The following is a 57,741-nucleotide window of genomic DNA, read 5'->3' on the forward strand; positions in this document are numbered from 1 at the left end:
GTCTCCACAAATCGAATGCACAACTTCAAAGATCAAAAAGGTCTTTATTCAAGGTTATAATGGGGCCAAGGGTTAAGGTTAAACGAAAGAAAGGATAGGAAATTCAAAGATCCTAAAGAACCTAGTGGAGCACTAGAAGAACATAAGAGATAAAAGAATCTTGAAACTCTTCAAGGTAATCAATTTTCGAACACATGAAGCACGCAATTTTTTTTTCCAAGGCCAGATGTCATCTTTTTGGGCCTTTGCTTCATTATAACCTCAACAGCTACAACATGAATGTATCAAATCCAAGGAAATATTTTGCTTTTCGATTCTTTTGATTTTTCTTTTCAAGCATTCTTTCTCTTTCTTTTTCTTTTTCGGCTATCACATATTTTTTTCTCTGTTTTTTTTTTTTTTTTTTTTTCGACAGCGATAAACACGTACTCTTTTTTTTTTTTTTCTTCCTTGGATCGATGTACAATGAACTCCCCCACACTTGCTTACAAAAGTACCTTGAACATACATGTATCTCTAAAAATATTTGCTCCACTAATTCCTTAGAATAGGGTAAGGATAAATCTATACTAAGCTTAGGGTTAAGGAATTTGTGGGTGATGAAACAAAAAGGCTTAATGTAGGCTCAACGGGGTTAACTAGGGGATTGCACATCTTGTGTGCATAAAAGGGACACAGGTTAATTTGGCTATGGTGGTGATCCTAGTGCCTTTATCCCTTCCCATCCATCATGCAATTCAACCATACGCTTCAAGAGGCTTTGGGGCAAGTTCTAGCATTTGTCCTTATAAAATATGCAAGTCGAATCCGAGTCTCAACCAAGATGAATAAAAGATGAGATCATGCAAAATCCTCGTCAAGAAAATAAGATGATTCTATACTAAGCACTCAGAAAAGAAATAGCACATATACAGGCTCAAAAGCTCACAAGGGTTTAAATCAAGTTTAACCTGTCATAGCATGCATCCATCACTTCTCAAATATCACATTCATCCAACCATCAATGTATATAAATCAGGCACAATAATCATCAAAATCTATTAACAATTATTTGAAATCAAGAATCCAACACGTGCCTGCAATCCTTTTGTGACCAACATATCAATCCGAAAGTTCATGCTCATCATAGAGTTGGAAGACTCCTAAGACTCAAAGAAAAATAAAACCTAAAACTAGACTCTCTTTTTTTATTATTATTATTATTTTTTTTTTTAAACAATGAATGACTCAAAAACAAATTGACAAATTTGTATTTCCCTCCCCCACACTTAAACTAGACATTGTCCTCAATGTATGGCAATATAACGCACAATGCACAAGGAAAGCATAGAGAAAGAAAATACAGAAGAGGGCAAGTAGGAAGATAAGAAAGGTTATAGAAAAGCTCCCCCTTGTAGACCTCCAGTTGTTCACGACCTTTGGAGAGGACTGAAATTAGACACCATCTGCAAGGCACAAGACCTTGACTTCCACAATGGAAGCTCCGTGCTATATGGACTCCAAAAGGTCGCAAATTTGCGCAGGTTCCTGTTTTGCTGGACTGACCTTTCTGTATTCAAATTGGAACTGGGAACGCAACAGAACTCCGAATCCAGTTCTGTAAAATCGTACAGAAACTAGACTCAGAGAGCTTTCTATGCATATATGGCACGTCTCCTGGTTCCATCGGAGCTAAAAACGGCAGCCAACCAAAGTTGACTGACTGCGCAGCCAGCACTCTGTTTTCGAGCAGGAAAGGGAAATTTCCTAGCCTTTCTTAATGGATACACCTGCACACGCACAAAACACATTAAAACGAACTAACAAGAATCAAATTAAAAACGAAAAAGTTTGGGTTGCCTCCCAACAAGCGCTTGTTTTAACGTCCTTCCAGCCTGACGTGTACCAAGAGATTTACTCAAGGGGAGGGGGTTCATGGAGGGGTACATCCTCCACTTCTTGCTCCACAAATGACTCATAGTAAGGTTTGAGTCGATGGCCATTGACCTTGAATTTCATTCCGGTCTTTTCACTTTGAATTTCTACTGCACCATGATGAAACACATTAGTAACAACGAATGGACCAATCCAACGTGAACGAAGCTTACCAGGGAATAATTTAAGGCGGGAATGGAAAAGAAGGACTTTTTGTCCAACAACAAAAGTCTTCCTCATTATCATCTTGTCATGAAATGCCTTAGTCTTTTCCTTGTATATCTTAGCACTCTCATAAGCTTCATTGCGGATTTCCTCAAGCTCATTCAACTGAAGTTTTCTATGCAAGCCCGCAACGTCCAAGTCCATGTTAAATTTCTTTACCGCCCACCATGCTCGATGTTCCAACTCCACGGGTAAGTGGCATGGCTTACCATAAACAATTCGGAAGGGTGACATGCCAATGGGCGTCTTGAAGGCAGTCCTATAAGCCCATAAAGCGTCATCTAATCTCAAGCTCCAATCCTTCCTATTGGGTGCCACGGTCTTCTCCAAGATTTGCTTGATTTCACGGTTGGACACTTCCGCTTGCCCACTTGTTTGGGGATGATATGGTGTAGACACTTTGTGGGTGATATTGTATTTCCGAAGGAGAGCTTCAAAGGTCCTATTGCAAAAATGCGATCCTCCATCACTGATTATGGCTCTTGGGGTCCCAAATCTAGAAAAGATGTGAGCTTTAAGGAATTCTGAAACCACTTTAGCATCGTTAGTCCGGGTGGCTTTTGCCTCCACCCATTTAGACACATAATCAACTGCAAGTAGAATGTAAAGAAAGCCATATGAAGAAGGGAATGGACCCATGAAATCAATGCCCCAAATATCGAATATTTCAACACTTATGATTGGAGTTTGAGGCATTTGATCCCTTGGACCCAAGTTACCTGTACGTTGACATCTATCACATGTCTTGCAAAAGAGATAAGCATCCTTGAATAATGTAGGCCAATAAAATCCACATTCAAGGACCTTCAAGGCAGTCCTTTTTGCTCCAAAGTGTCCTCCACAAGCATAAGTATGGCAAAAGGTTAGTATAGAATGAAATTCAGATTCATGGACACACCTTCGTACCAATTGATCTGCGCAAAACTTCCATAAGTATGGCTCATCCCAAACATATTGCCTTGAGGTTTTGATCAACTTATCCTTTTGAGCTCGAGTGAAATTGTTCGGAATTAGCTTGGTTGCCTTGTAATTGACGATGTCTGCGAACCATGGCTCAAAAGAAGAAGAAGAAAATTTCGGGTACCCTGCGAGATCGATCGTTTTGCTTTCTGAACCTGAAAACGATCGATCGTTGAAATGGGCGAGATCGATCGTTTTCTTTTCTGACCTCTCTGTCTGAGCCAACGATCGATCGCTAGAAAGGCTGAGATCGATCGTTTTTCCTTCTGATCCCAATTTTTGTATTTCAAATAATTGCTCGTCTGGGAAAGTTTCCTTCAATGGTAGTGCATCTTCTTCCTCCTTCGAACTATGCACCAACCTACTCAAATGATCAGCTACCACATTCTCACATCCTTTCTTGTCCTTGATCTCCAAATCGAATTCTTGAAGGAGGAGAATCCATCTAATTAACCGAGGCTTTGCTTCCTTCTTTGTAAGTAGGTACCTAAGAGCTGCATGATCAGAGAAAACAATAACTTTAGTACCCAAAAGATATGAACGAAACTTTTCCAAAGCAAAAACAACGGCCAATAATTCTTTTTCCGTGGTGGAATAATTGAGTTGAGCATCGTTGAGCGTCCTTGACGCATAGTAAATAACATGAGGGATCTTTTCAACTCGTTGGCCCAACACAGCTCCTATGGCATAATCAGATGCATCACACATAAGCTCAAAGGGAAGGCTCCAATCCGGTGGCATGATAACAGGGGCCTCAGTCAACATCTTCTTTAGCTTCTCAAACGCCTCCATGCACTCATTGTCGAAAACGAAAGGTACATCGTTTTGAAGTAGTCGACATAACGGTCTTGTGATCTTCGAGTGATCATTGATGAAGCGTCGATAGAAACCTGCATGACCAAGAAAAGAGCGCACCTCCTTCACGGATGTGGGAGGTGGTAAAGAGCGTACAAGATCTATCTTTGCTTTGTCTACTTCTATCCCTTTAGCAGATATAATATGACCCAAAACTATACCTTGTTGCACCATAAAATGACACTTTTCCCAGTTTAAAACAAGATTAGTTTCTTGACACCTCTTAAGAACTAAAGATAGATTAAATAGACAAGAATCAAAAGAGTCACCGTAGAGAGAAAAATCGTCCATGAAGACCTCGATGATCTTTTCAACCATATCAGAAAATATGCTCATCATGCACCTTTGGAATGTCGCAGGGGCGTTGCATAGACCAAAAGGCATCCTCCGGTATGCGAATGTCCCAAAAGGACATGTGAAAGTTGTCTTTTCTTGGTCCTCCGGGTGAATAGCAATTTGATTGTAACCGGAGTATCCGTCCAAGAAACAATAATATGCATGACCTGCAAGTCTTTCCAACATCTGATCAATAAAAGGCAAAGGAAAATGGTCCTTACGTGTAGTCGTGTTGAGTTTGCGGTAGTCAATGCAAACCCTCCAACCGGTTTGAACTCGGGTTGGAACCAATTCATTGTCTTCATTCTTCACAACTGTGATGCCAGAACGCTTAGGTACAACTTGGACCGGACTCACCCATTCGCTATCAGAGATGGGATAAATGATGCCCACATCAAGGAGTTTGAGAACCTCCTTCTTGACTACCTCCATCATAGGCGGATTGAGACGTCTTTGGGCCTCTCTTGATGGTTTGGTGCCTTCTTCTAAGAGAATTCGATGCATACACATGGAAGGGCTTATTCCCTTTATATCTGCTATGCTCCATGCAATTGCTGATTTGTGTTCCCTTAGAACTCTCACCAATTTCTCTTCCTCATTCATAGAAAGATTGGCTGCAATGATGACTGGTAATGTCTCATTCTCTCCCAAAAAGGCATACTTCAAGTGTTCGGGCAATGGTTTCAGTTCTAATTTGGGTGCCTGGATCACAGAAGGAGCAAGTTTTTCATCAGTTAATGGAAGAGGAATGAATTTAGAGTTAAACTTAGCTGGGATATAAGGTGGAGCATCAAGGGCAGCAGCTATTTCAAGCAATTCCTCATCAAAAACCATAGAAGAAGAAGCAGCGATTTTTATGGCAAACGACAAACGATCGATCGCTGCATTCCCTGCGATCGATCGTTTCTGGGAGCTTAAACCAAGTTCCAATGTTTTCTTGAGTGGGTCTTCCCCCACACTTGCTTCAAATGTGTCCTGCACTAAAAATTCAAGAGCATCGATAGAAAAACAGGAATGAATGTCACTAGGGTACCTCATAGCTTCAAAGATATTGAAGCTTATAACATCTCCATCGAATTCCATGGTCAAGGTTCCTTCGAAGACATCTATCTTTGTGCGAGCAGTCCTCAAGAATGGACGACCAAGAATGAGTGGTAAGTCATATGGCACAGGCTCGGGTTCCATGTCAAGCACAAAGAAATCCGCGGGGAATATCAAATGATTAACTTGAACCAAGACATCCTCTACAAGACCCTTAGGAAGAGCTATTGAGCGATCCGCTAATTGGATAGTTACCGGTGTTGGTTTGAGCTCACCTAGATTCAAAGACTCATAGACAGAGAAAGGCATTAGATTAATTGAAGCACCTAAGTCTAATAAAGCCTTACCGAACCTTTTATCCCCAATTGTGCAAGGGATTGTAAACCTTCCGGGATCCTTCAACTTAGGAGGTAGCTTTCTCAAGAGCACAGCGGATACTTCTTCACTTAGAGCAACGGTTTCCTTCTCCTTGTACTTCCGTTTGTTAATGCACAACTCCTTGAGAAATTTAGCATATCGCGGTATTTGCTTTATAGCATCTAAGAGAGGGATGTTAACTTGGACTTTACGGAAAGTTTCCAAGACATCCTTCTCTTCTTGCTCTTTCTTAGAGCTCATGAACCTGCGAGGAAAAGGAATACATGAAGTAACCAACTTAGGAGGATTAGGATCTTTTACCTTTGGAGGGGAAGAAACATGAACATTCTGATCAACCCCCATGAGATCGATCGTTGGGATTGGAGAGATCGATCGTTTGGCTTCTGAGGTCATAAACGATCGATCGTTTAGATGGCCGAGATCGATCGTTTTCTCACCAGGGACGATTCTCTCTTCCTCCTTTGAACTTCTCTGCGTCTCCTTCTCTTCTTGATCTTTCTTGGATGTTCTTTGGTGCCCAGAGATTTCTTCCAATTGTCTACCACTCCTTAGAGTGATTGCATTAAGCTCAGCCCGACGTCCATCCCTTGGATTTTGAACGGTTGTGCTAGGGAGGGTGCCAGGAAGTCTAGTTTGCATCTCTGTTGCAAGTTGCCCAACTTGCCTTTCCAAATTCTTGATGGATTGACCATGCTCTTTGAGTTGAGATCTTGACTCTTGTATGAAGGATGCAGTGTCCTTTTGGAATGATGCAGTGTTCAAAGCCATCTCCTTCACTAGTTCTTCCAAGGACTTGCTTGAGGATTGTTGAGGAGGATTTTGTTGATAGACTTGCTGCTTGGCCCCTTGTTGGAATCCAGGTGGTCCATTGTAGACGCCTTGAGTAGGTCGAACCACGTTGTCATTACCGCCCCAACGGAAGTTGGGGTGATCCTTCCATCCCGGATTGTACGTGTTCGAGTAAGGGTCATATCTGGGCCTTTGTTGCCCCATATAATTCACCTGTTCCTCTGACAAAGAAGACATAGGGCATCTATCAGTAGTATGATCAGAATAGGAACAAATAGAGCATACCTGAGGTGTTGCCTTAATGCCATTGCCTAAGGCATTCATTAACATGTCAAGCTTTCTTTCCACAGCCACCATTTGGTTCCTTGAATCAACTTCATACACTCCACGTCCTCTTGTACGTTTATCCCTTGTGTAGAATTGTCTATTGTTGTCGGCCAAATCATCGATCAGATTATATGCTTCTTGACCGGTTTTATTCATGAAAGTCCCTCCACACGCAGAATCAACGCTGCCCCTATTGGCTATGTCCAACCCATCATAGAAAAATTGGACAAGGTCATTCAGACTGAAGTTGTGATGGGGACACTTCCTCTGCAACTCCTGAAATTCCTCCCATGCCTCATATAGTGTATCTCCATCCTTTTGAGTGAAGTTTTGAATCTCCTTCCTTAGTCGTTTTGTCAATTGAGCAGGGAAATATTGTTTCAAAAACTTCTTAACCATTTCATCCCACGTTGTGATGATACCTGCAGGTAACGAGTACAACCAACGTTTTGCATCATCTTTTAAAGAAAAGGGAAATAGAAGTAACCTGAGTCCTTCTGGTTGGATGTTCTGAATGGTTTGCAGCTTGCAAATATCTAAGAATTCCCTAATGTGAACATTAGGATCCTCAGATGGTGTGCCAGAGTACTTAGGCAACGAGTTAAGGAGCTGCACAGGAATGGAGAAGGCTTGATTGCCCGGTGGTGTGTAAGCTATGCATGAGGGGGATTCCGAAGCTGTCGGAACAAAAGCATCCTTCAATGCCATGTCTAGTCTTGGGGGTTCCTCTTCGTCCACGTGAATTGAATGCGCAGGTGAGGTCGGTGGTGTGTTCTCCTCCTCCTCCCCTTGTGAGGAAGTAGAACCTGCCGTTGTGTCGTGAATTGGCAAACTAGTTCCCTTCGTTTGCTTCCTATTCGACTTGCAAGTGCGTTCTATCTCTGAATCCAAGGGGGTAAGATTTCCTTGAGCAGTTCTACGAGTAAGCATACACCTGAAAACACAAACAAAGAAACACTAAGTAAGAAACTAAAACAAAATTCAAATTAAACAAACTAGTAGAAGCAATTAGAATAAAAGTAATCCCCGGCGACACGGCGCCAAAAATTGATAGCTAAATTTATAAGCTATTGATTTTCCTTATTCTCCTGTAAATATGTCAATCGTAGTATAGAGAAATAAGGGTCTCCCGCAGAGGATTAAGTTCAACTAAGTGCTTCAACAAAAGTCACAAAAAAAATGACTGCAGCTCCTGCAGAACAGCAGTCGAAAAACAAACTAAAAACCTAACCAAAACAACCCAGAAAAATATGAAAATTTACAGAGACGTACTAGACACACAAGGCGTCCAGCACACAAAGTTTGGGAATTTTTGGATTTCGTTTACTTTGAAAGTAAAATACGTGAAAACAGAGGACAGAAGGAGAAACGAAACTGAGACAGATTTGAGATTGGTTGATATCAAGATGATGAAACTAGCTAGGAAGGAAGTATCCACCTCCAACAATCACACACAACACACTTTGTCCAATTTACTTCCAATTAACTTAGTTGAAGACGCTCAGATTGGCTCGGTACGCTTGAACACAACCTATTACCCTTTCTTACTTTGTACGCTAGGCAGGAAGTGCTCTACACCTAGACTATTCCCAAGCAGTGCAACCTAAAGGTACGTTTATTAGATTAAACATGCAGAGATCATTAAGTTTGAAAAGAGTTTGAGCAATCACTAGGCATCGCAAATAACTTAGAGCCTTGCTAAACCTAGGGTTTTGTCTACTTGATAGTGAAAACCACCAATTACTTCTCTAGACAATTTGAGGAATCCAACTATTGATCCAGGCATCAAATAATCAAAGTATTAGAACCCTAGCATGCATACTAAGTAGGCCTCCAAAGCATACAAACATAGAACTCATCAATGAGAAATCGGTAAACAAAACCTCAACTTTATTAATTGGAAAACAAATTGAATGTCAAAGCATGTTGTGGATCATGTCTAGGGGCTTCAACTGCCCCCTAGCTACTGGAAATTTAGTTACACATAATGGAAATCAAAAACACAGTTGAGTTCATGGAGAAAGAAGACAACAAAAACCAAGAAATAGGAAAAAGCTGATCGGCGATCGATCTCCGGCAGGCAGCGATCGATCGTTTTCGGTGATGGTTGCAATCCTTCTTCTTTTTCAGCTCTTGTGCGTCTCTCCTCTTCCGTATGTGTGATGGTCCGTTTCTTCCACGTCCAAGGAGAGATTTTATTCAGTTTGTAACTCTTTTCTTCTTTCCTTTTGGGACTCTAATTCCTTGGCTTCCACGGAAAGCTCCTTTATTAATGTTCTGATTGATTTTGGATTCATTGACATCCTTCTCTCCAATAAGAGCAGCCAAGAGAATTAATTGCTGAATATCTTTTTCTTCATGCTGCCGTATGCTTCCTTGATTCATCAAGATTCCACACTTCTCCATTATTTGCACATATCTCCTTCCTTTTGCTCGTATTTCTTTCCTTGCTTTGGAAAACCTAATAAACATAAAAACAACTAAATTAACCAGAAAATAAGATAAACTAACAAAGTAAATATGGGAATTACCAACATTATTATCGCATAATTATGCTCCTATCAAATACTCCCACACTTAGGCTTTGCTAGTCCCTAGCAAACAAAGAACTAACTAGAACAAAAGACACGGACCTAATGTCTTCCAAACATCTCAGAGAATTTATAATCCCACACGTATGGTCAACAAGATTCACACAACCACATGTCAGAATTCATAACCTCACTTAAAAGCTAATTTATTTTGATAACCATAGTGCTAAAGTTATAATACATGAACAATCAAACTAGTGCAACAAAGGAGAACCAACTTATTCATGTGTCAAACGAGCGTCAACTCAATTCCTCACAAAGATGCTCTCAATTTCTTTTCACTCATGATTTTCTGACTTGATGTATAAGCATATATTTCACTCAAGTTATATGTGAGAGGAATGATATAATAAGACAAACAAATAGCTCACATATGATAACAAGAAAGAAAGGCTTTTTCTGAATTTTTTTTTTTTTTTTTACATATGATCCCACGATTGGAATGCCAAAACTCGGACGAAAGGCCAGTGACACCATATGCTCACCCCTCCACACAAGTCTCCACAAATCGAATGCACAACTTCAAAGATCAAAAAGGTCTTTATTCAAGGTTATAATGGGGCCAAGGGTTAAGGTTAAACGAAAGAAAGGATAGGAAATTCAAAGATCCTAAAGAACCTAGTGGAGCACTAGAAGAACATAAGAGATAAAAGAATCTTGAAACTCTTCAAGGTAATCAATTTTCGAACACATGAAGCACGCAATTTTTTTTTCCAAGGCCAGATGTCATCTTTTTGGGCCTTTGCTTCATTATAACCTCAACAGCTACAACATGAATGTATCAAATCCAAGGAAGTATTTTGCTTTTCGATTCTTTTGATTTTTCTTTTCAAGCATTCTTTCTCTTTCTTTTTCTTTTTCGGCTATCACATATTTTTTTCTCTGTTTTTTTTTTTTTTTTTTTCGACAGCGATAAACACGTACTCTTTTTTTTTTTTTTCTTCCTTGGATCGATGTACAATGAACTCCCCCACACTTGCTTACAAAAGTACCTTGAACATACATGTATCTCTAAAAATATTTGCTCCACTAATTCCTTAGAATAGGGTAAGGATAAATCTATACTAAGCTTAGGGTTAAGGAATTTGTGGGTGATGAAACAAAAAGGCTTAATGTAGGCTCAACGGGGTTAACTAGGGGATTGCACATCTTGTGTGCATAAAAGGGACACAGGTTAATTTGGCTATGGTGGTGATCCTAGTGCCTTTATCCCTTCCCATCCATCATGCAATTCAACCATACGCTTCAAGAGGCTTTGGGGCAAGTTCTAGCATTTGTCCTTATAAAATATGCAAGTCGAATCCGAGTCTCAACCAAGATGAATAAAAGATGAGATCATGCAAAATCCTCGTCAAGAAAATAAGATGATTCTATACTAAGCACTCAGAAAAGAAATAGCACATATACAGGCTCAAAAGCTCACAAGGGTTTAAATCAAGTTTAACCTGTCATAGCATGCATCCATCACTTCTCAAATATCACATTCATCCAACCATCAATGTATATAAATCAGGCACAATAATCATCAAAATCTATTAACAATTATTTGAAATCAAGAATCCAACACGTGCCTGCAATCCTTTTGTGACCAACATATCAATCCGAAAGTTCATGCTCATCATAGAGTTGGAAGACTCCTAAGACTCAAAGAAAAATAAAACCTAAAACTAGACTCTCTTTTTTTATTATTATTATTATTTTTTTTTTTAAACAATGAATGACTCAAAAACAAATTGACAAATTTGTATTTCCCTCCCCCACACTTAAACTAGACATTGTCCTCAATGTATGGCAATATAACGCACAATGCACAAGGAAAGCATAGAGAAAGAAAATACAGAAGAGGGCAAGTAGGAAGATAAGAAAGGTTATAGAAAAGCTCCCCCTTGTAGACCTCCAGTTGTTCACGACCTTTGGAGAGGACTGAAATTAGACACCATCTGCAAGGCACAAGACCTTGACTTCCACAATGGAAGCTCCGTGCTATATGGACTCCAAAAGGTCGCAAATTTGCGCAGGTTCCTGTTTTGCTGGACTGACCTTTCTGTATTCAAATTGGAACTGGGAACGCAACAGAACTCCGAATCCAGTTCTGTAAAATCGTACAGAAACTAGACTCAGAGAGCTTTCTATGCATATATGGCACGTCTCCTGGTTCCATCGGAGCTAAAAACGGCAGCCAACCAAAGTTGACTGACTGCGCAGCCAGCACTCTGTTTTCGAGCAGGAAAGGGAAATTTCCTAGCCTTTCTTAATGGATACACCTGCACACGCACAAAACACATTAAAACGAACTAACAAGAATCAAATTAAAAACGAAAAAGTTTGGGTTGCCTCCCAACAAGCGCTTGTTTTAACGTCCTTCCAGCCTGACGTGTACCAAGAGATTTACTCAAGGGGAGGGGGTTCATGGAGGGGTACATCCTCCACTTCTTGCTCCACAAATGACTCATAGTAAGGTTTGAGTCGATGGCCATTGACCTTGAATTTCATTCCGGTCTTTTCACTTTGAATTTCTACTGCACCATGATGAAACACATTAGTAACAACGAATGGACCAATCCAACGTGAACGAAGCTTACCAGGGAATAATTTAAGGCGGGAATGGAAAAGAAGGACTTTTTGTCCAACAACAAAAGTCTTCCTCATTATCATCTTGTCATGAAATGCCTTAGTCTTTTCCTTGTATATCTTAGCACTCTCATAAGCTTCATTGCGGATTTCCTCAAGCTCATTCAACTGAAGTTTTCTATGCAAGCCCGCAACGTCCAAGTCCATGTTAAATTTCTTTACCGCCCACCATGCTCGATGTTCCAACTCCACGGGTAAGTGGCATGGCTTACCATAAACAATTCGGAAGGGTGACATGCCAATGGGCGTCTTGAAGGCAGTCCTATAAGCCCATAAAGCGTCATCTAATCTCAAGCTCCAATCCTTCCTATTGGGTGCCACGGTCTTCTCCAAGATTTGCTTGATTTCACGGTTGGACACTTCCGCTTGCCCACTTGTTTGGGGATGATATGGTGTAGACACTTTGTGGGTGATATTGTATTTCCGAAGGAGAGCTTCAAAGGTCCTATTGCAAAAATGCGATCCTCCATCACTGATTATGGCTCTTGGGGTCCCAAATCTAGAAAAGATGTGAGCTTTAAGGAATTCTGAAACCACTTTAGCATCGTTAGTCCGGGTGGCTTTTGCCTCCACCCATTTAGACACATAATCAACTGCAAGTAGAATGTAAAGAAAGCCATATGAAGAAGGGAATGGACCCATGAAATCAATGCCCCAAATATCGAATATTTCAACACTTATGATTGGAGTTTGAGGCATTTGATCCCTTGGACCCAAGTTACCTGTACGTTGACATCTATCACATGTCTTGCAAAAGAGATAAGCATCCTTGAATAATGTAGGCCAATAAAATCCACATTCAAGGACCTTCAAGGCAGTCCTTTTTGCTCCAAAGTGTCCTCCACAAGCATAAGTATGGCAAAAGGTTAGTATAGAATGAAATTCAGATTCATGGACACACCTTCGTACCAATTGATCTGCGCAAAACTTCCATAAGTATGGCTCATCCCAAACATATTGCCTTGAGGTTTTGATCAACTTATCCTTTTGAGCTCGAGTGAAATTGTTCGGAATTAGCTTGGTTGCCTTGTAATTGACGATGTCTGCGAACCATGGCTCAAAAGAAGAAGAAGAAAATTTCGGGTACCCTGCGAGATCGATCGTTTTGCTTTCTGAACCTGAAAACGATCGATCGTTGAAATGGGCGAGATCGATCGTTTTCTTTTCTGACCTCTCTGTCTGAGCCAACGATCGATCGCTAGAAAGGCTGAGATCGATCGTTTTTCCTTCTGATCCCAATTTTTGTATTTCAAATAATTGCTCGTCTGGGAAAGTTTCCTTCAATGGTAGTGCATCTTCTTCCTCCTTCGAACTATGCACCAACCTACTCAAATGATCAGCTACCACATTCTCACATCCTTTCTTGTCCTTGATCTCCAAATCGAATTCTTGAAGGAGGAGAATCCATCTAATTAACCGAGGCTTTGCTTCCTTCTTTGTAAGTAGGTACCTAAGAGCTGCATGATCAGAGAAAACAATAACTTTAGTACCCAAAAGATATGAACGAAACTTTTCCAAAGCAAAAACAACGGCCAATAATTCTTTTTCCGTGGTGGAATAATTGAGTTGAGCATCGTTGAGCGTCCTTGACGCATAGTAAATAACATGAGGGATCTTTTCAACTCGTTGGCCCAACACAGCTCCTATGGCATAATCAGATGCATCACACATAAGCTCAAAGGGAAGGCTCCAATCCGGTGGCATGATAACAGGGGCCTCAGTCAACATCTTCTTTAGCTTCTCAAACGCCTCCATGCACTCATTGTCGAAAACGAAAGGTACATCGTTTTGAAGTAGTCGACATAACGGTCTTGTGATCTTCGAGTGATCATTGATGAAGCGTCGATAGAAACCTGCATGACCAAGAAAAGAGCGCACCTCCTTCACGGATGTGGGAGGTGGTAAAGAGCGTACAAGATCTATCTTTGCTTTGTCTACTTCTATCCCTTTAGCAGATATAATATGACCCAAAACTATACCTTGTTGCACCATAAAATGACACTTTTCCCAGTTTAAAACAAGATTAGTTTCTTGACACCTCTTAAGAACTAAAGATAGATTAAATAGACAAGAATCAAAAGAGTCACCGTAGAGAGAAAAATCGTCCATGAAGACCTCGATGATCTTTTCAACCATATCAGAAAATATGCTCATCATGCACCTTTGGAATGTCGCAGGGGCGTTGCATAGACCAAAAGGCATCCTCCGGTATGCGAATGTCCCAAAAGGACATGTGAAAGTTGTCTTTTCTTGGTCCTCCGGGTGAATAGCAATTTGATTGTAACCGGAGTATCCGTCCAAGAAACAATAATATGCATGACCTGCAAGTCTTTCCAACATCTGATCAATAAAAGGCAAAGGAAAATGGTCCTTACGTGTAGTCGTGTTGAGTTTGCGGTAGTCAATGCAAACCCTCCAACCGGTTTGAACTCGGGTTGGAACCAATTCATTGTCTTCATTCTTCACAACTGTGATGCCAGAACGCTTAGGTACAACTTGGACCGGACTCACCCATTCGCTATCAGAGATGGGATAAATGATGCCCACATCAAGGAGTTTGAGAACCTCCTTCTTGACTACCTCCATCATAGGCGGATTGAGACGTCTTTGGGCCTCTCTTGATGGTTTGGTGCCTTCTTCTAAGAGAATTCGATGCATACACATGGAAGGGCTTATTCCCTTTATATCTGCTATGCTCCATGCAATTGCTGATTTGTGTTCCCTTAGAACTCTCACCAATTTCTCTTCCTCATTCATAGAAAGATTGGCTGCAATGATGACTGGTAATGTCTCATTCTCTCCCAAAAAGGCATACTTCAAGTGTTCGGGCAATGGTTTCAGTTCTAATTTGGGTGCCTGGATCACAGAAGGAGCAAGTTTTTCATCAGTTAATGGAAGAGGAATGAATTTAGAGTTAAACTTAGCTGGGATATAAGGTGGAGCATCAAGGGCAGCAGCTATTTCAAGCAATTCCTCATCAAAAACCATAGAAGAAGAAGCAGCGATTTTTATGGCAAACGACAAACGATCGATCGCTGCATTCCCTGCGATCGATCGTTTCTGGGAGCTTAAACCAAGTTCCAATGTTTTCTTGAGTGGGTCTTCCCCCACACTTGCTTCAAATGTGTCCTGCACTAAAAATTCAAGAGCATCGATAGAAAAACAGGAATGAATGTCACTAGGGTACCTCATAGCTTCAAAGATATTGAAGCTTATAACATCTCCATCGAATTCCATGGTCAAGGTTCCTTCGAAGACATCTATCTTTGTGCGAGCAGTCCTCAAGAATGGACGACCAAGAATGAGTGGTAAGTCATATGGCACAGGCTCGGGTTCCATGTCAAGCACAAAGAAATCCGCGGGGAATATCAAATGATTAACTTGAACCAAGACATCCTCTACAAGACCCTTAGGAAGAGCTATTGAGCGATCCGCTAATTGGATAGTTACCGGTGTTGGTTTGAGCTCACCTAGATTCAAAGACTCATAGACAGAGAAAGGCATTAGATTAATTGAAGCACCTAAGTCTAATAAAGCCTTACCGAACCTTTTATCCCCAATTGTGCAAGGGATTGTAAACCTTCCGGGATCCTTCAACTTAGGAGGTAGCTTTCTCAAGAGCACAGCGGATACTTCTTCACTTAGAGCAACGGTTTCCTTCTCCTTGTACTTCCGTTTGTTAATGCACAACTCCTTGAGAAATTTAGCATATCGCGGTATTTGCTTTATAGCATCTAAGAGAGGGATGTTAACTTGGACTTTACGGAAAGTTTCCAAGACATCCTTCTCTTCTTGCTCTTTCTTAGAGCTCATGAACCTGCGAGGAAAAGGAATACATGAAGTAACCAACTTAGGAGGATTAGGATCTTTTACCTTTGGAGGGGAAGAAACATGAACATTCTGATCAACCCCCATGAGATCGATCGTTGGGATTGGAGAGATCGATCGTTTGGCTTCTGAGGTCATAAACGATCGATCGTTTAGATGGCCGAGATCGATCGTTTTCTCACCAGGGACGATTCTCTCTTCCTCCTTTGAACTTCTCTGCGTCTCCTTCTCTTCTTGATCTTTCTTGGATGTTCTTTGGTGCCCAGAGATTTCTTCCAATTGTCTACCACTCCTTAGAGTGATTGCATTAAGCTCAGCCCGACGTCCATCCCTTGGATTTTGAACGGTTGTGCTAGGGAGGGTGCCAGGAAGTCTAGTTTGCATCTCTGTTGCAAGTTGCCCAACTTGCCTTTCCAAATTCTTGATGGATTGACCATGCTCTTTGAGTTGAGATCTTGACTCTTGTATGAAGGATGCAGTGTCCTTTTGGAATGATGCAGTGTTCAAAGCCATCTCCTTCACTAGTTCTTCCAAGGACTTGCTTGAGGATTGTTGAGGAGGATTTTGTTGATAGACTTGCTGCTTGGCCCCTTGTTGGAATCCAGGTGGTCCATTGTAGACGCCTTGAGTAGGTCGAACCACGTTGTCATTACCGCCCCAACGGAAGTTGGGGTGATCCTTCCATCCCGGATTGTACGTGTTCGAGTAAGGGTCATATCTGGGCCTTTGTTGCCCCATATAATTCACCTGTTCCTCTGACAAAGAAGACATAGGGCATCTATCAGTAGTATGATCAGAATAGGAACAAATAGAGCATACCTGAGGTGTTGCCTTAATGCCATTGCCTAAGGCATTCATTAACATGTCAAGCTTTCTTTCCACAGCCACCATTTGGTTCCTTGAATCAACTTCATACACTCCACGTCCTCTTGTACGTTTATCCCTTGTGTAGAATTGTCTATTGTTGTCGGCCAAATCATCAATCAGATTATATGCTTCTTGACCGGTTTTATTCATGAAAGTCCCTCCACACGCAGAATCAATGCTGCCCCTATTGGCTATGTCCAACCCATCATAGAAAAATTGGACAAGGTCATTCAGACTGAAGTTGTGATGGGGACACTTCCTCTGCAACTCCTGAAATTCCTCCCATGCCTCATATAGTGTATCTCCATCCTTTTGAGTGAAGTTTTGAATCTCCTTCCTTAGTCGTTTTGTCAATTGAGCAGGGAAATATTGTTTCAAAAACTTCTTAACCATTTCATCCCACGTTGTGATGATACCTGCAGGTAACGAGTACAACCAACGTTTTGCATCATCTTTTAAAGAAAAGGGAAATAGAAGTAACCTGAGTCCTTCTGGTTGGATGTTCTGAATGGTTTGCAGCTTGCAAATATCTAAGAATTCCCTAATGTGAACATTAGGATCCTCAGATGGTGTGCCAGAGTACTTAGGCAACGAGTTAAGGAGCTGCACAGGAATGGAGAAGGCTTGATTGCCCGGTGGTGTGTAAGCTATGCATGAGGGGGATTCCGAAGCTGTCGGAACAAAAGCATCCTTCAATGCCATGTCTAGTCTTGGGGGTTCCTCTTCGTCCACGTGAATTGAATGCGCAGGTGAGGTCGGTGGTGTGTTCTCCTCCTCCTCCCCTTGTGAGGAAGTAGAACCTGCCGTTGTGTCGTGAATTGGCAAACTAGTTCCCTTCGTTTGCTTCCTATTCGACTTGCAAGTGCGTTCTATCTCTGAATCCAAGGGGGTAAGATTTCCTTGAGCAGTTCTACGAGTAAGCATACACCTGAAAACACAAACAAAGAAACACTAAGTAAGAAACTAAAACAAAATTCAAATTAAACAAACTAGTAGAAGCAATTAGAATAAAAGTAATCCCCGGCGACACGGCGCCAAAAATTGATAGCTAAATTTATAAGCTATTGATTTTCCTTATTCTCCTGTAAATATGTCAATCGTAGTATAGAGAAATAAGGGTCTCCCGCAGAGGATTAAGTTCAACTAAGTGCTTCAACAAAAGTCACAAAAAAAATGACTGCAGCTCCTGCAGAACAGCAGTCGAAAAACAAACTAAAAACCTAACCAAAACAACCCAGAAAAATATGAAAATTTACAGAGACGTACTAGACACACAAGGCGTCCAGCACACAAAGTTTGGGAATTTTTGGATTTCGTTTACTTTGAAAGTAAAATACGTGAAAACAGAGGACAGAAGGAGAAACGAAACTGAGACAGATTTGAGATTGGTTGATATCAAGATGATGAAACTAGCTAGGAAGGAAGTATCCACCTCCAACAATCACACACAACACACTTTGTCCAATTTACTTCCAATTAACTTAGTTGAAGACGCTCAGATTGGCTCGGTACGCTTGAACACAACCTATTACCCTTTCTTACTTTGTACGCTAGGCAGGAAGTGCTCTACACCTAGACTATTCCCAAGCAGTGCAACCTAAAGGTACGTTTATTAGATTAAACATGCAGAGATCATTAAGTTTGAAAAGAGTTTGAGCAATCACTAGGCATCGCAAATAACTTAGAGCCTTGCTAAACCTAGGGTTTTGTCTACTTGATAGTGAAAACCACCAATTACTTCTCTAGACAATTTGAGGAATCCAACTATTGATCCAGGCATCAAATAATCAAAGTATTAGAACCCTAGCATGCATACTAAGTAGGCCTCCAAAGCATACAAACATAGAACTCATCAATGAGAAATCGGTAAACAAAACCTCAACTTTATTAATTGGAAAACAAATTGAATGTCAAAGCATGTTGTGGATCATGTCTAGGGGCTTCAACTGCCCCCTAGCTACTGGAAATTTAGTTACACATAATGGAAATCAAAAACACAGTTGAGTTCATGGAGAAAGAAGACAACAAAAACCAAGAAATAGGAAAAAGCTGATCGGCGATCGATCTCCGGCAGGCAGCGATCGATCGTTTTCGGTGATGGTTGCAATCCTTCTTCTTTTTCAGCTCTTGTGCGTCTCTCCTCTTCCGTATGTGTGATGGTCCGTTTCTTCCACGTCCAAGGAGAGATTTTATTCAGTTTGTAACTCTTTTCTTCTTTCCTTTTGGGACTCTAATTCCTTGGCTTCCACGGAAAGCTCCTTTATTAATGTTCTGATTGATTTTGGATTCATTGACATCCTTCTCTCCAATAAGAGCAGCCAAGAGAATTAATTGCTGAATATCTTTTTCTTCATGCTGCCGTATGCTTCCTTGATTCATCAAGATTCCACACTTCTCCATTATTTGCACATATCTCCTTCCTTTTGCTCGTATTTCTTTCCTTGCTTTGGAAAACCTAATAAACATAAAAACAACTAAATTAACCAGAAAATAAGATAAACTAACAAAGTAAATATGGGAATTACCAACATTATTATCGCATAATTATGCTCCTATCATTCAGTCAGTTATTTATTGCGATTTCAAATATTAAGCCGAGTGTATCTTGGAGATCAGCATGCAAGCATCTGTCATATATTGCATGAAGTAAGAAAACGACACAGTTGTTTTTTCTACTCTAGTCAAGCTTTTTAAACTGAACTAACATGTTCTATGCCTTTGCAGAGTGGTTCCATCAGGTTGGTCAACTGACGACTTGCAGATTAATAGTTTAATACTAGAAATTCTAGTAGAAGATTTGTCTACCGCCAAATATCCTTTCATATTGGTTGTGTTGTTTAATTTCAAACTTTTACTTCATTGGAAAAAAAAAAGCTGGCTCATGCAACTTGTGTATCCTTAAAAATTCACAAATTAGAGATCCGGAGCGACACTTGTGATAATGGCTTGAGTATTCCAGATGATATAATGCATTCAGTGAATTCAACCACTGATGTTCTTATCCTCATGAAATATGGTGAGGTGAATTGAGTTGTCAGTTCTACAGCAATCAATAACCACACCAGCCATTCCCAGAGGTTAGTCTTTAGCTCTGACTTCTTTTTACTATTTCTCTTATAAGAAACAACTTTGCGACTTTGAAAGAAAAATAAACGAGAAGCAACCTCTCAGGTATTTAGTATCCTTGAGATATTGATTAGGTATGTATCTGTAGTGTTCTAATTGTACGTGTGCATGGAAAAGATATATCTGTAGGTACTTTTCGTAGTTGCCTTCATTTGGTTGACCTCGCTGGGAGTGAATAGGTGGAGAAATCTAATGGTACGGGAGACAGGCTCTAGGAGCCATGTAAGCAGTATATCAAGATGTCTATTTCTTATTTAGGAGATATTATTACAGCTTGGCTCAGAAGATTTCTCACATCTTCTCACACTTCTGTTGCAAGGCTCCTAAGATTGGTAACAGCGCTTGCTGTTGTTTTATACTTATTTTCTGAGCTTATTTTTGGAGGCCAGACCCCTAGCCTAATCCTAACCGAATTCCCCACTATTCTTCACCACTTGGTAATTGGAATAACCCAAAGGGCCGGCGTATGCTTATTATTATGTTGTATTTGTTCCTGAACTTGATCATGCCACTATAAATGCACTATTTTTGTAACATTTACAAGTGCGAGATATTAAGGGAAGCACTTGCTGGAGAGGAATGCCTTACCACTAGACCAAATGCTAGTTGGTTGGCTATAGTGAAGTTACACTGTAGTATTTAGATATCAATGATCTGAATGAATCATAAGCTATCAGCAAACTAATCATGATTTTTAATGTCACATTAAAGTACTATCTAAAAATCATGCAACTATTTATAGAAAGTATGATTGAACATTTTCCATGGTCTGGAGTCGTTTGCAAACAGGCTTCTACGTCCCAAGTTCCATACTCTGTAAAGCAACTATCTAATGTGTTGCAAGTTTTTAATGCATTTGTCTTCTGCTTCTATTTCAGTTTTGATAACAACAGACTTAGTGGCCCAGAGCTGCAAGGACTGGTACCATATGACTTCGGGTGCTGAAGAAAGCTGGAATTCGTTTATCATCCTTAAACGACAGTAATATTGTACGATAAAGGAAAATGTTTGTATCTCTAATTATATTATGTATCTGACACTGGCATACTGTTAATGTGTGGATATGAATGTAACACTAGCTATTAAAAATAAAATGATTATGAGATTGGAACCTTTAGTGACTTCCTGCTGTGCAGTGAGCCACAGTATTTTGCTTTGGACAGCTTGACACCCCGGGAATTAAGGTGAAGTTCTATAGACTGATATGACCTAAATAGGCATATAAATAAATCACTGCAATCACAATGGTTATAGGAAAGAGGGATCTCCCGTAGAGGATTGTGGTTAACAAAAACAAATCAAGACTGAAAACAGAAAGGACACTAAACTAACACTTAATAAAGAAGAAAATAAAAATTCAATCTAGACACGACAAAAAATTATGAAAGTACTTGTACAAAATTTTAGGAGAATCGAGTTGATTTACTATATTAAATAAAATAAATAAAACAAAGGAAAAGTAGACGAAAACAAAAAATAAGGGCCCGTTTGGTATCATTTTGCGATACTGTTTTTTGTTTTACGAATTCAAAAACTTATGTAATTTGCATTCGGTGCATTAAATTTGAAAAACAAGGAAAACAAATTTTAGGAAACAATTCAAGAAATATGAATAAATATGGGAAATGACTTTTTGACGTTTTCATTGTTTCCTGAAAACAACCTGCCCTGCTGTTAGAGAAAGTGATATTTTTTTTTTTTACTTTTAAGCACATAGATCGACAAACTCTTCTCCTCTCTTTTGATCTTTCTCTCTTTCTTTCCCGCAATTTCCACTGAGACTTATCCTCTCTTCTCATGATCTCATCTACTTTATCTGCTGTTTGAACTTTCTTCTTCCCCCGTCTTTTTCAATAAATTGAAACTTGCAGAATCATGCAGTAGAGAAGAATGAAGGATTTAGAAAATCCCTCTTTCACGTGTCAGATCTAATTTATACGGATGATTTAGGGTGAAAGCTTCGGTATTTTATGCTTCGATATAATTGGATTATCTCATGGGCAAGAGGAATTAACAACTAAGGTTGAGACATTTGATTGAATTATCTTTTTGAACTAAAGATTCAAGAGCTTGCAACTTCATATGATATATTTTATAAACAAAATTGAGGGATTTGATTCTTCTTGTTCAATCTCCTTCATAATACTCTATTTCTTTTCTCATAACAACCAATAAAGGATTCATAATCAATACAAACAAAATAGTCAATCTTTCATGATTACTTAGGAAAAACTAAACTGAGTGCTATACATATGTTTTTTTTTTAAATGATAGATATGTTTTTAATATTTCAAGTTTTGAAATACTTGTACCGAACATATATTTACATCTTAAAAACTTATAATTTAATTCCCCATTTTCGTTCTACAATCCGGTATTATAAAAATAGTTTCATAAAACGTTACAGGACACACCCAAGCTTTTGGGCGGTTTTTATTTTAGGGTTTTGAAAATCAATGATAAAAACTAGCTAGTAACTACTTCTCACCACTAGACAACGACTACACCTTTGATATGTTTACTAACATATTCCTTTTCATTTGGATGCCTTTACTCAGATAAAGCCAATGATCAATGTGTTGTACTTGACTTATTTAACCTTTCGTAATTGGTATGTTAAGTGCATGATGTGTCCATCCTAACTTAGTTCTAATATGAAACCTAGAATGATGTTTTGGCACAGTTCACAAGTCAAAAGTCATTAAGAACAAATTTTTTTTGAATAAGTAGGCAATTTCCATACTGGTGTTGTTCTAATCTACTTAGGTATTGGCTCATAAAAATGGGTCTCAAGTCATTCGATCACTACTCTAGAATGCATATAGACATGGATGATCATACACACACTCATAGCAGTATAATCTAGCATGCTTGCTAATGTTGGCCACCACTAACAAGTATACTAGACTAATCAATGATAAACCAATGAACCAATAAACATCCAAAATTCAAGAAACATATTAATAAACGCCAATATCATAAATTACATCATGTCTAGGGCTGAAAGCAGCCCCTAACTACTGGAAATTTGGCTACTCATAATGTTAATTGACACACAAAACACAAGCATAGTTGAGTAAGAAATAAAGATAGAAAACATGGTGGAAAACAGAGTCAACAATCGATGGCAACAAGGTAGAGATTGATCGTCTACATGGTCCGAGTTTTTCTTCTTCTCCTTTAGTTGTTTGAATGGTATCTCTAACTCCTTGCTTCATAGAAAAGTCTCCAACAAATTTGCTGATTGGTATGTCAATAATTGACATCACTCATCCAATAAAAGCTCGCCATGTCATTAATTTTGTTGCATAAGATTCCATCTTTTATGTAGCTTCATGGATTGAGCAATTCTTAGTCCATCAGGAATCCTTGATGCATTATAATTCCAAGCAATTTCTTTCTTTAAGCTTATTTTTCCTAATGTGATTCAGAAAACCTAATAAATACAAAAATAATTTTTTTTAAATAAAATAGACTAGCAAAGAAAACATAGAGATTTATTATAAAAATATCACATAAATATGCTCTTATCATAGATCCTACAACTCCATCATTATTTGGTTGTATCTATTTATAATTTGGAATATGTAATAAATTAAGAAAACTTAAAACAAATTAAAATATCAAAAACGAAAAAGACCTTGTTTTCAGTGACGGATCTAGTAATGGAAAATAGGTTGGGCTAAACATATATGTCAAAAAAATTATGTCGGAAACTTTTTTTTTAAGCTAACTTTCAGTTTTAAGAATTAGTCTCTCAGTTTTCTCTATATGAAGTCAATACCCTCCACAAAGATGGCTCAGTTTAATATTTAAAAAGGAAATTAAATGAAAGCCTAACTAAAATTTGATTCATACAATTTCAAATTATATCAAAATCATATCTCCCAACTAATTGTAGCCACTGGTTTAATCTGAAATTGAAGTTTGAAGGATGAAGAACATCTTGGGAAGACGGAACTAAATCGAACTATTGAAGCAGAATTTTTTTTTTTCTCGGAGTAATCTAATATGACTGGGTATTTGAGGTACATCATACTTGAGAGATTTTCATCTCAAAAAATATAGAACGTGGGTCTCTTGATCATAATTATCATACTTAATACTTTCATTTCCAATCACCCGTTCATAATTCTTGTGTTCATGGATCAGGGCACGAGCACGGTTGAAGTTGATTTGCAAGTATACTCTTGGCTGTCTTTTTCTCGAATCATGAAAGCTTGGCCATAATCACATCCGCATAATATACAGGTTTCTAAAAACATACTTTTAGTAAATCCCTTCCAAACATCTATCTTTGTCATTTTTTTTCTTCAGATTCATAGTAATCGTTTTCTCTTATTTAGTAAATCACAGTTATGAAAGTTATGTGTCTACGGATCAGCTCACAAGCGCGTTTGAAGTCAATTATATTGTTCTATTGATTGTCATCATCTTCAATCAGGAAACTTCAGGTGAGATTATAGTTACATCCAGAAAATATGCAGGCTTCTAAAAAATTCCTTTTGTAAACCCCTTCCAGCAATCATATAACTGTGTCATTTTTTCAAATTCATTGTAATAGCAATCACTATTGTCTGGCTCCCAATCATATATTATCTACAAGTAAATAAAAACAAAAACACTTCAGAAATAGGGGATTTCATGATTAAAAACAACTTAAATTAAATAAGAACGAAAAAATAACTTACCCTCAAAACCCCATAAGTCATGAGATATGAGTTGCTTATCATGACAGCAGAAATGTACTCTTTCTCCATCAAGTATGTTAGCTCTGCATCAGATTCATAGGGGAAACAGATAAACTTGATTTCATGGTGACTGAGACACTTCAGGAAAAACTAAAATAAGATCAATCAACATTCACAGCCCATCGAAATAATTTATGGATAGCTAACTTTTGTTAATAATTTATTAACAAGCTAACGTTTGTTACCTCACGTACGGCTCTCTCAACATAATTAGAATGAACATCATTTTTCCAGAAATTTTTGTTCATCTCCTTTGCTAGTGGCACAAGTGTGTCAAACACAATAAGAGGTGTAATCATGAGCATTCTTAGTGCGAGACACTTGTGTACAATATAATCACCTTTGCTATAATAAACAATAGAATATAATTAATTTGTGACCAAAAAATATAATAAAATAATTTGAAATATTTATCATAAAGAAAATATTATACCTCAACTCATGTTTATTTTTCTTTTTATCATTGGCCATAAACAGTGCCATCTATTCCTACTGTTTTCCCTTAAGCTCCGAAAAACTCTCCAACTGTATAATCCTCATATATTGTCTCATCTTTTAAGTATACTGATTTGATGTAGACCAATTCCCATACTTAAAAACTTGAAAAAATAAATACTATTTAATTTTACAGTAAAAGTAAACGGCTGAATCACAAAAATATTGGCAATTAATAAATATTATTTAAGATTAAGATTTATAAAATAATGAACAACATATAACCTTATAATCTTAGGGGAAACGGATGAATTGTGCATACGGATAAGCCATAATAAACGAAAACGGATGAGTCATAATAAAAGGATGACTCATAATCGGACACACACTTGGTATACTAGATTGAGATTAGATTCATCCTCACAATCATAATAAATGTACATAATCCCAATTAAGTATGCCAATTATGCGTCTGACTCGTAGGTGAAACGGATGAGCCATAATTAATTAAAACGGATGAATCATAGTAAACGGATGACTCATAGTTGGACACACAACTAACATACTTGATTGAGATTAAGTTCGTCCTCATAATTATAATAAATGTATCTAATCTCAATCAAGTATGCCAATTATGCATCTCACTCATAGGGGAAACAGATGAATTCGATTCCTTTGTCATTAAGATTTTTTATGCATAAATAAAATGATATCAATCGAAACTCACATAAATATTCTCCATAAGTCCTGAGATATGAGTTGCTTGTCATGACAACATAAATGTACTCTTTCTCCATCATGTCAGCTCTGCATCAGATTAATAGGGGAACATATAAACTTGATTTCATTGCGACTGAAACACTTCGAAAAAAAATGAAATAAGATCAATCAACATTCACAACCCATCAAAATAATTTATGGATAGCTAACTTTTGTTAATAATTTATGAACAAGCTACCTTTTGTTACCTCACGTACGGCTCTCTCAACATAATTAGAATGAACATCATTTTTCCATAAATTTTTGTTCATCTCCTTTGCTGGTGGCACAAGTGTGTCAAACACAACAAGAAACGTAATCTTGAGCATTCTTAGTGCGAGATACTTGTGCACAATATAATCACCTTTGCTATAATAAACAATAGAATATAATTAATTTGTGAAAAAAAAAATATAATAAAATAATTTGAAATATTTATCATAAAGAAAATATTATACCTCAACTCATGTTTATTTTTCTTCTTATCATTGGCCACAAACAGTGCCATCTATTCCTACTGTTTTCTCCTTAAGCTCTGGAAAACTCTCCAGCTGTGTAATCCTCATATATTATCTCATCTTTTAAGTATACTGATTTCTCTCCAGCCGCAAGAGCCCAACCTTCTACTCCTCTTCACTCGCAACAATGTCATCGGGATGGCGGTTCTCAATGTTTCGGGCGTGGGGGCGCTTTAACACCATGTGTAAGGATAACCAGGCTGGATTTAACATGCTATCATCCTTCGCTGTTGGAGTCTTCGCAGTCCTCAAGCTGATGACGGGTGTGGACGACGTGGAAAGGGTGGTTTCCGCGCTTGAGAAGCTTGCTCCACAGCCACAGCCACCCTCTACAGTGCCTCCCGTCAAGCCATGAATGTTTCATGCTGACAGGAAATCAAGAAGTCTCATGTGCAGAGTTATGATTAGTTAGCATGAGTGTTGGGTGTGTGTGTCGTGGATGTCTTTTGGTTCTCGAAACTCAAAACTCTGTTATTATTTATTAGGATTGTCTACGTCAAAAAAAAAAAAAAAAAAAAAAAAAAAGTATACTGATTTGATGTGGACCAATTCCCATACTTAAAAACTTGAAACAATAAATACTATTTAATTCTACAGTAAAAGAAAACTGCTGAATCTAGGCCTGGGCCGGGCCCGGAATTTGGTAAAACCGTGACCGAGCCAGAAACAATCGGTCCGGGCCGGTTCGGGCTTTTTCGAAAATGGAAACCGATCCCAAACGGGCCGGTTCGGGCTTTGGGCTTTTCGGGCCCAATATGCAAAATACACAAAATTCGATAAGAGGCGAGGTTTGAACCCCCGACCTCTTACACGAAATCCTTGCTCCCAACCACTAGAGCACGAGATGCTCTCAATATATTATGTGCAAAGCTTATATTTATTTCACCCTAGGCGGTAGAAGTAAAACAAAATAGAACCTAGAACCCTCTTTTACTTTCTATACTCTCTTTCTTTTCTAGTTGTTTTCTTCGACACTTCTTCAGTTCTTCTTCGTCTTCTTCTTCTGCAATTTTACTTCATATCTTCTTCTTCTTCTTTCTTGTTTTTTTTTTCCTTTTTTCTTCCTTCCCAATCCCCATTATGCAGTTCTCTATTTACCAATAAGTAGGCAATTACCATATATTCATCAAATCAACATCTTGCGTCTGGGGAGCATGAGGTATGTGTTGGATCTGGAATTCCATCTGGCCAAAAAAATTCTTTCAATTCCCAACTGTTGCTTTCTCAGCTTCACTGGTTCCCAAGATAAGATTACTCAAAGAAACTCCTTTCTCTGTGTTCCCATGTCCTATGCTTAAATTTTAATACTTTGTTTCATATAGGTTCTGGGCGTTTCTTCTGAAATTCTGCTTTCCAAAAAAAGCCCAAATTTGATTTCTTTGTTTCACATGGTTTATGGGTGTTTACTGAAATTCTGCTTCTTCATATGTGGAGACTGGGGACTCCGGTATTGCTTTGGTTGCTTCAGGAGCCACTGCAAATTTGAGTATGGAGGAGGAGGAGGAGCTGGCTTGGGAGGAGAGTTTTGAGAGGTTGAGATGGTTTCGAGAGGCTGAGATGCAGGGGAAAGGTTTAAGAGGAGGAGGAACTGGCTTGGGAGGAGATGGTTTCGCTGAGATGGAGGAGAAATCAGGTCGGGTCGGGCTTTCGGTCTCCGAATATTTGAAGCCCGAGACCGAACCGAAAATATACATTCGGGTCGGGCTTTGCACCGAACCGAGATTTTTCATACTAAAACCGAACCGAATCGGGCTTTTTTGCTCGGTCCGGGTCGGGTCTTCTGTCTTTCGGGTCCGGACGCCCACCCCTAGCTGAATCACACCAATGTTGGCAATTAATAAATATTATTTAATTTTAAACTAAGATTTTTTTTTTGAAAGTATTTTAAACTAAGATTAAGATTTATAAAATAATGAACAACATAAAACCTTATAATCTTAGGGGAAACGGATAAATTGTGCATACGGATAAGCTATAATAAACGAAAACGGATGAGTCATAATAAACGAATGACTCATAATCGGACGCACAATTGGCATATTGGATTGAGATTAGATTCATCCTCACAATCATAACAAATGTACATAATCCCAATTAAGTATGCCAATTGTGCGTCCGACTCGTAGGTGAAACGGATGAGCCATAATTAATGAAAACAGATGAATCATAGTAAACGGATGACTCATAGTAGGACACATAATTAACATACTTGATTGAGATTAGGTTCGTTCTCATAATTATAATAAATGTACCTAATCTCAATCAAGTATGCCAATTATGCATCTCACTCATAGGGAAAAGAGATGAATTCGATTCCTTTGTCATTAAGATCTTTCATGCATCATTTTGAAATTAAACCATCATGTGATATAGTTAAGGAATGCATGTACTGATACAATTTTCTTTTTTGGATGTGTATAACAGGTGGACATGCTAAAAATTTAATGCTTGTTCGTGTCCAGAAGAAGACTCTTTCACTCTTTCAGTGAAAAAGTTGGTACCATGACATTTGCTCAGATGTTTTCCATTGCTTAACTTGGTGCTGCTTGTGCAAACAAGGACAGTATGAGGATATGCAACTCAAAGAACAGGTGGACACTTTTTACTAAATTTGGTGTGCCTTGCCTATATATTCTTTGTTTTTTTTTGTTCCACGTTCTTTTTGTTCTGGGATTGATTAGTTCCTTTATCTATTTTCATGCTGTAATTTTGGAGTATTAGAAAACATTACAGCTGTCTGGAACTTAAACTTGTATTTCAAATTTTTGCAGATTGAGAGCCTGAAAAAGGCATTAGCAAACAAGGAAGCTTAGGGTATACAGTTCAATAAAACCTGGGACAAACCAGGAGCATTGAGTGAGAGAACCTCTTCAATGTACTATAAGATTAGCATTCAAAATTGCATTACTCATAGACTAAGAGAAACCTTGAAGACATAAAAGGATAAAAAATTGAGCTTGGAAGGCCCAATATCTGTCAGGAAGGATAGTCTTTGGATATCACAGGACATGGAGAAATCCTCACTACCATCTAAGATAGTGGAGGAATATGGTCAACATCAAGGTTCAGAAGCAGTCGCAAAGTCATTTGGGTATTTCAGCAATCAGAATGCAATGTTGAAGTGTACCGTCCCAACCTTGTAGTCCCACAAGCTGCCTATCAGAAGCAAGTGTTAGAAACAATTAGTAGAACACAAGTTCCTTTTCCCCAGCAACCAACAACTCCCGAGTCTGAGTGACTGAGTCTCGTCTCCTTGAAGTCCAAGGATGGCTACCTATCAGAAGCCAGGGTTAAAAACAGATAGTAGGACACAAATTACTGTTTTCCAGAATCAACACCTGAACCCCCATGGTGTGCCACAAATGTGGTACAGATTGTTATTGAAAAGCAATATCACTCTTTCTATGGGTTATGTGACACCTACTTTGACAAGTAGCACAACTGAAAAAGGATCTCAGATAAGGAGATTGCTGCGGACTATTGGAAATCAGAGAAGAGATTGGTAAAACCGATGGTTTAGAATCTAAATCCTCCCAATTTTTTTTTTTTTTTTTTGTGTCATAATATATTTCAATAATATATATTGTCTTGATATCTCATAGAACATAGTAAATATTCATATTGGAAACTGTTCGAATTTACCCTGTTAGCCTTTTTCATTGTAATTTAAAGTGAGCAAGTACTGTAAGAATGGATGTTATTTGCTAGGGATCTGCTTCTGGTTAGGCCGAATAGGCAAAAGCAAGGTTATGCTTCAGGAGCTTTTGCTCTGGTGTATGTAATATCCCGGCAGTGACTGTGTAGTCGTCAATATATCTATGGATATTTATTCCCCAAAAAAAAAAAAAAAAGAATTTACTACTGCTGCCATTCCTCACTAATGCTTACCATATTGCAGGGACCAGCAACCACGGATGAAAACATGTGCAGGCAATTTGAATGATGAGAAATCACTGATTACTAAAAGATCGAGAACTCTGATGCGGCATCATTATCAGGCATTCAATTTCAGAAGTCTCTGACAGATCTCAACGATCATCTCTTGGAGGGAAGCCAGTAGGCGTAGATGACAACAGAAATGCCAAAACACCTGCACCAGTCTGCTCGTCAACAAAAAATAACAAGCTGTGGCTATGGACCATAAGAAAAAGTGAAAGTAAAAAATGCTGTTATGCTTCAACTCCAAAGCATACTGATTTTTTTGACATTAGGGATACACTCCAACAGTTAGCCGGAAGGGACGTTCTGACAGATTATGGGAATCTTACAATGCCCAACACTCGGTCCTTCATCGAAAAGGTGATTACTGAGAGCCGCTAACATATGATCATAGCTGATCTTGGACTTCTGATCACACCTCACTTCTTGTCTGCTATTTTCTTACATATTGTCGACTTATCCTCTGTAATTCTAATGCCGAGGTTGGATCCGCGATTTGTACCAGCCTTATTCTTGAAGATTCACCAGTTGGTAAAAGGTGAGCTAAATCCAAACGAGTTTGGGCGAAGACTTTGCTGAACCCAATTTAAAGTGGTTGTTTTGCCCTTTCCCCGCGGCTATAAAATGTGAGTTTTGGGTCATGGATGTTGACAGCCTGTTCTTGAATTTGGACTTCTCATTGAAAAAGACATTATAAACACTAAATTACAGATCACAAGTATAGAAGATATGAATGGGAAACAAACACAACTATATCGTAATCTTTATGAGTTGACTCATAATACACAACAACTAGCCTTTTGTGTGTTGTACTCATATTCTCCCATTAGACTAAATAGTATTGAGCCCTTAGACGATGTTTTGGTTATACATTTTGAATTCCAATTTTTTTTTAAATTTTTATTCTTTCAACTTCTGAATACCCATTCATTGATCAAATTTTGGCACTACCCATCAATGTAGGTTGCATTTGTAGCGACAATTTCCTTCTTGAAGAGTACTCACTTAAAAAAAAAAAAAAAAACCCTTAGCTCACCTCACCCTTACATATGTTATTGCAAATCAAACTCATGATCTTTATTGAAATTATAACTTACCAATAAACCACAGCTTACTGATAAAATTAGATCTCTTGAAGATTACAAATTCACCAAAAACTACAACTAATTTTTTTATATCCACAAAAGGAAAAGATAGAAATTAAGGCAGTGATTTTCACACTCCCATTTTGTTATAAATTAAAATTTCACGCGCTAAAGGCTCTAATGAAATAAACTAATCTCTCTGCTAAGAGTCATGCAAAAATTATATCAAATTAATTGAAATGAAAGAATAAGTGTAGTGCAATAAGGTTTGATCACAAGTACATTTTATAATTAAAATTCAATCGAACATGATTAGTGAGTTACAAAAGCATGCATCTCTTGCCCCTCTTAAATTCTTAAGGTTTGCAAGTCCAGCCGATCGCGTCTGGGTACATACAAAACTGAAAACTCAAGTTTGTCTATGTATTTGCCACCTGACCATCTCAAGCCAATCTCTTGGCCATAGCTAAGATTCCTTTTCATCACAATTTGTCGAAAAGGCTCGATGGAATAAGCAAACTCTTCCCTTGCCTTCTTCAGATCAGAACAAGGTTGTTCCTTCAACACTTTCTTCTTCTCATCAAGAAAAGGAGTTGGTTCAAACCAAAAGGACTTCTTCTTTGCCAGCTCTACCTTGTAAGTTTCACAAGTATCAACATCATAAATGAATATTTCAACAGGAATCCACGAATCTAGCGCTTTGCGGCTAGCCTCACTCATCTTACCTATAATTTGCTCTTGTAATTCCTTTGAGGGTGAAATCTTGAGGCTGTTCCAACGCATCTGATCCGTTGAGAGTCTGATCTTTACTGGCCAGGAAGTACTAGCTTCTGTAGTACTGCTACACTCTCCTTTGCCTTTACTGCTGCCACTATCTTCTGCCATGAGTTGAGCCTAGCTTCAACATCTAGATTTGAAGGGAACCGCAAAGTGCAGAACTATAGAAATGCCTTTAAATTAGGCTTGACCTGCCATTATTACAAATCAGCAACTCATGCTTTAGTACTCAAACACGTTGCATCAAGTCATTGTTTTCTAGAAATTTTCCTTTTAATCGTATAAGGCATGCCATTAATTTGGTTCATTTTTCCATAGTTTGCCTCCAACCAATTAATGATTTTTGTCTAAATCTCCATTGGAATGAGTTTCATCCAGAATTTCTCTGTCATATTCATGAATGGCACAATGTGCTGCTCTGGCAGTCGATTCAAATTATTCTGCCAACCAGTACTGTTTTGGCTCATTCATTGTCAAATACGGTTGACGAGTCAGTTCACATTAATTGTTCTTGAGTTTGCTGGTCAGTCAAGTTGAGCTGTTCCCCAATTACCATCAGCTGTGCCGCCAAGACTGGTTGAGTTCGATCAACCCGCTTGGTATGGCTAGTCGACTTCAGGTGAGTAGAGATCGAGTGGAGTACTCTTCTTTGGTCTTTCTCATTCAAGCTAATATAGTAATATGCAGAACCATAGCCATGTTTAGGTTCAGGGTTTAACGTTCAATGTAAGACATATCAGGTCTATATGTCAACCATAATGACCAAAAGCTTCTCCATGCCAGTGATCAATATACTGCATATAGAAAAGAAACTATAAGAGGTAATGTATGTCAATGCTGTCACACAATTTTCTTAATGAAACCATCAAATGAAGACACGTACTACTACTTCACAGGCTAGAAACTACCAGAAGAAGTAAAGAGCCAAACTTGTGTGTCACAAAACAAACTACAACTGAATAGCTTAGAAAATTAAAAATCAATTTACATATAATAGAAATGGGTGGAGAGTTGAATTCTCAGCTCTGTTACTCTTTCTTTCAGTGGCGAAGCCAGAAATTGAACTCAAGTGGGGCACTCGAAAGTTAAAAAAAATAAAAATAAAAATAAAAAATAATCGAAACTTAAAAGTATCAAAATTTTAATAAAAATTTCATAATGGAAATATGATTTATCTTTGAATTTTAAAATCATAAAAAAGAATAGTGTTAATGTCTTTTTGTTGAGAAGAAAGAATGATATTACTGTTAAAGAAAGACAGAAATTTAAGCAAAAAAAAGTGCATTGTTGGTAACATAGCTCAAACCTGGGACCAGGTTGGAACAAGTTCACATGGTGGAAAGCTTCCACCACTGTAGCAACATAGCTTCTGTGGGCATTATCAAACTAGAAACTTTTAGTGTAAATCTCACTGGGGCACGGAACCCACCGTGTCCAACGTGGCTCCGCCCTTGCTTTTTTTACTTCTTTCACTAAACAAAAAGCAGTTTGAGCTCTGCTAGTTTCAGTCTCCAGTAATAAATATCTTCCTATTCCTATATTTTTTGGTTTTTGTCCATTTACCCCATTTATAGAGATTTTTTTCCCACTTATCCCATTAAGTTTTTTTAATTCCCTCTTATCCAAAACACTCTAAGGAGGTTTTCCTTAATACCCCATTAAGATTTTTTTTTTTTTTTTTTTAATACCATTTTACCCTTACCTCTTTGTTACTGAGAGAGAGAGAGAGAGAGAGAGAGAGAGAGAAACCATAGGAGACTTCGCCGGAGCCCCGTCACCGGCCGCTGGAATCCGGTTACCAGCCAACTTTCGCCGGAATCCGATCACCGGTTGCAAGATTCCGGTCACCGGCCGCCACTCACCGGACTTTTCTGAATACCTTGCCGGAGGTCCCCAAAGATGTCTATTGCCCCCAATAGACGTCTATTGTCCCCCATTACCCCTTAATAGACGTCTATTGCCCCCCAATAGAACTTTCAGTAGTCGGAATGGGAACTAATCTTCCTAAAATTAGACAAATAAAACTATAATTAAATAAAAAAACGAAGAGATTATATCAATTTAAAAACGTCTATTAGAGGGCAATAGACGTCTATTGCCCACCAATAGACATTCAAAACTTTTTTTTTTCTTTTCCTTCTGCCCCATTACTTACAAAAAAAAAAAAAAAAGGCTTTAATGGAACCACTTAAGACTAAGTTCATGTCATATTGGTTGTCCTAGAATCTCTACAATCTACATTAAAGCCATTGAAGCCAATCATAGTTTATATCATACAATCTACGCAAAACTGGTTGTACCTGCAACAGTTGACAACAATCTAATATCAAAATAAACTCTAAGTCATGTTCATGTACCTATAGCATATCTCCAGATATTATGAAGAATCCAACACTTGAATCACACAACATACAGCAAGACTAGACTAATCTTCAAAGCTGATTCAGAATCCATGGAAACCAATCTTCTTCTTAGAGCATTTGAAGTTCAGATTGAGATTTGGTGGCCCGAGAAGGTTCGAATCGGCGGTATGTCTCATTGGGGCCGAGCTCGGGTTCAAGACTGCAATCGGAATTCTCGAGCAGAATCCGACGATATCGGACTCAGTCATCGGCGCCCCTGCTTTCTCGAAGGCATCGAAGATTTTCTGGTCGCGGTTGAGGACGAGTAGTGATCCGACCGGAACTTCGTGAGTCCGGTCGCCGTCACCGACGAAGAGGACACTACTACACAAAACAGGTTTGGGGACACCCACTAATTTTTTTTAAGACGTTTTTTTGTATTGAATGTCCTTGTATATATGCCACGACGTCAACACCACTCTAGCATTTCAAAAGCAAAAACAGGAAAAGTTGCGCAAAGGCCAGCGCGTCTAAAATCCACAGAGGTCTCGGGTTCGAATCACAGAATACCCAAAAACCATAATAGTTGAATAAGGCCATAAGGGAATCCATGCAGGGCGTTCGTCCGCTACATGACCCCAAATTCCAAAAACAGAAGTCTAAAGTTCGAGAGCCTCTCTCTCTAAAAACTAGAGAGAGAAAACAGATCTGCAACCAACACCCCTCCCCCTCCTCTCTTGCCCTGATCTTGATCCCTCCGGATCCAGATCGTTGGCTCGAGGGTTGGGGGCGGCTCTTCTTCATTTTGTTTTCTTCGGTTGTCTTCTTCAACGCTGTGCAGGAGCTTTGGGTCAGGCTGGGGACGCTTGGATCCTGGTCGGTTCGTCCCGCTGGTGTGGTGCGGAGGTGAGGCGCGGTTGAGCGGTGGCTGTGGCGGTGGCGGAAAGGCCAGTTCCCGGATCGGTTTCTACCGCGGTGGTTCCACGGCTGCCTTGGGATCGGGTTGCAGTTGTCGAATAGATTCAATCTATGGTGGCGCGGTAATGTGCTGCGGTGTGGCATGACGCTGCGGTGGTGGAATAGATGGAAGCCAGTTCGGGTTCGACTATGGTGGCTGCTCGGGCTGCGGTGCTTTGGGTTCGTTCGAATGGTGGTGGCTGAAGATAGTCGGGTCGGGTCGTGGTCATGAGATGGTGTGTATTAGATTGAACTGTGACTACCATGTCTTTTACTAATTTATGTTTCCATTGACTGCAATTAAAATTGTCTGGGATTTGCTGACAATTAAAATTCTGGGTTATGGTCGATTTTGATTTATTATTTCTTTCAAAATCTGGGTTTTTCTGTTGCTTCTTCTTCCTCGAACTTGTCTGCTCAATGGCACCACTAAGTTTTCGTGTTTGTCTGCTCAATGTTGTGTTCGATCTTCTCCGTTCAGGGAGGAAAATTGAATCGAGTGAATGCTTGTTGGGTCATATATCTGCTACCCTGTGATTTTGCTATATCCAGAATTTTTAATAAAATGGGTCAAATGGGTCTGCTCTATGTCCCTCTTGAACATCCAATCAAGAAATTTGTTGGGTTATCAATATCCTCAAACAGCTCATAGGATCTGAGCCATCATCTTTCATATTCAAACTCTTTCACTTGGAATGTGGTATCTACCTCTATCTTTCTTTTTCCTAAACTGTCGATGATAATTGATGTATCATGGAGATACAAAACTGGATTTGTGGACTTTTAGTTTTTAATTTCTCTCTTTTTGCCAGTTTCTATCCTATGATCAACTCCTTGAGCAACTTGATCTTTCAAATGTATGTGAACTTGAAGACTTTCTTATCAATAAATGCATGTATACTAGAGCTTGTATAATCTAAATTTAAGATGATCCTAAACTGACAATTCTAATATTTGTGTTTTATTTATAGGGCATAATCAAAGGGAAGTTGGATCATTTGAAAAGATCTGTTGAGGTTGAATATGTTGCTTGATTATATTTTCCCTTTCATTATAATTTCCTGGTCACATGTTTTCAACTATGTAGTCTCACCTTCACAGCCTCTCTCTACATAGGCTTCATGAAACGGCTCTTCTTCGTCATCATCATACTCTTTTTGATGCTTTGAGGAATTACTGCTCTGTTAGAATCGAAAGAAGAGGAGAAGAATTCCGTTTCGATAAATACTGGGTTTAAGGTCTTTGTGGGTTTTGAAAGGCTGAACATTGGAGGTATTGTTTTGTTGATTTTTATGTGTTCTGGTTTTTATTGGGTTTTTTTTGTTGTCGTTGGTTTTGAACTGATATGGGTTTTCATGTTTTATAGGGGTTTTGTTTGGCCTGCAGTTTGGAATGTGGTTATCTGGGCGATTGATTGATTGGGTTTCAAGGTAAGGTTCTGATTTTTAGTCATTTGAAAACTTTGGGTTTTGATTGGGGAGGAAGGGGAAATCCATGTTCATTCTTTAGTATATATTATATTGCAATTGCTTCATTCTTTTCTTTATTACCAGACCCCATATACGTTGCTTACGATGACTCCCTTACTTACTTGGCCATTTGAGATTGTTTCCTACTAATTATTATTAGTATTGTAATTGTTAATTAGTGTTCTCATTGTTAGGAGGGAGAGAGAGAATCAATGGGAGATTAAAATGGTGATTGTTGGGTGGGATTATATGGGATTTTGCGTTGAAAGTCACCATATTTTTTACTTGGATTATATGGAGGGAATTTCTCATACACCCAAAAAAATGCAGGAGCTATGGATTGTTTTATTATCAAATACCTAATGGTCCTTTTTGAGGTTAAGCAGAAACTATGGGGCTTTTGAGGTTGAACTTTGGTTGAATTTATCAATAAAAAGATATTAGAAGGCCATACAAGACCTCTCTGAAATTAAGACAGCTTGGGAATATAATAGAGACCTTAACGGATTGGTTTGTATCCTATTTAGTCATTGGTCCTATGTGTTAGATTCGATCTTCCAAAAAACTGTCCTGCATCTCTCTCTCTCTCTCTCTCTCTCTCTCTGTATTGATGAAACTTGGGTTGTTGGACTTTTTCTATTCCAAATGGTACCTTTTCTTGATTCTAACTGCTTACAAAATGTATGATTTTAAAGACAGTGTCCCTTTATTTTTTGTAATTTATATCTTCTTTATCATTTTGCTAAGAAATTTTGAGGGTAGATGATTTCTTACAGTAATTACTTGCAATTGTTAGGTTAGCCACTAACTATGTTCAATCTCTTTCTCATTGTTGATTGCTTTATCTTCTCCTTTTCATAGTCATCCATACCCTCTTCATCTTATTTAATGGGGTTTGCATTTATTTTTCTTCCGTAGGTACTAAAGCTTGGGCTACTTTTGATTGCCAAACTTTCTTTCCATTTTGCTGATCAACCAAGAAGCTTCTCCCATAACTGAAGTAAGAAACCATCTTGATATGCTAATGTTTCTGAACAAGATAGTCTATAATATTCGAGACCAAGTAAAGGTAGCTTTCATTAATATACATCTTTATATTATTCTTTTAAGTTTACTTTGCATATTTTGATATGCTTTTCTGTACTTTATTTAATCTTTTTTTTTTTTTACTGGGCAGATCACATGCTCAACTTAAGTTGCTAGTAGCTGCTGGCATGTTTAAATGTTAAAGTTTATAACAGGTAAAGTTGAGAATGTTTGTATTTTGATTATGGCTTATTGGTTTACTCTACAAGTACTAAGTCATCAAGTGTGGTTACCTCTGAGCCTTGAGGCTTGATGGGATAAATTGTTAATCTCAAGTTCAATTTTATCTGATCCCTTCCTATTACTTATGTTCAACTATTGACTTATGCAGGGCAGAGTTATACCAATAGTTGCTTCAAATATAGTTATCTGTTCAGATTCATGGCTCGTGGTTAGTATCACTTGTTCATAATGAGAATGTACGTTTAACTAGGAATTAGATAAGATTAGAATGTACGTTTAACTAGGAATTAGTTACAAGAAGTGCTTGTAGTCAAGTATATTGTAACGAGTAATAGATACAATGACGTTTTGGGATTGTAAAGATTATTTGTATGTAAATGTCTTCTTTTTGTTTCAAGGACATTTTTTTTTTGTGTTCTATAATAGATATAAGGACGTTTTTTTAGCGTCCTAGTATACATTAGATGACCCTTTTATTGGATTTAAGGACACTTAAAAAGTGTCTTAATATACATTAGAGGACACTCTTCTAATGTCCTTAAAGACATTAGAGGACGCTTTTTAAGTGTCCTTAAAAACATTAGATGACGTTTTTTTTTTAGATTAGAGGACGTTTTTTTGGTGTCCTTATAAAAATTAGAGGACGTTTTTTGAACGTCCTTGTAAGTGACTTACAATGACTCCTTGATAGATGACGTTTTTTTTGCGTGTCATCTAAAGTTTTCAATGACGTTTTTCGAACGTCCTAAAATGCTTTTTTTGTAGTAGTGGGAGGCTTAGATCGGTGCGTTGAACCTTCAGGGCATCGAACCTGGCCAACGACGGAGAATTGGTCGCAGATGAAGGTTGGGAGGAGAGAGAGACGATTTCTTTGACCTCGTCACCGGAAGCGTCATCGGAGCTCTTCGCCGGCGCCTCAGATCTACACCCAGAGAAAGTAGAGAGAGAGAGAAATAGAGAGTTTTCGTCGGCCAGACACGGAATGGAGCGAGAGAGAGAGATTGTTAGTGGCATGGGCGTAATTTAATAATTAAGTTAAACCTAAAAGTGTCTCTTTCTCTTACATTGTGTTAGTGGGAACAAAAATTTGTTGTTGGGGTAAGTGAGATGATTTTGGTCTATTTTGGTGCTTTGGGTCAATGACCCTATTTTTGGATTTTTGTCCATTTACCCCATTTATAGAGATTTTTTTCCCACTTACCCCATTAAGTTTTTTTAATTCCCTCTTACCCAAAACACTCTAAGGAGGTCTTCCATATATAATACCCCATTAAGATGTTTTTTTATGTTTTTTATTTTTTTTAATACCATTTTACCCTCACCTCTTTGTTACTTAGAGAGAGACAGAGAAAATGGAAGAGAGAGAAACCATAGGAGGCTTCGCGCGGAGCCCCGTCACCGGCCGCCGGATTCCGGTCACAGGCCGCCGCTCACCGAACTTTTCTGAATACCTTGCCGGAGGTCCCCAAAGATGTCTATTGCCCCCAATAGACGTCTATTGTCCCCCATTACCCCCTAATAGACGTCTATTGCCCCCATATAGACGTTTATTGACTTCAATAGTCTATTACCCCCTAAAAGACATCTATTGCATGCCCCCAATAGAGGGGCAATAAACCTCTATTGCCCCCCAATAGACGTCTATTGCCCCCCAATAGAGCTTTCAGTAATCGGAATGGGAAATAATCTTCCTAAAATTAGACAAATAAAACTTTGATTAAAGAAAAAAACGAAGAGATTATATCAATTTAAAAACGTCTATTAGAGGGCAATAGACGTCTATTGCCCACCAATAGACATTCAAAATTTTTTTTTTCTTTTCCTTCTGCCCCATTACTTACAAAAAAAAAAAAAAGGTTTTAATGGAACCACTTAAGACTAAGTTCATGTCATATTGGTTGTCCTAGAATCTCTACAATCTACATTAAAGCCATTGAAGCCAATCATAGTTTATATCATACAATCTACGCAAAACTGGTTGTACCTGCAACAGTTGACAGCAATCTAATATCAAAATAAACTCTAGGTCATGTTCATGTACCTATAGCATATCTCCAGATATTATGAAGAATCCAACACTTGAATCACACAACATACAGCAAGACTAGACTAATCTTCAAAGCTGATTCAAAATCAATGGAAACCAATCTTCTTCTCAGAGCATTTGAAGTTCAGATTGAGATTTGGTGGCCCGAGAAGGTTCGAATCGGCGGTATGTCTCATTGGGGCCGAGCTCGGGTTCGAGACTGCAATCGGAATTCTCGAGCAGAATCCGGCGATATCGGACTCGGTCATCGGCGCTCCTGCTTTCTCGAAGGCATCGAAGATTTTCTGGTCGCGGTTGAGGACGAGTAGTGATCCGACCAGAACTTCGTGAGTCCGGTCGCCGTCACCGACGAAGAGGAGGCTTAGATCGGTGCGCTGAACCTTCAGGCCATCGAACCTGGCCAATGACTGAGAATTGGTCGCAAATGAAGGCTGGGAGGAGAGAGAGACGATTTCTTTGACCTCGTCGCCGGAAGCGTCATCGGAGCTCCTCACCGGCGCCTCAGATCTACACCCAGAGAAAGTAGAGAGAGAGAGAGAGAGAGAGAGAGAGAGAGAGAGAGAGAGAGAGAGAGAGAGAGAGAGAGAGAGAGAGAGAGAGAGAGAGAGAGAGAGAGAGAGAGAGAGAGATTGTTAGTGGCATGGGCGTAATTTGATAATTAAGTTAAATCTAAAAGTGTCTTTTTCTCTTACATTGTGTTAGTGGGAACAAAAATTTGTTGCTGGGGTAAGTGAGATGATTTTGATCTATTTTGGTGCTTTGGGTCAAGGACCCTTTATTTTTTCCTTGGTCTTCTCAGCCAGAGGCCTTGTCCATCTAATGTAGCATATAATCAGTTTGCTTTGTATTGAACAGTTGAATATAATTAATTCACCAACAAAAGAAAAAGTTGAATTGAGCATAAGCACCAACTCATTAACTCATATTACATATATTTGTTTCACTATCACCATGAGATTCCACTTCCTAGTTGTCAGTTATATGTCGCCATGTAAAAGATTGTGTCTTTACTGAAATGTGAGATTGTGACCATTTTACGAAATTTTATCCGCACATTTCTTCGATTGGGAGTGCTTATCGGAAAGCTTGATGGAAATTGTTGGTCAGTTTTCATGAAGCTTAAGCTTTTCAGTAACAATAACATTTTAGATTATTTTCTTATTTTTTGAGGTCAGTTTTTACTTCTCGCAAAGATCAACCAAAGCATCTATGTCCGGAATCATTTGTAGGGGGTGTAATACTCCTTTTGTTTGTTTTTCTCGATACATGCAATTAATTTGATCATCTCAAGGTAATTATGGTTTTTAGGGTTTATTTCCTGTTGCAAATTATGTGTCTGTGCACATGATTCTTGATTTCAGGATATCATCACAAGAACCTCACCTTGCAACTGCCAGAACACCACCAGAGGTTAGAAATCTTATTATTCAGCTGGACTATTGCAAATGCCGATCGAAATCATATTTAAGAAGCTACTGGCCGGCTTGTTGTGTTGATCATGGAGAAAGATTGACAACAAGCATCAACTGTTTAGTATCATACTGAGTCCTTACTGTGTTTCTGCTCTTTAAAAGTTTAAATCAAATATATTTTCCATTCTTGAATGTACAAAGTAGTTGTGGACTACCTGCGGCACCAGTGCGGTGGCATAGACTTTTGGATTCAATGTAAATCCTTTAATGGTGGAGACTGATGCCTGACCCAGATATGTGGCCTAGCTAGCTCCAAAAATGGGAAAGGGTTCACTGAAGTAGCAGACAGAGCACATAAGTACAATGGGTTTGAAGTTTTGGATTAATGGTATGAGAGAAATAAATACAGGCTGTAAATGCCAAAACCCCTATCCTTGATTCTGTCGCTGTATATTATATTACCATTACATCCCTGAATTCGTTTTTTCCTAATTAAAAGCACAAGTATTAGCTAGCAATAGCATTGATTCTAGCAATGCTCATTTACCCAATTTTAGCTTAAAATTTGCCTACTTGCTCCACAAACTGTTTTTTAACCCCGTTTACCCAAAACACTCTAAGGGATTATTTCCTTTTTACCCAATTAATTCTTTTTTTCTTCTTTTTATTTATTTTTGAGACTTTTTTGCCCTCTCCCCCCTCACTGATTTCTCTGTCCTCCCTCCTCACCGATTTCTCTCTCTCTCCAGACGACGTCGGATCTCTCTCTCCCTCCCTCCATCCCTCCAACAGGTCGCCCACGACGCCGGCTCTCGCCATCGCCACGCCGAAACTCGTCGTCGTGCTCTCCACTGCCAGGCTCGACACCAAGCTGACGGTCCTCGTCGCTGAGAAGCTCGGCAAGGCCGGGTTTGACCTTCTGAAGGAATCGACGACGGACTGAAAACTACTATCTGGGACTGAAAACTGCTATCTGCTATTGTGCAGTCATAACCATAAAAGTTGTAACATTAGTGCCCCCCAGTAGACTTTGTATTGGGGGCCAATGATGACTGCTTTATTTATTGACGGACTGAAACTGCTATTCCAAAGTAAATGTAGTGTTAAATTGCAGTAGTCGATAAATGAAAAAAATTGTGTGGTTTGTGTCAGTCTAGTGGGGGGCAGTAGACAGAATATTGACCCTCATAATGTGGGTTTTTAGACATTATCTGTAGTTTTGAGTGTGAATAACTTCTATAATCTGTGAAACATAGGAAGCGGTGTAATGTTTGATGGTCTATTGGGGGAAGTAGACACATTAGTGCCACCCAATAATGTCTTTCTTAGGAGACAGTAATCATCTCTTGTTGATTATAAAATGATCATTTTGGTTTTGTTTGTGATAAAGTGCAATACACTGTGAATCCTTGAAACTGGTGCAAGTTTTAATGGTTTAGTGGGGGGCAGTAGACACATTACTGCCCCCAAATAATGTCTTCATACGAAGTCAGAACCCTTCACTTAACTATTTTAGAATGTTCATTTTGGTTTTGTTTTGGTGTAGAATGGGTAGGCCGAAATTAGTGGGGGGCAATAATCTGTCTATTACACCCAATAGACCACAATTTTGACATCGTTCGAGACCTGCAAGCGAAGCCTAGACCCGATTCCGGCGTGGAGCTTCCCGGACATCTGACGAACAAAACCGGTGAAGCCCAGAGGGGTTGGGATCGTGGAGTTAGATGGCGTCATCCTCTGGTGGTCCGACGGTGGGACAGAACGGCGGCGGTGGAGGCCGACATCGACGGTGGAGTGGTGGGTGTGGTGGCTCAGAGAGAGAGAAAGAAAGAGAGCCTGAGACGAGGTTAGAGAAAGAGAGAGAAAGAGAGAGAGAGAAATCTATGAGGGGGAGGAGAGAGAGATATGAGTGTAATTTGTTAATTAAAATGAGGGCAATACTGTCAAACACTGTTAAATTGGGTAAATGGGGTTAAAAAACTCTTGGTGGAGTAAGTGGGCAATTTTTGGCCAAAAATTAAGTAAGTGGTCACGGCCCCTTTAATTTACCCATTAATTGAGATTGGTGATCGAATAAATTCTCTTACACAACACACTTTTCGTGGCGAATCCAGTGGATATTGATGCAATCACCGAAGCATATAGAAACTAAACAATTCTTATACACGACGATCTCATATTACTACATAAAATTTCCTATCTGAATCTATGTTAACGTTCATCTAATACAAGGTAATCAAGTTTGGTTCATATATATATGCACTGTGACGAGGTTAAATCCGGATCAAGTTTGGTTCATATGCACTTTCCCAAACTTGTGCTCGTCTCAGCTCAGCTCAGCTCCATTGAGCTACATAAGTCCCTAATTACTTAATAATCGATCCAGAAATTCACTAGAACAAGCAACACTATGCCAAAAAGGCCTTCAGACGACAGAACCGTTCTGTCGTCTGAACGAACCAAAATGTGTCGTCTAGTACGGTGTCGTGTCTTGGGGGTATCAGACGACAGAAGTGTTCTGTCGTCTGATTTTTCAGACGACATAAAAAAATAAATGTCATGTGTTGTCTGATGAGTTTTGCATTTTGGGAACATTCTGATCTGTCATACAACAACAATTAAATGTTATGCCAATTGACTTTAAACGACAATTATCTGTGGTCGTAAAGCGCATCAGAGGACAATTAAGTGTCGTTCTAGGGTAGGTTTATATGACATTTAAGTGTTGTGTGAAAGGTTTTGAAATTATACGTATGTGATGTTAGGAAATGGTTTAGACAATAGATATCATATTCTTTTTGTTATGTCAGTCTCATTACAACGACAATTTACTGTCGTTTGAGGTTATTTAAGACGACAAATATTTGTGATCTGAATATAAAAAAGACCACTAATAGTACGTGTTTTATATTGTCTGTGATCAAGTCCAACCACACTTATTTGTTGTTATTATATGCTTCAGCCAACAATTCCATCTAACTTATGTTATTGTTTTGTCATTTAGACTACAATTTTCTGTCGTCCCAAAGTCAAAAAGACAATAGACTTCTAATTGGTTTTTGTGTTGCTTTTGTGCAGCTGCAACCACACATTAGTGTGCTTTTGTTGTAGCTTGCAATTTGAGATAACACAAAGTAGTAGTCCTTTGTTACAATTGGTATGCATACATTTTGGAAATTAAAATTGCCCATTCATGAAACCATAAAATCCACATCCAAAATCATTCATTGCAATTTCCATTAATCCACAATTGTCTCATGTACACAAACCTAATAATGAGCATCAGTTCAAAATGGCCCATATATACTAATCTGGAAGTCCAAATGCTTAATAAAGGAAGAACTTCTACTAGACACAAGTCAATAAAGGAACTAGCTAGTTGTACTGCTGTACCAGTTTCACGATCTGATCATGAATGGAATCACCCGAATCATAGAAGTGGTCATAGAAAACGGAAGGTATTCCGGGGTGCGTGAGCATATATGCATAACCCATAACATATACTGCTGAGAATTCCAAACCTTAGCAGCAAAAACATAAACTTGATTGCAGAAAGTGAGACAAACATAGTAATAGCAAAAGCCAATATCAAAATGAAGCTAAAGACTCAATATTTACATAAAAATGTGGGGAAAAATGAAAAGGTTTATTGAGACCAATAATCCTAAACCAAATAATCCAATTCTTCCATATCTAATTCTAGTAGATTAAGAAATGAATTTGGTGCTAGTAGGTATAGTAATCTAGTATATGTGCTTACTTTAGAGTTTGTCTCAGAGCTTAAATAGGGTCATGGTGATGACTACCCCATAATTTAGAGGAAACAAAAATGTCCTCTCTTTTTATAGTCCCATCTTGAAACGTACGTCTCTGTTAAAGTGTTTATAAGGGCAGCCTCAGAACCATATATCTTGACTGTGCCAAAGTGCATGTAGCCCATCTGCATTGTACAAATCAATTATTTCAGAAATTTGTAGGTAATATTGAAAATCACATTGATCCGAGTTTTCATCAATTTCATCGACGACTTACCAACACATGTAAAAATTACAAAGATCAATTACCTACAAATAGAGAGAACAAAGCAGCAACAAGTTGCAAGGAACTTAATTTCTCTTTACCTTCTTATTTCTATTCTAAGAAAGATTAAGAATTAATATAATTGCTTTTCCAGCTAGCTACCTACTTGTAGATAGTTTAAGAGAGAAGGAAAAAGAAGCAACTAACAGAGACGTTTGGCAGCAATCCACACCATTGCAGGTATTATGGCTGCTACTGTTTTTACGTTGGACATTACCAGAAAGTAATCAACACCATTGCAGGTATTTAAATTTTCTGACATCCAAAATATAAGAGAACGCTAATTACAGGTATTTACCTGAGCAGCCAAACAGAGCATCAAGGAGACGGTCCTTGGAAATCTACCTACAAATAGAGAGAACAGAACAGCAAGAAGTTGCAAGGAACTTAATTTATCTTTACCTTCTTATTTATATTCCAAACATGCCAAAACTTTTGTTCAAATATCCTAAGCTATAGTACCAAACCCAAACTTCAGATTATACAAATCTCTCAGCATGATCTAACAAATTTGAGCCAGCTTAGCCCCTGCCCTCCCCTTCCCAAGCCTTAGGCTTCCTTTGTACCCAAAACAAGAAAAAAGAGACAAAGACAAAACACACCAACAGCAAAGAAGACAGCAGCAAATGCTGCAAATCTCGACTGAAGTCACTACAAATCAAAACCATCTCAAACCTGCATCTAGAAACCCAAATTCAAACAGCACCAAAGAATCAAAAATCGAAGAAATCAAAGAATCAGAAACTGCAAATCCCGACACAATGTATCCTCTCCAACCTCCAAAGAATCAGAAATCAAAGAAATACTCAAATCCCTAACTGATCTACTTAAGCTTCCAAACAATCAGATTCAAAGAGGCTATAGGCTGCCCTATATTCCACTCTAGCTCAGCAACCCATAGCCTCTTTGAAACTCTTCAAAAACTTCACCCTATTCTCATATATAATTCCAGAAACTCAAATTCAAATAGCATAATGCCTACATAATTAGTAGAAAACAAAATCACATATACTTAATTCATAGCTCTAGAAAAAGTAACGAAACAGATGCAAACTGCATGAGGAATTAAAAGAAACTATCTAACAACAAGAACTCAATCAAAATGGCCGTCCAACATTTTAAAAACCAAACAACAAAGACCAATTTCAAAACAGAAGATGAAGGGAAAATAAAAGTAGTTTGGAATCTAAATGGATCCAATTGCCAAGCCCCATCCCAATTAACTCTTTACAGTCTTCAAAATTTGAACGAAAGAAACAAATTCAGGAGCTCAAATAAGATCAAACCAACAATCAAACAGATCGAATACAAGTAAATGACATTATAAAACTCCACAGACTTACTTTGAGTTTTCTAGCATTCTTGCAGAAACATATAACAGTTGCCTTTGAGTTGCTACTAGGATCTCTACTAATTCTCTTTAGAAGAATCCTAACCCTTTGGTCAATTCTAGAAAATCAGCCTCAGCCTTGGCTTGGTAGATTTTCTGTAAAGCTACATAGTGCCTGCAAGAAAGTAGATAAAGCACACATTTCAACAAATTAGTTTTTAAAGCACAAAAGAGAAACATGAAATTCTGGGGATGTCGACCAACTCAGTTGAAGATGTCATATCTGGTATTGATCCCTCGAGGGGTGCCTCACCACCACCTTCATTTGCTAGGAATTCCTGTAGAGTGAAAATTTCTGATTATACAACTTAATAAATGAATAGTGGTATGGATTGTATAGAATTTGACTAGCTAAATACAACCTTCATGCATCCAAAGAAAACGGCAGAAATCTAAGGGCCTTGTTAAAGCTAAGACTTCTAGTCAGATTACTCAGGTGTTCCCTCCCTGCATGGACCACTCATTTATTTCTGTATTTACATTGATCATGTCGGAAAACCGAGGACTAGAGTTAAAAACTCTGTTTGCAAAAAATATGAGTTAAGCCATTAACACTAGGTTTTACTTTTTTTTTCTTTTTTCTTTTTTTATCAATGCATCAAAGTTAAACTGCCTTACACTCACAACTAAGAACACTGAACCATTTTGAAACTACAGTTTAGGGTTATCAATCAATTCAGAACTTATCATAAGGAAATCAGTTGGAGAGACTCTAGAAGATGTTATAAATGTTATGTTATAAAAAAAACTCTCACCAAGATAAACAGATCTAATTTATGCACACTATATCCAGTTGTCGCAGATTCAATCTTGGTTTCACAAATCTTCAATGCAGCCACCATGACCCAAAAGTCTGATTAACCGGAATGAACTTCAGAACGGCTGTCACTAATTATTTGTTGCAACTCTGGACCTGAGACATAAAGTAAGAAAAATCAACCACCTGCTCAATGGGGATTGATATTCACGCATAAGTATTTGAGGCTGAAACACTAGTTATGACAGCAAACTCCAAAGAAGTGCGTGCAAAACCATAAAGCCCACTGACAATTTAGAAAACTATCTAATCAGCACCCTAAATAGATCCAAGTTAATAAATAAATACATAAAACCAACAAAAACAAATGACAAAAATTCCAATGTAAGAAAAAGATATCTATGTTTCACAAAACGCACGTAGACCATCAATTAAATAACACACAGACAACAAAACAAAGTTTCTAGATGACCAAAATTTCTCGTTTGTCTATATTAATTTTCTCTTGCTTTAAAGGTTGAACAAAATTACGTTAATACTAAAAAACAAAACCAATTCAGAAACAGAAAACAGACACCTAACCAAAAAGATAATATACTTCTCATCTACCTACTAATGCATTACATCTCAAGATGATTATAGTTCTTTGGTTTACAATGAAAAAAGGACATTTTACTTATATTAAAATGATGAAGCACAATCAAAACCTTTCTTCTTTGATGTCAATCACTCTGGTACAGACCGAATCAAAACCTTATCTTCAACCTCTCCCAATCAATCATTGAAATCCCAAACCCAGCAATGCTTCTTCTATTTTCTGCAACCCAATTTCAAAAACAATACAAACAATCAATAACCAACAATATAGATCTTTGGTTTATGATGAAAAGAGCAGATTTTACTTACATGAAAATAATGAAGCACAACTACATCAAGTGAATGAAAATATTACAGGAATATTGGAAAAAAAAATGGCACTGATTATATGTGTAACCCAGCAAAAACAAAAACAAAAACACGACCTTCTTGTCAACTGTAATACAAAACGGCACAATCTAATTGAGTCTTGTTTAACAAATCCAATATCCAACTACTTATAGTAACAGAAAAGAAGAAGAAGAAGAAGAACCAAAAAGCAGATTCTACCATCTAACATTCTGAATAAAGCAATTCAAACACTTCTTTGATATCAATCACTCTGGTACATACCAAAAATTAAAAACTTACCTTCAATCACTGAAATCCCAAACCCAGCAACACTTCTTCTGTTTTCTGCAACCCAATTTCAAAAAACAATACAAACAATCAATAACCAACAATATAGATCCTTGGCTTTATTCAGAATCTTAGTTATATGAAAATAATGAAGCACTTATATAGAAATAATAGGCTAAGAGCTCTTACCAGTACAATCAAGAAAGCAACAACAATCTAAATAGGACCATAACCCAATTTTCTTTCCTCTCAGAAGGAAACTATCACTAGATTACTGACATACAAAAATACCATTCCACTGATGCACTAATTCAATTCATTGGGCAACAAAATAGACCATAAAATTATTTCAATCACCAAACTCAATTCAGTTTTTGGTTCTTCAAAAAATCAACCATGCTTATCGGGACGGTGTCCTCCCCATTCTTAATCTGCTAACCTACAAAATCAGTTCAAAAGTCTACAAAGGACTAACCTTGCTACAATCACACCAACCAAGCCCCAACTAATCTTTCTTGCAGGGAACTCTTGTGTTGGCTCTTGATTGCTTCGGGGTGAAGAATCTGAAGGTATAGATCTGCAAAACAACCATGTTTCAATTAAACTTACCAATTCCATCTATTGAGAAACAAAACACATGCATTAAACGAAATAATAACGAAATTGAACGAAACCCAGATTATATAAATCCCAGGAAAATTGACTAAAGCCAATACCTTTCTCAAAACAAAGCTTCAATGGTGCAGTCGAACTTCGAGAACAGAGGGAGAGCTAGGGCTAGTACCGGCGACCGTCCATGAGAGATTGAGAGAGAGAAGACGACGACTCATTGAGTGATTGACTTCGGATTCAAGGAGACACCAAGCAAAGTCATTGAATGCCTTCGTTTCGCCGCCGTCGTCTATCAAGGAGGCTGAGAGAGAGAGAGGTCTGGGTTTTAAGTAACCGGAACACTGAACGAGGATGAAAGGCACCCCATCCCCAAATTGAAAAGAACCGAATCGAAATTGGCTGAGAGAGAACCGAGATTGGAGAGAGCGAGGCTGCTGTTTTAGGTTTCGCGGGTTCTAGGTCGAGATGAGAGAGCTGATTGATCGAGCGAGAAGGACAGAAAGTGACTTAATTGCGAAGGATATATGTCAAATAGCACAAGTCAAATAACTTGGGAAATTTTAAAACAACCCCCACATTTAGACAACAATTAAATGTTGTCTGAATGTCACAACATATTCCAGTCAACTAAGGCATATGGCTATTTGAGAGCGAAAAGAATTAATCAACTTTTGGATATCCCTCCAAATTTGAGATAGGAAAATCACCACCTTCTGCAACTACACAAATGTGTTGTCTGAATGCTCACCATTTATCCAAATTTGAGATAGGAAATCACCACCTTCTACAACTACACAAATGTGTTGTCTGAATGCTCACAATTTTTCCAAATTAAACCAGTATGGTTTTAGTGTATATTCAGACAACAGAAAAAAAAATTATGTCGTCTGAAAAACTCAAACGACATAAAACAAAACTTATGTCGTCTGAAGGCCTTTTTGGCATAGTGCAACTAACACAACAAAACTTAATTAACAGTAACAACAGAAAAATTATACCAAAGTAGCGGAGCATATATAGCATCCATACCATTCCAAATCAATTTATTCATCGTCTGAATTAACTGCACACTTTATCTATGTTGATCAGTTCCAGAAAAGCATCTATTGCTGAATCGCCAGATTTTTAAGATGTAGTGAATTTTTCTTTCATTTCATTCAATTCTCTTTTCTTTGGCTATGTTTAGGGCACAGAAGAGAGAGAGAAGAATTCCTTGTGATGAATATCAAGAGTTCTTAATTCCAAGACAAGATCTACAAGTCGGCTGCTCACTTCCTGATCACTTAAATGCTCTTAATACTTCCCACTCAGACTTCATAATCTGTAATCTTATCTGGTGTGACATAATTGTCAAATGCAGAGGTTTATGGTATAATTTGCCAGTGTTATTCTTCTCCAAACTGGAGGATATATATAGAAGTACAAATTGCTTATAGCTAAGTGTGAAGGTAAATACAAGACCTTTAACTTACAAATACAAGGAGAGTAAAATTAACACTTCCCAAAAAACCCTAGGCGGCAGTTGTCTTTCCGTCAAAGTTTATACCCGGTCCGACGGCACGCCCTAGTAGTGTCATCGTCGGACGGGCTAGAGGGGACCTCGTGTCCAATGGTAGGTTGTCTTGGAGTAAGCCCAGTCGAGGTTATGGAGGTATGGGGGTGGTTTTGCTGGCCAGAACGCTTGGAAGCTTTGCCGGGGAGAGGCGGCGGTGGTTCGATGGCAGGTGGAATGGACTGGTGGTGTCGTTGCGAGATGGGTGGATGCCTGACGGTGACGTACGTTTGGCGGCGAGGTCGGGATCTGTGGTGAGCAGATCTAATCGAAAGGCTCTGATCGGGTTTGGCTTGCTAAGATCCGATCCGGGGATGGGGATGGGGATGGTGAGCTGGCATGTTGAGATTGATGGCAGAATGGAGGGATGGACTACAATCAGCCGGTACAGAGATGACGGAGACGCTGCCGGTGGGACGGGTAGGCAGTTGCAGGCGGGCTGGAAGCATCGTGGACTCTCCCATCTTCCCCTTCGACTTGGGTTGGGTGATTTGTGGGTCTGGGCTTTGGCTCTGGGCCCATTTTGTCTTTATTTTATTTTTTTGTTTTATTATTTGTTATGTTTAGTAAAATGTGGCTATATGCCGGAAATAAGTCTATACCAATATTTGGTAGGGTGACGTGGGCTTGGTCCCTGTATGCGCACTCAGTGTGCCTTGTCTAACCTAGTAAGGCAGCGAGCCATTTACTTGATCAAATGGACGCAACCTCCTAGTGGTAGGATGAAATGGAGTGTCGCCGGATATGTTTCCGTGCGGCAACATAATAGGAAAGCTGGGCTATTTGTAATGATGCTTCTCCATGCGAGAGTAATCTCTCCGTTATGTCACCGCTTTGTTAAAGCAAATAGAGTAGCTAGTTGTGCACTTTTTGCTAATTGGTGCTTGGTGGAATACATAGATTTAGTGGAGACTCCTAGTATTATTTCAGGATGTTCTCTTGATGCTTATTGTAATCAGGGGTTAAGACTCTATGTCCCCCCCTTGTATTCTGCAGTTTCATTAATCAAGGTTTGAGGGCAACCGCACCAGCCCTTTTTTTTCAAAAAAAAAAAAAAAAAAAAAGTGTGAAGGTAAATATAATAAGTTATGAACTACGGCTACATTATTTACACAAGATTTGCTGCTGCTGCCTTATTCTTCATGTCAGGATTTGCTACTGACTCTGTTCTTCATGTTGATATCAACAACATGACTCACAAGTCAACACTTCCCCTCAAGTTGGGGCATAAACGTCACAAAGACCCAACTTGCCAAGTGAATCATGCATGGAACAACTTTCTAGATACAGTTTTGGTAAGTATATCTGCTAATTAATTGCTCCTCAGTTGGAACAAAAGGAAAGGAGATTAACTTTGCATCCAACTTTTCCTTAATGAAGTGTCGATCAACTTCCACATGTTTTGTTCGGTCATGTTGTATAGGATTATGTGATATGTCAATAGCTTCTTTGTTATCACAGTGCAATTGCATTATGACTTAGGCTTAAATCCCAAATCTCGTAGTAAATTTTGTAGCCACAGAAGTTCACACACTCCATGTGGCATACCTCTATATTCAGTTTCAGCACTTGATCTTGCAACGACTTTTTGCTTCTTACTTCTCCATGTAACAAGATTTCCTCCCACAAAGGTGAAGTACCCAGATGTAGACTTCCTGTCTGTGATAGAACCAGCCCAATCTGCATCAGTATACCCACTAACATCAAGATGCTGATATTTAGAAAACATTAAACCTTTCCTGGTGCTGACTTTAAGTACCTCAAGATTCTTACTACTGCCTCCATATGTCGTTCACTTGGATTGTGCATAAACTGACTGACAACACTAACTACATAAGCAACATCAGGTCTAGTGTGTGACAAATAAATCAAACGTCACACTAACCTCTAGTATCTTGGTTTGTCAGTTGGAAGCTGATCAGGATATTTTGCTAGTTTGTGATTTTGCTCAATTGGAGTGTCAATCGGAGAACAATTCAACATGCATGTCTCTGCCAAGAGATCCAACACATACTTTCGCTGACATAAGAAGATGTCATCTCTCCCCCTGGCTACTTCAATCCCCAAGAAGTACTTCAAGTCTCCCAAATTCTTCATCTCAAACTCAGAAGCCAACTTCTTCTGAAGATTTCCAATTTCTACCAAGTCATCCCCTGTTATTACCATATCATCCACATATATAATAAGCACAGTTACCTTCCCCTTCTGACGCTTTAAGAATAAGGTGTGGTCTAAATTGCTCTGCTTGTATCCAAAGCGTCTCATGGACTGAGTGAATCTGCCAAACCATGACCGGGGTGATTGTTTAAGTCCAAAAAGGGATTTCTTCAATATGCAAACAACATCACCATGTGTATTTGATGCATACCCAGGAGGAAGACTCATTATACTTCCTCAGTTAACTCCCCATGAAGGAACGCATTTTTTCCATCAAATTGATGAAGTGGCCAATTCAGATTAGCTGCAAGTGACAACAACACCCGAATAGTATTCATCTTGGCTACTGGAGCAAAAGTCACATCATAGTCAATCCCATATGTCTGAGTGAATCCCTTAGCCACCAACCTCGCCTTATACCTACTTACTGTGCCATCTGCATTATGTTTCACAGTAAAAATCCATCTACACCCAACAATCTTTTTACCACGAGAAAGTAGTTCCCAGGTGTGATTCTTTTCTAATGCCTCCATTTCTTCCTCCATTGCCTTGGCCCACATTGGATCTCCCAAAGCTTCCTGCACTTTATTAGGAATAGATACAGAGGATATTTGATTCACAAATGATGCATAAGGTTTAGATAACCTATGGTGTGACACAAAGTTAGATACTGGATATTTGGCTTTAGCAGTTATGGAAGGTTCATACCTTTTTGCTGGTTGACCACAGGTAGTTCTACTAGGTAACACATATGTAGAAGAGACTGACTCTACAGGTTACTAGGTGAAGATACTGGACATACCTGAGATGGAGCTTCTTGACCAGAAAGTTCGGCATCAGGGGGTGAAGTATCAGATGAGGAGGAAGCTGCAATAGAGTCTTCTTCAGCTTCAGAAATTGACTGGTCAAAAATATCCTTTGACTGGTCGAGTACATTTCTGCCTATTCCGTCGGTTTCCTCGTTCAACTGGTCGACTCCCCCTATCGACTGGTCGATTTGGGCAATTCGACTAGTTGATTTCGAGATGTCAATACTCTCTTCTTCTGCATCTTTATTCTTCTTCAACTCTCCACCAACAAACATCACTTCAAAAAACACATTCTCCCCCTGAAGAGAGGTGTTGTTGGGGGAGAAATAACACATATCTTCATAAAATGACACGTCCATGGTGACATAGAACTTTCGTGTAGGTGGGTGATAGCACTTATAGCCTTTCTGATGAGAACCATAACCTACAAAAACGCATTTGAGAGCTCGGGCATCCAACTTTGACCTATGATTTTTGGGTATGTGGACAAAGGCAACACAACCAAAGACACGGGCGGGAAGATTATGGAAGGAAGGAATAGAGACATGGGTTGACAAAACTTCAAAGTGAATGCGCCCCTGAAGAACACTGGAAGGAAGACGATTAATACGATGTGAGGTATGAACTACTTCACCCCAAAGATACTTGGGCATATGAGCACCAAATAGAAATGCCCGTGCTATGTCTAGGAGATGGCTATTTTTACGCTCAGACACACCATTTTGTTCAGGTGTTTGAGGACAAGTGGTTTGATGGATTATACCTTTTTCTTGGAAATATTTCTGAAAATCACGATTAACAAACTCCCCCCCCCCCCCCCCCCCCCATTATCAGAACGAAAAACAATGGAAGAACTGTGTTTGAATCAATTTTTGAAAGGCTTGAAAAGCAGAAAACACAGCATCCTTAGACTTAAGCAATGCTACCCATGATAATCGAGTGCAATCATCAATAAATAAGACAAAATAACACATTCCAGAAATAGTGGGTTCTCTAGAGGTCCCCATACATCAGAGTGAATAATCTCAAAAGGTTTAGAACTTTTATTAGAAAGACTTAATGGATAGTTGTCTCTATGGCTTTTCGCCAAAACAAAAGTTTTACAATGCAAGGACGACTCATCAATGCCAACAAATAAAGAGGGCATAGTTTTACGCATTACATTGAATGAAGGATGCCTAAAGCGTCTGTGCCATAACCAGACTTCATTGAGCTCTTTAGAAGTCAAAGTCAAAGCAACTGGGACATTCTTCCTTGGCCTCTCCCCGGCATAAGCTTGATCCAGATGAAACAGTCTTCCCCTTATATACCCTTTGCCAATAACTTCCCTGTTCAGAAGATCCTGAAACACCACATCCTGAAGCACCTTCCACCCAATACCTCTATCGATCCAACTTAGGGAGACACAACTACAATCGATCAAATACTTATACCGATATTAGATACAAGCACAAGTCAACGCCATGACCTTAACCAACCAACTTCAATCGTATAAATAAAAGGACATTGTTTCCATGAAACAATCCTCGCCAACTCCACCAGAGTTTAAATCTAGAGGTTCCCATTCCTCAAAGACAACAACTCAAAGGAGCAACACAAAGCTTCACCACTTCACCTACAGGACAAACCTAAAGTTCCAGAGACTTATGCCCTGACTGACACCTAACACTACGACATACCCAATGATTATATCAGTACTGAAGAGCATCAGATAGGGATCCGCTGCAGACGGGCCATCACTCGAGTAGTACTGACAATCACCAAATATGTACCTTACGCTGTGATACCAAACTGTCACGCCCCGAATTTTGAATAAAGGAATTCAAATCCGAAACGCGAGAACAAACAATCACAAGAAGACTCTTAGAAAATTTTTCAAATAAACTAAGCAACAAACAAACTGAACTCACAATGTCAATACCGACTCGTTCTTTAGAGTCACATATTACATTACAATAGTTTACAAATTAAACTGAATATCAATTCAACGTGTAACCACTCTCACCAACTCACTACACAGCGGAAGACTACAAGTAAAAGCGCCCTTCTACACCACGTGACGGAAAGTCCACCTCAACTTCGATAACGATCACCCGATATTCTAACCTGCACAATAACCCCTACACCATAGAATAGTGCACCGGGAATGTAAACAACAAACCCGGTAAGCTTTTCAGCCCGTATGAGTAAACTAAATTAAAATGACTCACGTCACTCATGCTTATAATTTCTCAATTCATGAGATAAATTAAAGCAACAACATTTAACTCCATAAACACAACCAAACATATAATCACACTAGGTAACAATTAGTAATCCCTGCATCGAAAGTTTAGTTCAGGAGATCACTAAAGTCACCCAATTCAAATTATAGTAATCCCTGCGTCGAAAGTTTAGTTCAGGAGATTACAATTAAATCAAACAATATAATTCATATTATCTCAACTCACCCATAATATGAAAATCAAGTCCCTCTTGGACAACAAAAGAAAGAAACCACTTGAAACTCTCTTTTAAAAATGTGTACTCAAGGGCACGGTAACACAAAGTTATCCCCCAAGCAGTGCAATGTACCCAAGAGCACGATAACGCGAAGTTATCCCCCAAGCCGTACATTTGGCAGACAGACTAGAGCTCTAACTGAATTGTAACTTGACACCTCGGCCGAGGTTCAAGTATACAACATGCCTCGATCACCAATGTGACAAAAGGTCCTCAGACCGAACATTTAAAATTCCACATGACCCAAAATGTTACACTCAACCCAAGATACTCTTTAACACAATCATATCAATCAATCACATGATATATTGCATTTCCGAAAAGAGTAAATGCTCAGAATAATAATCCAAATAATTCACAAATCATACGCATATCACCACGTCATGCCATCAACATATATATATTCCACGTAAATATATATATACGTAGTCATTCACGCAGGAATGACCACTAATACCAACTATAGTTCACACATTTTAAAACCAAGAAATTCATTTTATACTTAAATTCATTTTTTTACCTGGGGAGCCGTAGCCCTATGAACCGTAGTCGATCGACACTACTAGAATTTTGTTCATATACATCGGTTCTAGACCGATGTTAAACTAATTTTCGACCGATGTCTTAGTGGGTGTAGAGAAAAGTATAGACATCAGTATAAGCGCGTTTTCAACCGATGTCCCAGACAGCAACCAACATCGATTCTAAAAAACAAATCGATGTATAATCGTTATAATCATAATATTTTTGTATGTTAGGTATGTCTAATTCTTCATATTTTCACATTTTATGCTTAAAAAAGTATATGTCGAACAATACCTACTTGAACATTTGCATCGATTTCTATTCCAGAAGCGATGTCCAGTACACTCGTAGACATCAGTCTCCAAAAAAATTTGTTTGTTCGTGTCTATTTTTACGTGCATCTTGCCACTTTATTCTCCTGAGAACGATGTATGTGCCTTTAGGCAACATCAGTTAATCTATTAAGAATGATGTTTTATGTTACTAGGAACATCGTTTTTCGTTATTTGAAACG

At 38.6% G+C, this 57,741-nt stretch overlaps 1 protein-coding gene, 1 long non-coding RNA gene and 2 other non-coding genes across 5 annotated transcripts; 3 read left to right on the plus strand and 1 right to left on the minus strand.

Annotated features, from left to right (window-relative positions):
- Positions 1 to 7,069: 7,069 nt before the first annotated feature.
- LOC133724050 (small nucleolar RNA R71) lies at positions 7,070 to 7,176 on the plus strand. Its single transcript, XR_009853464.1, has one exon. It is a non-coding gene; the product is annotated as a small nucleolar RNA R71 (small nucleolar RNA).
- A 9,804-nt stretch (positions 7,177 to 16,980) lies between these two features.
- LOC133724052 (small nucleolar RNA R71) lies at positions 16,981 to 17,087 on the plus strand. Its single transcript, XR_009853466.1, has one exon. It is a non-coding gene; the product is annotated as a small nucleolar RNA R71 (small nucleolar RNA).
- Positions 17,088 to 35,081: 17,994 nt separating this feature from the next.
- On the plus strand, positions 35,082 to 38,566 carry LOC133721169 (uncharacterized). Of its 2 annotated transcripts, none has more exons than XR_009852092.1 (7): positions 35,082 to 35,667; positions 36,403 to 36,447; positions 36,548 to 36,703; positions 36,798 to 36,861; positions 37,819 to 37,969; positions 38,078 to 38,141; positions 38,318 to 38,566. It is a non-coding gene; the product is annotated as an uncharacterized LOC133721169 (long non-coding RNA). The 2 variants fall into 2 exon arrangements; XR_009852093.1 differs by having other exon boundaries at positions 35,083 to 35,667; positions 37,819 to 37,900.
- An 8,145-nt stretch (positions 38,567 to 46,711) lies between these two features.
- On the minus strand, positions 46,712 to 48,007 carry LOC133720426 (NEDD8-activating enzyme E1 regulatory subunit AXR1-like). The gene is made up of 3 exons (XM_062146717.1): positions 47,854 to 48,007; positions 47,303 to 47,376; positions 46,712 to 47,213 (listed from the first exon to the last, which is right to left on the minus strand). Exons 1-3 carry the CDS (start codon positions 47,938 to 47,940, stop codon positions 47,129 to 47,131), a joined length of 246 nt encoding a protein of 81 aa, XP_062002701.1. The 5' UTR covers positions 47,941 to 48,007; the 3' UTR covers positions 46,712 to 47,128.
- Between the last annotated feature and the right edge of the window lie 9,734 nt (positions 48,008 to 57,741).

Source organism: Rosa rugosa, chromosome 7, assembly GCF_958449725.1.
Source record: "Rosa rugosa chromosome 7, drRosRugo1.1, whole genome shotgun sequence".
NCBI classification, from domain to species: domain Eukaryota; kingdom Viridiplantae; phylum Streptophyta; class Magnoliopsida; order Rosales; family Rosaceae; genus Rosa; species Rosa rugosa.

Excerpts from the sequence above, each read along its gene's own strand:
- LOC133720426 (XM_062146717.1), bottom strand. The coding sequence starts at position 47,940 with ATGGTGGCTGCATTGAAGATTTGTGAAACCAAGATTGAATCTGCGACA. Across the intron at positions 47,377-47,853 it reads AATTAGATCTGTTTATCTTG|GAATTCCTAGCAAATGAAGG; the intron begins GTGAGAGTTTTT and ends TTCACTCTACAG. Across the intron at positions 47,214-47,302 it reads GATATGACATCTTCAACTGA|GCACTATGTAGCTTTACAGA; the intron begins GTTGGTCGACAT and ends ACTTTCTTGCAG.